Source organism: Neoarius graeffei, chromosome 17 (assembly GCF_027579695.1).
Source record: "Neoarius graeffei isolate fNeoGra1 chromosome 17, fNeoGra1.pri, whole genome shotgun sequence".
Classification (NCBI taxonomy): Eukaryota; Metazoa; Chordata; class Actinopteri; order Siluriformes; family Ariidae; genus Neoarius; species Neoarius graeffei.
In genome coordinates this window covers 1,363,405-1,435,493 of record NC_083585.1, presented here as the reverse complement: position 1 = coordinate 1,435,493, position 72,089 = coordinate 1,363,405, and the positions used below count along the sequence as shown (strand labels likewise).

The 72,089-nt window shown below is 40.2% G+C and overlaps 4 protein-coding genes and 1 non-coding gene across 5 annotated transcripts; 3 read left to right on the top strand and 2 right to left on the bottom strand.

Moving 5' to 3' along the window:
• The first annotated feature begins 51,581 nt into the window (after nucleotides 1–51,581).
• On the top strand, nucleotides 51,582–52,110 carry LOC132901289 (histone H2A-like). The gene has a single exon (XM_060943600.1). It carries the CDS (start codon nucleotides 51,724–51,726, stop codon nucleotides 52,108–52,110), a length of 387 nt encoding a protein of 128 aa, XP_060799583.1. The 5' UTR covers nucleotides 51,582–51,723.
• Nucleotides 52,111–52,336: 226 nt separating this feature from the next.
• Nucleotides 52,337–57,923, top strand: LOC132864547 (uncharacterized). The gene is made up of 3 exons (XM_060897989.1): nucleotides 52,337–52,347; nucleotides 52,429–53,008; nucleotides 55,897–57,923. Exons 1-2 carry the CDS (start codon nucleotides 52,337–52,339, stop codon nucleotides 52,709–52,711), a joined length of 294 nt encoding a protein of 97 aa, XP_060753972.1. The 3' UTR covers nucleotides 52,712–53,008; nucleotides 55,897–57,923.
• Nucleotides 53,375–53,836, bottom strand: LOC132901294 (histone H2B-like). The gene has a single exon (XM_060943604.1). It carries the CDS (start codon nucleotides 53,815–53,817, stop codon nucleotides 53,443–53,445), a length of 375 nt encoding a protein of 124 aa, XP_060799587.1. The 5' UTR covers nucleotides 53,818–53,836; the 3' UTR covers nucleotides 53,375–53,442.
• Nucleotides 54,186–54,767, bottom strand: LOC132901298 (histone H4). The gene has a single exon (XM_060943607.1). The coding sequence runs from the start codon at nucleotides 54,748–54,750 to the stop codon at nucleotides 54,439–54,441; it is 312 nt and encodes a 103-aa protein (XP_060799590.1). The 5' UTR covers nucleotides 54,751–54,767; the 3' UTR covers nucleotides 54,186–54,438.
• Nucleotides 57,924–70,427: 12,504 nt separating the features above from the next.
• Nucleotides 70,428–70,509, top strand: trnas-gcu (transfer RNA serine (anticodon GCU)). The gene has a single exon. It is a non-coding gene; the product is annotated as a tRNA-Ser (tRNA).
• The last annotated feature ends 1,580 nt before the right edge of the window (nucleotides 70,510–72,089 follow it).

Genomic DNA, 72,089 nt, shown 5'->3' with positions numbered 1-72,089 from the left:
CATAGATGCAAAAAGTGATTCATGTTAGCTTCAAAGCTGCACAACGTGACTCATGTTAGCTTCATACCTGCACAAAGTGATTCATGTTAGCTTCATACCTGCACAAAGTGATTCATGTTAGCTTCATCGCTGCAGAAAGTGATTCATGTCAGCTTCATAGCTGCACAAAGTGATTCATTTAAGCTTCATAGCTGCCCAAAGTGATTCATGTAAGCTTCATAGCTGCACAAAGTGATTCATGTAAGCTTGATAGCTGCACAAAGTGACTCATGTTAGCTTCATAGCTGCACAAAGTGACTCATGTTAGCTTCACAGGTGCAAAAAGTGATTCATGTTAGCTTCATAGCTGCACAAAGTGATTCATGTTAGCTTCATAGCTGCACAAAGTGACTCATGTTAGCTTCATAGCTGCACAAAGTGACTCATGTTAGCTTCATCGCTGCACAGAATGATTTATGTTAGCTTGACAGCTGCACAAAGTGATTCATGTCAGCTTCATAGCTGCACAAAGTGATTCATTTAAGCTTCATAGCTGCCCAAAGTGATTCATGTAAGCTTGATAGCTGCACAAAGTGATTCATGTTAGCTTGATAGCTGCACAAAGTGACTCATGTTAGCTTCATAGCTGCACAAAGTGACTCATGTTAGCTTCATCGCTGCACAGAATGATTTATGTTAGCTTGACAGCTGCACAAAGTGATTCATGTTAACTTCATATCTGCACAGAGTGATTCATGTTAGCTTGATAGCTGCACAAAGTGATTCATGTTAGCTTCATAGCTGCAGCGAGTGCTTCATTGCTGCACAGAATGATTCATGTCAGCTTCATAGCTGGACAGAGTGATTCATGTTAGCTTGATAGCCTCACAGAGTGATTCATGTTAGCTTCATAGATCCACAAAGTGACTCATGTTAGCTTCATAGCTGAACAAAGTGATACATGTTAGCTTCATAGCTGCAGCGAGTGCTTCATTGCTGCACAGAGTGATTCATGTCAGCTTCATAGCTGGACAGAGTGATTCATGTTAGCTTGATAGCCTCACAGAGTGATTCATGTTAGCTTCATAGATCCACAAAGTGACTCATGTTAGCTTCATAGCTGCACAAAGTGATTCATGTTAGCTTCATAGCTGCACAAAGTGATTCATCTTAACTTCATAGCAGCAGAAAGTGATTCATGTGAGCTTGATAGCTGCACAAAGTGATTCATTTAAGCTTCATAGCTGCACAAAGTGATTCATGTAAGCTTCAGAGCTGCACAAAGTGATTCATGTTAGCTTCATCGCTGCAGAAAATGATTCATGTCAGCTTAACAGCTGCACAAAGTGATTCATGTTAGCTTCATAGCTGCACAAAGTGATTCATGTGAGCTTGATAGCTGCACAAAGTGATTCATGTTAGCTTGATAGCTGCAGAAAGTGATTCATGTCAGCTTCATAGCTGCACAAAGTGATTCATGTCAGCTTCATAGCTACACAAAGTGATTCATGTCAGCTTCATAGCTGCACAAAGTGATTCATGTCAGCTTCATAGCTCCACAAAGTGATTCATGTGAGCTTGATAGCTGCACAAAGTGATTCATGTTAGCTTGATAGCTGCAGAAAGTGATTCATGTCAGCTTCATAGCTGCACAAAGTGATTCATGTCAGCTTCATAGCTACACAAAGTGATTCATGTCAGCTTCATAGCTGCACAAAGTGATTCATGTCAGCTTCATAGCTGCACAAAGTGATTCATGTCAGCTTGATAGCTGCAGAAAGTGATTCATGTCAGCTTCATAGCTGCACAAAGTGATTCATGTCAGCTTCATAGCTACACAAAGTGATTCATGTCAGCTTCATAGCTACACAAAGTGATTCATGTCAGCTTCATAGCTGCACAAAGTGATTCATGTTAGCTTCATAGCTGCACAAAGTGATTCATGTTAGCTTCATAGCTGCACAAAGTCATTCATTTAAGCTTCATAGCTGCCCAAAGTGATTCATGTAAGCTTCATAGCTGCACAAAGTGATTCATGTTAGCTTGATAGCTGCACAAAGTGATTCATGTTAGCTTCATAGCTGCACAAAGTGACTCATGTTAGCTTCACAGCTGCAAAAAGTGATTCATGTTAGCTTCATAGCTGCACAAAGTGATTCATGTTAACTTCATAGCTGCACAGAGTGATTCATGTTAGCTTGATAGCTGCACAAAGTGATTCATGTTAGCTTCATAGCTGCAGCGAGTGCTTCATAGCTGCACAGAGTGATTCATGTGAGCTTCATAGCTGGACAGAGTGATTCATGTTAGCTTCATAGCTGCACAACGTGACTCATGTTAGCTTCATAGCTGCACAAAGTGATTCATGTTAGCTTCATACCTGCACAAAGTGATTCATGTTAGCTTCATAGATGCACAAAGTGACTCATGTTAGCTTCATAGCTGCACAAAGTGACTCATGTTAGCTTCATAGCTGCAAAAAGTGATTCATGTTAGCTTCATAGCTGCACAAAGTCATTCATTTAAGCTTCATAGCTGCCCAAAGTGATTCATGTAAGCTTCATAGCTGCACAAAGTGATTCATGTTAGCTTGATAGCTGCACAAAGTGATTCATGTTAGCTTCATAGCTGCACAAAGTGACTCATGTTAGCTTCACAGCTGCAAAAAGTGATTCATGTTAGCTTCATAGCTGCACAAAGTGATTCATGTTAACTTCATAGCTGCACAGAGTGATTCATGTTAGCTTGATAGCTGCACAAAGTGATTCATGTTAGCTTCATAGCTGCAGCGAGTGCTTCATAGCTGCACAGAGTGATTCATGTGAGCTTCATAGCTGGACAGAGTGATTCATGTTAGCTTCATAGCTGCACAACGTGACTCATGTTAGCTTCAAAGCTACACAACGTGACACATGTTAGCTTCATAGCTGCACAAAGTGATTCATGTTAGCTTCATACCTGCACAAAGTGATTCATGTTAGCTTCATCGCTGCAGAAAGTGATTCATGTCAGCTTCATAGCTGCACAAAGTGATTCATTTAAGCTTCATAGATGCCCAAAGTGATTCATGTAAGCTTCATAGCTGCACAAAGTGATTCATGTTAGCTTGATAGCTGCACAAAGTGATTCATGTTAGCTTGATAGCTGCACAAAGTGACTCATGTTAGCTTCATAGCTGCACAAAGTGACTCATGTTAGCTTCACAGCTGCAAAAAGTGATTCATGTTTGCTTCATAGCTGCACAAAGTGATTCATGTGAGCTTCATAGCTGCACAAAGTGACTCATGCTAGCTTCATCGCTGCACAGAATGATTTATGTTAGCTTCATAGCTGCACAAAGTGACTCATGTTAGCTTCATAGCTGCACAAAGTGATTCTTGTTAGCTTGATAGCTGCATAAAGTGATTCATGTTAGCTTCATAGCTGCAGCGAGTGCTTCATAGCTGCACAGAGTGATTCATGTTAGCTTGATAGCTGCACAAAGTGATTCATGTTAGCTTGATAGCTGCAGCGAGTGCTTCATAGCTGTACAGAGTGATTCATGTCAGCTTCATAGCTGGACAGAGTCATTCATGTTAGCTTCATAGCTGCACAAAGTGATTCATGTGAGCTTCATAGCTGCACAAAGTGATTCATGTTACCTTCATAGCTGCACAAAGTGATTCATGTTAGCTTCATAGCTGCACAACATGACTCATGTTAGCTTCATAGCTGCACAAAGTGATTCATGTTAGCTTCATAGATGCACAAAGTGACTCATGTTAGCTTCATAGCTGCACAAAGTGACTCATGTTAGCTTCATAGATGCAAAAAGTGATTCATGTTAGCTTCAAAGCTGCACAACGTGACTCATGTTAGCTTCATAGCTGCACAAAGTGATTCATGTTAGCTTCATACCTGCACAAAGTGATTCATGTTAGCTTCATCGCTGCAGAAAGTGATTCATGTCAGCTTCATAGCTGCACAAAGTGATTCATTTAAGCTTCATAGCTGCCCAAAGTGATTCATGTAAGCTTCATAGCTGCACAAAGTGATTCATCTTAGCTTGATAGCTGCACAAAGTGATTCATCTTAGCTTGATAGCTGCACAAAGTGACTCATGTTAGCTTCATAGCTGCACAAAGTGACTCATGTTAGCTTCACAGCTGCAAAAAGTGATTCATGTTAGCTTCGTAGCTGCACATAGTGATTCATGTTAGCTTCATAGCTGCACAAAGTGACTCATGTTAGCTTCATAGCTGCACAAAGTGACTCATGTTAGCTTCATAGCTGCACAAAGTGACTCATGTTAACTTCATCGCTGCACAGAATGATTTATGTTAGCTTGATAGCTGCACAAAGTGATTCATGTTAACTTCATATCTGCACAGAGTGATTCATGCTAGCTTGATAGCTGCACAAAGTGATTCATGTTAGCTTCATAGCTGCAGCGAGTGCTTCATAGCTGCACAAAGTAATTCATGTCAGCTTCATAGCTGGACAGAGTGATTCATGTTAGCTTGATAGCCTCACAGAGTGATTCATGTTAGCTTCATAGCTGCACAAAGTGATTCATGTTAGCTTCATAGCTGCAAAAAGTAACTCATGTTAGATTCATAGCTGCACAAAGTGATTCATGTTAGCTTCATAGCTGCAAAAAGTGATTCATGTTAGCTTCATAGCTGCACAAAGTAACTCATGTTAGCTTCATAGCTGCACAAAGTGATTCATGTTAGCTTCATAGCTACACAAAGTGATTCATCTTAACTTCATAGCTGCAGAAAGTGATTCATGTTAGCTTGATAGCTGCACAAAGTCACTCATGTTAGCTTCATAGCTGCAAAAAGTGATTCATGTTAGCTTCATAGCTGCACAAAGTGATTCATTTTAGCTTCATCGCTGCAGAAAATGATTCATGTCAGCTTAATAGCTGCACAAAGTGATTCATTTTAGCTTCATAGCTGCACAAAGTGATTCATGTTAGCTTGATAGCTGCACAAAGTGATTCATGTTAGCTTGATAGCTGCAGAAAGTGATTCATGTCAGCTTCATAGCTGCACAAAGTGATTCATGTCAGCTTCATGGCTGCACAAAGTGATTCATTTAAGCTTCATAGCTGCCCAAAGTGAAACATGTAAGCTTCATAGCGGCACAAAGTGATTCATGTTAGCTTCATAGCTGCACAAAGTGATTCATGTTAGCTTCATAGCTGCACAAAGTGATTCATTTAAGCTTCATAGATGCCCAAAGTGATTCATGTAAGCTTCATAGCTGCACAAAGTGATTCATGTTAGCTTGATAGCTGCACAAAGTGATTCATGTTAGCTTGATAGCTGCACAAAGTGACTCATGTTAGCTTCATAGCTGCACAAAGTGACTCATGTTAGCTTCATAGCTGCACAAAGTGACTCATGTTAGCTTCATAGCTGCACAAAGTGATTCATGTTAGCTTCACAGCTGCAAAAAGTGATTCATGTTTGCTTCATAGCTGCACAAAGTGATTCATGTTAGCTTCATAGCTGCACAAAGTGACTCATGTTAGCTTCATAGCTGCACAAAGTGACTCATGTTAGCTTCATAGCTGCACAGAATGATTTATGTTAGCTTGATAGCTGCACAAAGTGATTCATGTTAGCTTGATAGCTGCAGCGAGTGCTTCATAGCTGTACAGAGTGATTCATGTCAGCTTCATAGCTGGACAGAGTCATTCATGTTAGCTTCATAGCTGCACAAAGTGATTCATGTGAGCTTCATAGCTGCACAAAGTGATTCATGTTACCTTCATAGCTTCACAAAGTGATTCATGTTAGCTTCATAGCTGCACAACATGACTCATGTTACCTTCATAGCTTCACAAAGTGATTCATGTTAGCTTCATACCTGCACAAAGTGATTCATGTTAGCTTCATAGATGCACAAAGTGACTCATGTTAGCTTCATAGCTGCACAAAGTGACTCATGTTAGCTTCATAGATGCAAAAAGTGATTCATGTTAGCTTCAAAGCTGCACAACGTGACTCATGTTAGCTTCATAGCTGCACAAAGTGATTCATGTTAGCTTCATACCTGCACAAAGTGATTCATGTTAGCTTCATCGCTGCAGAAAGTGATTCATGTCAGCTTCATAGCTGCACGAAGTGATTCATTTAAGCGTCATAGCTGCCCAAAGTGATTCATGTAAGCTTCATAGCTGCACAAAGTGACTCATGTTAGCTTCATAGCTGCACGAAGTGATTCATCTTAGCTTGATAGCTGCACAAAGTGATTCATCTTAGCTTGATAGCTGCACAAAGTGACTCATGTTAGCTTCATAGCTGCACAAAGTGACTCATGTTAGCTTCACAGCTGCAAAAAGTGATTCATGTTAGCTTCATAGCTGCACATAGTGATTCATGTTAGCTTCATAGCTGCACAAAGTGACTCATGTTAGCTTCATAGCTGCACAAAGTGACTCATGTTAGCTTCATAGCTGCACAAAGTGACTCATGTTAACTTCATAGCTGCACAGAATGATTTATGTTAGCTTGATAGCTGCACAAAGTGATTCATGTTAACTTCATATCTGCACAGAGTGATTCATGTTAGCTTCATAGCTGCAGCGAGTGCTTCATAGCTGCACAAAGTAATTCATGTCAGCTTCATAGCTGGACAGAGTGATTCATGTTAGCTTGATAGCCTCACAGAGTGATTCATGTTAGCTTCATAGATGCACAAAGTGACTCATGTTAGCTTCATAGCTGCACAAAGTGATTCATGTTAGCTTCAAACCTGCACAGAGTGATTCATGTTAGCTTCATAGCTGCAAAAAGTGATTCATGTTAGCTTCATAGCTGCAAAAAGTAACTCATGTTAGCTTCATAGCTGCACAAAGTGATTCATGTTAGCTTCATAGCTGCAAAAAGTGATTCATGTTAGCTTCATAGCTGCACAAAGTAACTCATGTTAGCTTCATAGCTGCACAAAGTGATTCATGTTAGCTTCATAGCTACACAAAGTGATTCATCTTAACTTCATAGCTGCAGAAAGTGATTCATGTTAGCTTGATAGCTGCACAAAGTGATTCATTTAAGTTTCATAGCTGCAGAAAGTGATTCATGTAAGCTTCATAGCTGCAGAAAGTCACTCATGTTAGCTTCATAGCTGCAAAAAGTGATTCATGTTAGCTTCATAGCTGCACAAAGTGATTCATTTTAGCTTCATAGCTGCACAAAGTGATTCATGTTAGCTTGATAGCTGCACAAAGTCACTCATGTTAGCTTCATAGCTGCACAAAGTGATTCATTTTAGCTTCATAGCTGCACAAAGTGATTCATGTAAGCTTCATAGCTGAACAAAGTCACTCATGTTAGCTTCATAGCTGCAGAAAATGATTCATGTCAGCTTAATAGCTGCACAAAGTGATTCATTTTAGCTTCATAGCTGCACAAAGTGATTCATGTTAGCTTGATAGCTGCACAAAGTGATTCATGTTAGCTTGATAGCTGCAGAAAGTGATTCATGTCAGCTTCATAGCTGCACAAAGTGATTCATGTCAGCTTCATGGCTGCACAAAGTGATTCATGTCAGCTTCATAGCTGCACAAAGTGATTCATGTTAGCTTCATAGCTGCACAAAGTGATTCATTTAAGCTTCATAGCTGCCCAAAGTGAAACATGTAAGCTTCATAGCGGCACAAAGTGATTCATGTTAGCTTCATAGCTGCACAAAGTGATTCATGTTAGCTTGATAGCTGCACAAAGTGATTCATGTTAGCTTGATAGCTGCACAAAGTGACTCATGTTAGCTTCATAGCTGCACAAAGTGACTCATGTTAGCTTCATAGCTGCACAAAGTGACTCATGTTAGCTTCACAGCTGCACAAAGTGATTCATGTCAGCTTCATAGCTGCACAAAGTGATTCATGTTAGCTTCATAGCTGCACAAAGTGATTCATTTAAGCTTCATAGCTGCCCAAAGTGAAACATGTAAGCTTCATAGCTGCACAAAGTGATTCATGTTAGCTTCATAGCTGCACAAAGTGATTCATTTAAGCTTCATAGATGCCCAAAGTGATTCATGTAAGCTTCATAGCTGCACAAAGTGATTCATGTTAGCTTGATAGCTGCACAAAGTGATTCATGTTAGCTTGATAGCTGCACAAAGTGACTCAAGTTCGCTTGATAGCTGCACAAAGTGATTCATGTTCGCTTGATAGCTGCACAAAGTGACTCATGTTAGCTTCACAGCTGCACAAAGTGATTCATGTTAGCTTCACAGCTGCACAGAGAGATTCATGTTAGCTTGATTGCTGCACAGAGTGATTCATGTTAGCTTCATAGCTGCAGCGAGTGCTTCATAGCTGCACAGAGTGATTCATGTCAGCTTCATAGCTGGACAGAGTGATTCATGTTAGCTTGATAGCTGCACAAAGTGATTCATGTTAGCTTCATAGCTGCACAAAGTGATTCATGTTAGCTTCATAGCTGCACAAAGTGATTCGTGTTAGCTTCATAGCTGCACAAAGTGATTCATGTTAGCTTCATAGCTGCACAAAGTGATTCATGTTAGCTTCATAGCTGCAGAAAGTGATTCATGTTAGCTTCACAGCTGCAAAAAGTGATTCATGTTAGCTTCATAGCTGCACAAAGTGATTCATGTTAGCGTCATAGCTGCACAAAGTGATTCATGTTAGCGTCATAGCTGCACAAAGTGATTCATGTTAGCTTGATAGCTGCACAAAGTGATTCATGTTAGCTTCATAGCTGCACAAAGTGATTCATGTTAGCTTCATAGCTGCACAAAGTGATTCATGTTAGCTTGATAGCTGCACAAAGTGATTCATGTTAGCTTCATAGCTGCACAAAGTGATTCATGTTAGCTTCATAGCTGCACAAAGTGATTCATGTCAGCTTCATAGCTGCACAAAGTGATTTATGTCAGCTTCATAGCTGCACAAAGTGATTCATGTTAGCTTCATAGCTGCACTGAGTGATTCATGTTAGCTTCATAGCTGCACAAAGTGATTCATGTTAGCTTCATAGCTGCACAAAGTGATTCATTTAAGCTTCATAGCTGCCCAAAGTGATTCATGTAAGCTTCATAGCTGCACAAAGTGATTCATGTTAGCTTGATAGCTGCACAAAGTGATTCATGTTAGCTTCATAGCTGCACAAAGTGACTCATGTTAGCTTCACAGCTGCAAAAAGTGATTCATGTTAGCTTCATAGCTGCACAAAGTGATTCATGTTAGCTTCATAGCTGCACAAAGTGACTCATGTTAGCTTCATCGCTGCACAGAATGATTAATGTTAGCTTGATAGCTGCACAAAGTGATTCATGTTAACTTCATAGCTGCACAGAGTGATTCATGTTAGCTTGATAGCTGCACAAAGTGATTCATGTTAGCTTCATAGCTGCAGCGAGTGCTTCATAGCTGCACAGAGTGATTCATGTCAGCTTCATAGCTGGACAGAGTGATTCATGTTAGCTTGATAGCTGCACAAAGTGATTCATGTTAGCTTGATAGCTGCACAAAGTGACTCAAGTTCGCTTGATAGCTGCACAAAGTGATTCATGTTCGCTTGATAGCTGCACAAAGTGATTCATGTTCGCTTGATGGCTGCACAAAGTGACTCATGTTAGCTTCACAGCTGCACAAAGTGATTCATGTTAGCTTCACAGCTGCACAGAGAGATTCATGTTAGCTTGATAGCTGCACAGAGTGATTCATGTTAGCTTCATAGCTGCAGCGAGTGCTTCATAGCTGCACAGAGTGATTCATGTCAGCTTCATAGCTGGACAGAGTGATTCATGTTAGCTTAATAGCTGCACAAAGTGATTCATGTTAGCTTGATAGCTGCATAAAGTGATTCATGTTAGCTTGATAGCTGCACAAAGTGACTCATGTTCGCTTGATAGCTGCACAAAGTGACTCATGTTAGCTTCACAGTTGCAAAAAGTGATTCATGTTAGCTTCATAGCTGCACAAAGTGATTCATGTTAGCTTCATAGCTGCACAAAGTGATTCATGTTAGCTTCATAGCTGCACAAAGTGATTCATGTTAGCTTCATAGTTGCACAAAGTGATTCGTGTTAGCTTCATAGCTGCACAAAGTGATTCATGTTAGCTTCATAGCTGCACAAAGTGATTCATGTTAGCTTCATAGCTGCACAAAGTGATTCGTGTTAGCTTCATAGCTGCACAAAGTGATTCATGTTAGCTTCATAGCTGCACAAAGTGATTCATGTTAGCTTCATAGCTGCAAAAAGTGATTCATGTTAGCTTCATAGCTGCACAAAGTGACTCATGTTAGCTTCATAGCTGCACAAAGTGATTCATGTTAGCGTCATAGCTGCACAAAGTGATTCATGTTAGCTTGATAGCTGCACAAAGTGATTCATGTTAGCTTCATAGCTGCACAAAGTGATTCATGTTAGCTTCATAGCTGCACAAAGTGATTCATGTTAGCTTCATAGCTGCACAAAGTGATTCATGTTAGCTTCATAGCTGCACAAAGTTATTCATGTTAGCTTCATAGCTGCACAAAGTGATTCATGTTAGCTTCATAGCTGCAGAAAGTGATTCATGTTAGCTTCATAGCTGCACAAAGTGATTCATGTTAGCTTCATAGCTGCACAAAGTGATTCATGTTCACTTCATAGCTGCAAAAAGTGACTCATGTTAGCTTCATAGCTGCACAAAGTGATTTATATTCGCTTGATAGCTGCACAAAGTGACTCATGTTAGCTTCATAGCTGCACAAAGTGACTCATGTTAGCTTCACAGCTGCAAAAAGTGATTCATGTTAGCTTCATAGCTGCACAAAGTGATTCATGTTAGCTTCATAGCTGCACAAAAGTGACTCATGTTAGCTTCATAGCTGCACAAAGTGACTCATGTTAACTTCATCGCTGCACAGAATGATTTATGTTAGCTTGATCGCTGCACAAAGTGATTCATGTTAACTTCATAGCTGCACAGAGTGATTCATGTTAGCTTGATAGCTGCACAAAGTGATTCATGTTAGCTTCATAGCTGCAGCGAGTGCTTCATAGCTGCACAGAGTGATTCATGTTAGCTTCATAGCTGCACAAAGTCATTCATGTTAGCTTCATAGCTGCCCAAAGTGATTCATGTTAGCTTCATAGGTGCTTAAAGTGATTCATGTAAGCTTCATTGCTGCACAAAGTGACTCATGTTAGCTTCATAGCTGCAAAAAATGATTCATGTTAGCTTCATAGCTGCACAAAGTGATTCATGTTAGATTCATAGCTGCACAAAGTGATTCATGTTAACTTCATAGCTGCACCAAGTGATTCATGTTAGCTTGATAGCTGCACAAAGTGATTCATGTTAGCTTCATAGCTGCACAAAGTGATTCATGTTAGCTTCATAGGTGCTTAAAGTGATTCATGTAAGCTTCATTGCTGCACAAAGTGACTCATGTTAGCTTCATAGCTGCCAAAAGTGATTCATGTTAGCTTCATAGCAGCACAAAGTGATTCATGTTAGCTTCATAGCTGCACAAAGTGATTCATGTTAGCTTCATAGCTGCACAAAGTGATTCATGTTAACTTCATAGCTGCACCAAATGATTCATGATAGCTTGATAGCTGCACAAAGTGATTCATGTTAGCTTCATAGCTGCTTAAAGTGATTCATGTTAGCTTCATAGCTGCAAAAAATGATTCATGTTAGCTTCATCGCTGCACAAAGTGATTCATGTTAGCTTCATAGCTGCACAAAGTGATTCATGTTAGCTTGATAGCTACACAAAGTGATTCATGTTAACTTCATAGCTGCACAAAGTGATTCATGTTAGCTTCATAGCTGCTTAAAGTGATTCATGTTAGCTTCATACCTGCACAAAGTGATTCATGTTAGCTTCATAGCTGCACATAGTGATTCATGTTAGCTTCATAGCTGCACAAAGTGACTCATGTTAGCTTCATAGTTGCACAAAGTGACTCATGTTAGCTTCATAGCTGCACAAAGTGACTCATGTTAGCTTCATCGCTGCACAGAATGATTTATGTTAGCTTGATAGCTGCACAAAGTGATTCATGTTAGCTTGATAGCTGCAGCGAGTGCTTCATAGCTGTACAGAGTGATTCATGTCAGCTTCATAGCTGGACAGAGTGATTCATGTTAGCTTCATAGGTGCTTAAAGTGATTCATGTTAGCTTCATAGCTGCACAAAGTGATTCATGTTAGCTTCATAGCTGCACAAAGTGATTCATGTTAGCTTCATAGGTGCTTAAAGTGATTCATGTAAGCTTCATTGCTGCACAAAGTGACTCATGTTAGTTTCATAGCTGCCAAAAGTGATTCATGTTAGCTTCATAGCTGCACAAAGTGATTCATGTTAGCTTCATAGCTGCTTAAAGTGATTCATGTTAGCTTCATAGCTGCACAAAGTGATTCATGTTAGCTTCATAGCTGCACAAAGTGATTCATGTTAACTTCATAGCTGCACCAAGTGATTCATGTTAGCTTGATAGCTGCACAAAGTGATTCATGTTAGCTTCATAGCTGCTTAAAGTGATTCATGTTAGCTTCATAGCTGCAAAAAATGATTCATGTTAGCTTCATCGCTGCACAAAGTGATTCATGTTAGCTTCATAGCTGCACAAAGTGATTCATGTTAGCTTGATAGCTACACAAAGTGATTCATGTTCACTTCATTGCTGCACAAAGTGATTCATGTTAGCTTCATAGCTGCACAAAGTGATTCATGTTAGCTTCATAGCGGCACAAAGTGAATCATGTTAGCTTCATAGCTGCACAAAGTGACTCATGTTAGCTTCATAGCTGCACAAAGTGACTCCTGTTAGCTTCATCGCTGCACAGAATGATTTATGTTAGCTTGATAGCTGCACAAAGTGATTCATGTTAACTTCATAGCTGCACAGAGTGATTCATGTAAGCTTGATAGCTGCACAAAGTGATTCATGTTAGCTTCATAGCTGCAGCGAGTGCTTCATAGCTGCAGCGAGTGCTTCATGTCAGCTTCATAGCTGGACAGAGTGATTCATGTTAGCTTGATAGCCTCACAGAGTGATTCATGTTAGCTTCATAGCTGCTTAAAGTGATTCATGTTAGCTTCATAGCTGCACAAAGTGATTCATGTTAGCTTCATAGCTGCACAAAGTGATTCATGTTAGCTTCATAGGTGCTTAAAGTGATTCATGTAAGCTTCATTGCTGCAAAAAGTGACTCATGTTAGCTTCATAGCTGCCAAAAGTGATTCATGTTAGCTTCATAGCTGCACAAAGTGATTCATGTTAGCTTCATAGCTGCTTAAAGTGATTAATGTTAGCTTCATAGCTGCCAAAAGTGATTCATGTAAGCTTCATTGCTGCACAAAGTGACTCATGTTAGCTTCATAGCTGCCAAAAGTGATTCATGTTAGCTTCATAGCTGCACAAAGTGATTCATGTTAGCTTCATAGCTGCACAAAGTGATTCATGTTAGCTTCATAGCTACGCAAAGTGATTCATGTTAACTTCATAGCTGCACAAAGTGATTCATGTTAGCTTCATACCTGCACAAAGTGATTCATGTTAGCTTCATAGCTGCACATAGTGATTCATGTTAGCTTCATAGCTGCACAAAGTGACTCATGTTAGCTTCATAGCTGCACAAAGTGACTCATGTTAGCTTCATAGCTGCACAAAGTGACTCATGTTAGCTTGATAGCTGCACAAAGTGATTCATGTTAACTTCATATCTGGACAGAGTGATTCATCTTAGCTTGATAGCTGCACAAAGTGATTCATGTTAGCTTGATAGCTGCAGCGAGTGCTTCATAGCTGTACAGAGTGATTCATGTCAGCTTCATAGCTGGACAGAGTCATTCATGTTAGCTTCATAGCTGCACAAAGTGATTCATGTGAGCTTCATAGCTGCACAAAGTCAATCATGTTACCTTCATAGCTGCACAAAGTGATTCATGTTAGCTTCATAGCTGCACAACGTGACTCATGTTAGCTTCATAGCTGCACAAAGTGATTCATGTGAGCTTCAAAGCTGCACAAAGTCAATCATGTTATCTTCATAGCTGCACAAAGTGATTCATGTTAGCTTCATAGCTGCACAACGTGACTCATGTTAGCTTCATAGCTGCACAAAGTGATTCATGTTAGCTTCATACCTGCACAAAGTGATTCAGGTTAGCTTCATAGCTGCACAAAGTGACTCATGTTAGCTTCATAGATGCAAAAAGTGATTCATGTTAGCTTCAAAGCTGCACAACGTGACTCATGTTAGCTTCATAGCTGCACAAAGTGATTCATGTTAGCTTCATCGCTGCAGAAAGTGATTCATGTCAGCTTCATAGCTGCACAAAGTGATTCATTTAAGCTTCATAGCTGCCCAAAGTGATTCATGTCAGCTTGATAGCTGCACAAAGTGATTCATCTTAGCTTGATAGCTGCACAAAGTGACTCATGTTAGCTTCATAGCTGCACAAAGTGACTCATGTTAGCTTCACAGCTGCAAAAAGTGATTCATGTTAGCTTCATAGCTGCACATAGTGATTCATGTTAGCTTCAAAGCTGCACAACGTGACTCATGTTAGCTTCATAGCTGCACAAAGTGATTCATGTTAGCTTCATACCTGCACAAAGTGATTCATGTTAGCTTCATCGCTGCAGAAACTGATTCATGTCAGCTTCATAGCTGCACAAAGTGATTCATTTAAGCTTCATAGCTGCCCAAAGTGATTCATGTATGCTTCATAGCTGCACAAAGTGATTCATGTTAGCTTGATAGCTGCACAAAGTGATTCATCTTAGCTTGATAGCTGCACAAAGTGACTCATGTTAGCTTCATAGCTGCACAAAGTGACTCATGATAGCTTCACAGCTGCAAAAAGTGATTCATGTTAGCTTCATAGCTGCACATAGTGATTCATGTTAGCTTCATAGCTGCACAAAGTGACTCATGTTAGCTTCATAGCTGCACAAAGTGACTCATGTTAGCTTCATAGCTGCACAACGTGACTCATGTTAGCTTCATAGCTGCACAAAGTGATTCATGTTAGCTTGATAGCTACACAAAGTGATTCATGTTAACTTCATAGCTGAACAAAGTGATTCATGTTAGCTTCATAGCTGCTTAAAGTGATTCATGTTAGCTTCATACCTGCACAAAGTGATTCATGTTAGCTTCATAGCTGCACATAGTTATTCATGTTAGCTTCATAGCTGCACAAAGTGACTCATGTTAGCTTCATCGCTGCACAGAATGATTTATGTTAGCTTGATAGCTGCACAAAGTGATTCATGTTAACTTCATGTCTGCACAGAGTGATTAATGTTAGCTTGATAGCTGCACAAAGTGATTCATGTTAGCTTCATAGCTGCAGCGAGTGCTTCATAGCTGCACAAAGTGATTCATGTCAGCTTCATAGCTGGACAGAGTGATTCATGTTAGCTTGATAGCCTCACAGAGTGATTCATGTTAGCTTCATAGATGCACAAAGTGACTCATGTTAGCTTCATAGCTGCACAAAGTGATTCATGTTAGCTTCATAGATGCAAAAAGTGATTCATGTTAGCTTCATACCTGCACAAAGTGATTCATGTTAGCTTCATAGCTGCAAAAAGTGATTCATGTTAGCTTCATAGCTGCAAAAAGTAACTCATGTTAGCTTCATAGCTGCACAAAGTGATTCATGTTAGCTTCATAGCTACACAAAGTGATTCATGTTAGCTTCATAGCTGCACAAAGTGATTCATTTAAGCTTCATAGCTGCCCAAAATGATTCATGTAAGCTTCATCGCTGCACAAAGTGATTCATGTTAGCTTGATAGCTGCACAAAGTGATTCATGTTAGCTTGATAGCTGCACAAAGTGACTCATGTTAGCTTCATAGCTGCACAAAGTGATTCATGTTACCTTCATAGCTGCACAAAGTGATTCATGTTAGCTTCATAGCTGCACAACGTGACTCATGTTAGCTTCATAGCTGCACAAAGTGATTCATGTTAACTTCATAGCTGCACAAAGTGATTCATGTTAGCTTCATAGCTGCTTAAAGTGATTCATGTTAGCTTCATACCTGCACAAAGTGATTCATGTTAGCTTCATAGCTGCACATAGTGATTCATGTTAGCTTCATAGCTGCACAAAGTGACTCATGTTAGCTTCATAGCTGCACAAAGTGACTCATGTCAGCTTCATAGCTGCACAAAGTGACTCATGTTAGCTTCATCGCTGCACAGAATGATTTATGTTAGCTTGATAGCTGCACAAAGTGATTCATATTAACTTCATATCTGGACAGAGTGACTCATGTTAGCTTGATAGCTGCACAAAGTGATTCATGTTAGCTTGATAGCTGCAGCGAGTGCTTCATAGCTGTACAGAGTGATTCATGTCAGCTTCATAGCTGGACAGAGTCATTCATGTTAGCTTCATAGCTGCACAAAGTGATTCATGTTAGCTTCATAGCTGCACAACGTGACTCATGTTAGCTTCATAGCTGCACAAAGTGATTCATGTGAGCTTCATAGCTGCACAAAGTCAATCATGTTACCTTCATAGCTGCACAAAGTGATTCATGTTAGCTTCATAGCTGCACAAAGTGATTCATGTGAGCTTCATAGCTGCACAAAGTCAATCATGTTACCTTCATAGCTGCACAACGTGACTCATGTTAGCTTCATAGCTGCACAAAGTGATTCATGTTAGCTTCAAAGCTGCACAACGTGACTCATGTTAGCTTCTTAGTTACACAAAGTGATTCATGTTAGCTTCATACCTGCACAAAGTGATTCATGTTAGCTTCATCGCTGCAGAAAGTGATTCATGTTAGCTTGATAGATGCACAAAGTGATTCATTTAAGCTTCATAGCTGCCCAAAGTGATTCATGTAAGCTTCATAGCTGCACAAAGTGATTCATGTTAGCTTGATAGATGCACAAAGTGATTCATCTTAGCTTGATAGCTGCACAAAGTGACTCATGTTAGCTTCATAGCTGCACAAAGTGACTCATGTTAGCTTCACAGCTGCAAAAAGTGATTCATGTTAGCTTCATAGCTGCACATAGTGATTCATGTTAGCTTCATAGCTGCACAAAGTGACTCATGTTAGCTTCATAGCTGCACAAAGTGACTCATGTTAGCTTCATAGCTGCACAAAGTGACTCATGTTAGCTTCATCGCTGCACAGAATGATTTATGTTAGCTTGATAGCTGCACAAAGTGATTCATGTTAACTTCATATCTGCACAGAGTGATTAATGTTAGCTTGATAGCTGCACAAAGTGATTCATGTTAGCTTCATAGCTGCAGCGAGTGCTTCATAGCTGCACAAAGTGATTCATGTCAGCTTCATAGCTGGACAGAGTGATGCATGTTAGCTTGATAGCCTCACAGAGTGATTCATGTTAGCTTCTTAGATGCACAAAGTGACTCATGTTAGCTTCATAGCTGCACAAGGTGATTCATGTTAGCTTCATAGATGCAAAAAGTGATTCATGTTAGCTTCATACCTGCACAAAGTGATTCATGTTAGCTTCATAGCTGCAAAAAGTAACTCATGTTAGCTTCATAGCTGCACAAAGTGATTCATGTTAGCTTCATAGCTACACAAAGTGATTCATGTTAGCTTCATAGCTGCACAAAGTGATTCATTTAAGCTTCATAGCTGCCCAAAGTGATTCATGTAAGCTTCATAGCTGCAAAAAGTAACTCATGTTAGCTTCATAGCTGCACAAAGTGATTCATGTTAGCTTCATAGCTACACAAAGTGATTCATGTTAGCTTCATAGCTGCACAAAGTGATTCATTTAAGCTTCATAGCTGCCCAAAGTGATTCATGTAAGCTTCATAGCTGCAAAAAGTAACTCATGTTAGCTTCATAGCTGCACAAAGTAACTCATGTTAGCTTCATAGCTGCACAAAGTGATTCATGTTAGCTTCATAGCTGCACAAAGTAACTCATGTTACCTTCATAGCTGCACAAAGTGATTCATGTTAGCTTCATAGCTGCACAACGTGACTCATGTTAGCTTCATAGCTGCACAAAGTGATTCATGTTAGCTTGATAGCTACACAAAGTGATTCATGTTAACTTCATAGCTGCACAAAGTGATTCATGTTAGCTTCATAGCTGCTTAAAGTGATTCATGTTAGCTTCATACCTGCACAAAGTGATTCATGTTAGCTTCATAGCTCCACATAGTGATTCATGTTAGCTTCATAGCTGCACAAAGTGACTCATGTTAGCTTCATAGCTGCACAAAGTGACTCATGTTAGCTTCATCGCTGCACAGAATGATTTATGTTAGCTTGATAGCTGCACAAAGTGATTCATGTTAACTTCATATCTGGACAGAGTGATTCATGTTAGCTTGATAGCTGCACAAAGTGATTCATGTTAGCTTGATAGCTGCAGTGAGTGCTTCATAGCTGTACAGAGTGATTCATGTCAGCTTCATAGCTGCACAAAGTCAATCATGTTACCTTCATAGCTGCACAAAGTGATTCATGTTAGCTTCATAGCTGCACAACGTGACTCATGTTAGCTTGATAGCTGCACAAAGTGATTCATGTTAGCTTCATAGCTGCAGCGAGTGCTTCATAGCTGCACAAAGTGATTCATGTTAGCTTCATAGCTGCAGCGAGTGCTTCATAGCTGCACAAAGTGATTCATGTCAGCTTCATAGCTGGACAGAGTGATTCATGTTAGCTTGATAGCCTCACAGAGTGATTCATGTTAGCTTCATAGATGCACAAAGTGACTCATGTTAGCTTCATAGCTGCACAAAGTGATTCATGTTAGCTTCATAGATGCAAAAAGTGATTCATGTTAGCTTCATACCTGCACAAAGTGATTCATGTTAGCTTCATAGCTGCAAAAAGTGATTCATGTTAGCTTCATAGCTGCAAAAAGTAACTCATGTTAGCTTAATAGCTGCACAAAGTGATTCATGTTAGCTTCATAGCTGCAAAAAGTGATTCATGTTAGCTTCATAGCTGCACAAAGTAACTCATGTTAGCTTCATAGCTGCACAAAGTGATTCATGTTAGCTTCATAGCTACACAAAGTGATTCATGTTAGCTTCATAGCTGCACAAAATGATTCATTTAAGCTTCATAGCTGCCCAAAGTGATTTATGTAAGCTTCATAGCTGCACAAAGTGATTCATGTTAGCTTGATAGCTGCACAAAGTGATTCATGTTAGCTTCATAGCTGCACAAAGTAACTCATGTTAGCATCATAGCTGCACAAAGTGATTCATGTTAGCTTCATAGGTGCAAAAAGTGATTCATGTTAGCTTCATAGTTGAACAAAGTGATTCATGTTAGCTTCATCGCTGCAGAAAATGATTCATGTCAGCTTAACAGCTGCACAAAGTGATTCATGTTAGCTTCATAGCTGCACAAAGTGATTCATGTTAGCTTGATAGCTGCACAATGTGATTCATGTTAGCTTGATAGCTGCAGAAAGTGATTCATGTCAGCTTCATAGCTGCACAAAGTGATTCATGTTAGCTTCATAGCTGCAGCGAGTGCTTCATAGCTGCACAGAGTGATTCATGTCAGCTTCATAGCTGGACAGAGTGATTCATGTTAGCTTGATAGCTGCACAAAGTGATTCATGTTAGCTTCATAGCTGCACAAAGTGACTCATGTTCGCTTGATAGCTGCACAAAGTGACTCAAGTTCGCTTGATAGCTGCACAAAGTGATTCATGTTCGCTTGATAGCTGCACAAAGTGACTCATGTTAGCTTCATAGCTGCACAAAGTGACTCATGTTAGCTTCACAGCTGCACAAAGTGACTCATGTTAGCTTCACAGCTGCACAGAGTGATTCATGTTAGCTTGATAGCTGCACAAAGTGATTCATGTTAACTTCATAGCTGCACAAAGTGATTCATGTTAGCTTCATAGCTGCACAAAGTGATTCAAGTTAGCTTCATAGCTGCTTAAAGTGATTCATGTAAGCTTCATTGCTGCACAAAGTGATTCATGTTAGCTTGATAGCTGCACAAAGTGATTCATGTTAGCTTCATAGCTGCAGCGAGTGCTTCATAGCTGCACAGAGTGATTCATGTCAGCTTCATAGCTGCACAAAGTGATTGATGTTAGCTTGCTAGCTGGACGACGTGATTCATGTTAGCTTGATAGCTGCACAAAGTGATTCATGTTAGCTTCATAGCTGCACAACGTCACTCATGTTAGCTTCATAGCTGCACAAAGTGATTCATGTTAGCTTGATAGCTGCACAAAGTGATTCATTTTAGCTTCTTATGTGCACAAAGTGACTCATGTTAGCTTCATAGCTGCAAAAAGTGATTCATTTTAGCTTCATAGCTGCACAAAGTGATTCATTTAAGCTTCATAGCTGCACAAAGTTACTCATGTTAGCTTCATAGCTGCAAAAAGTGATTCATGTTAGCTTTATAGCTGCACAAAGTCACTCATGTTAGCTTCATAGCTGCACAAAGTGATTAATGTTAGCTTCAAAGCTGCACAGAGTGATTCATGTAAGCTTCATAGCTGCACAAAGTGACTCATGTTAGCTTCATAGCTGCAAAAAGTGATTCATGTTAGCTTGATAGCTGCACAAAGTGATTCATGTTAGCTTCATAGCTGCAGAAAGTGATTCATGTCAGCTTCATAGCTGCACAAAGTGATTCTTGTTAGCTTGATAGCTGCACAAAGTGATTCATTTAAGCTTACTACCTGCCCAAAGTGATTCATGTAAGCTTCATAGCTGCACAAAGTGACTCATGTTAGCTTCATAGCTGCAAAAAGTGATTCATGTTAGCTTCATAGCTGCACAAAGTGATTCATGTTAGCTTCATAGCTGCACAAAGTGATTCATGTTAGCTTCATAGCTGCTTAAAGTGATTCATGTAAGCTTCATTGCTGCACAAAGTGACTCATGTTAGCTTCATAGCTGCACAAAGTGATTCATGTTAACTTCATAGCTGCACAAAGTGATTCATGTTAGCTTCATAGCACTGATGTGCGGTCAGGGTAGGCATGGTAGGCACTGCCTACCTTAGGTAAATTTCATTAAAATAAAAACCAACACGTGTTTTTAAAAAATATATTGTTGAGAGTTTACATTCACCTCCAAAACATTGAGTTGGAACAAATGAGTTGTTAAAAGTACATTTACGTCTCCGAAGACCGATCAAAAACCCAAGTTATCGCACGACGCAAAGCACCCAGGCTTTGGCAGGTTGTCGCGGGAACGCGCAATCCTCCGCTCGCATTTCGAAGACCAGGGTAGGCTCCCTTTGGGTCTGCCCGTCTTGACTTCAACGCTGCCAATATAGGGGGGTTGCGCATGCGTATTATGTATCGCATAGACAGTCTATGGGGAGCAAAAGCTCAGCTTTTGCCGCAGCGGGAATATGCGAGCCAATCACAGCGGTCAAAATGAAAAATTGTTACATTGCACATGAAGTGCCTATACTGTCTGTGCTATATGCCCCACACACTGTATTTTGAGCACGTTAGCGAAAACTTCACAGGTGAATATGTCTACAATTGCACACTTAAAGTGTTTCAACAAACTTGATTACCAGCAGAAGTTGCTTACAATCAATCGAGCAGTGGCAGCTGGCCCATAGGGGGCGCTCGGGCGCCGCCCTCCCAGATGTGGAGGGGAAAAAAATATAAAATATATCGATATATATTTTTACAAATTTCATTATCAATGTCAGTTTTACTTAATAGTGTGTGCCTACATGCGATCTGAATTATTTAAACAACATTTCCGCCAACTGACTCTCATTCAACAGTGAATTTCCACCGACAGACCCCCGATAGCAGAGGGTCGTTGAAACGACGTAGAGTTTTGGTCAGAATGGTCGGTTTCCGTCGTACGTCAGAAAATCAACGTTGAAACGGCGCCGTGAAACGTCGATTTCTCCGCCGTCTGAGAGGGTCGATTTATCACCGTTGAATCACCGTGGGTAAAGGTTGATCTGTCGACCGTCAGAGAAGGTTGAATATACGACGTTGAACCATCGTCACTTTTGCCGGCCAGTTTTCAACATTGGTAGGATGAGCAACTGGCCCGTAGCCAGGGGGGATCGGAGGGTTCGTTCGATCCCCCCCCCCCCCCGCGACACCGCGCCCCGGACACACACGCCCCTCAAGATTACTCAAGATTTATTCATTTGTTCATGTCCGATGAATATACATTGATTCACATTTAAATTTACAATATCAAATCCAGACTAATCAAAAAAGAAAAGTAGACTAAGTGAGGACGAGTTAGAAAAACGGGTTCATTTCTCCTATGTTTATGTTTACACGTTTTGTTCAGACTGCTTTACACCCCAATCCAGTGGGTGGCGGTAATGCCCCCATTAGACCCCTTTCACTGACGTCACCCGAAACCGGAAGTAAACAAACCCTGCGCCACATTGGAAGACCAACAAACTCGTGATTAGGGGGAAATAACGGCAGCGCGCGGTATGTGAACCCACGAGGCACTTGGATCATCATAAACCTACAATGGTAAACTTTTGTGCTGTGTTAGGGTTCCAACAAAGCTGATGGGAGGTGAAAAGAAGTCTTTCTACAGAATACCAGCTGTGATTGAGACACAAGCAAACCAAGGAGCTTTCTGCCGGGAGACAGAGAGAGGATTTAGCTGCTTTATGCAGAGCGGATCTGAATACTTCAAGTCTATTTTGTTACAGGTAAGTCACTAGGCTAGAGTGTTGTAGAACATTTTTTAAAATGTTTACTGAATAAAAACATCCTTAATTTTATCAAATATTCTCTACTCTATATTTCATTTCTTTCTTTTGTTTTAATTTTCCTCCCTCCATCCCTCTTTGGATTTTAAATATAGTTTTTCCCCATGTCCAAATAATGAGGTAGGGTGGCATTTAGAAACCCATAGCCTACTGCTGACTTTCTTTATCAATGCTGCATCAAATTAATTTTGGTTATGTTTTTCTGTTTCCATGTACAGGTCTGCGCCGCAGGAGGAATAGGCCACAATTATAAATAAATCATAAAATGTTTCTAAGAACTTGTTCAAGTGTGTTCTGTTCCTTATAAATGTTAAAAGTTATGCCTCATTAGATAGCTTGACAAACATTAGGAGAGGTGCATTGTTGCATGCATTTTTATATCCTGTTGTACATTAAACAGGACGTAGCCTACGCACATTGATATAAATTTTCACTTTCATGGTTGAAGTATGCATGTGTGTGTTCATCCTAGGCAAGAGTCCCGATGCTTTATTGTTAGCTAGTTTAATTTAGCCTGTTTTGCTTAATTTGTAGCCTTCCTGTTGTACATAAAACAGGAAGTAAAGTTGGATGAATCATCGCCGAAAATTCAACTATAAATCGACCGAAATACGTAGTTGAATAAAGGGTGAAAGGGGGTCTATTCTCTGTCGACCACCAGCCACTTTTCAACGTCGTTTCAACGGAAACTCGTATGAGCAAAGCGGTGTTGAATCAACGTCGGTGATCGACGGTGATTCGACGGCGTATAGGTCGAAGAACATGCCGATGATTCCACGTCGAATCAACGACCCTCTGCTATCTGGGACGCGTATCATTTCTCTTCTTGGGCGCTCGGCAAAGCGCCCCAGAAGTGCAGCGGAATAGCCAATCGTGTATGGTTGCTCGGGAAAAATCATAAATATTTGGCCAATCAGCATCGCCGAATTTAATGGTTTTGGGGCGCTGGAAATTTCGCCCCTGCTACAGAAAATGCATCTCTCTCTCTCTCTGTCTTTGATGTTCAAAACTAGACTTTTGGTTCATATTGGACAATAATCACATCTTTCTTGTCATAGTTTGTATTCACAACAAGAGTGTCAACACTGTGTTTCACTCCCCCTCTCACTGTCTCGTTTCACAGAAATACACCGAGCTCAGAACACACACACACCTCATTTCAGTCACTCTCTCACACAGAAATCTTACACTCACCTTAGAATCAGACACACACACACCACCTCTCTCTCTCTCACTCAGTCCCACACTCACCTTAGAAACCTTCCTCCCTCTCACTCACTCATTCTCTCTCACACACTCTCTCTCTCTCTCTCTCTCACACACACACACTCTCTCTCTCTCACTCAGTCCCACACTCACCTTAGAAACCTTCCTCCCTCTCACTCACTCATTCTCTCTCACACACACACACTCTCTCTCTCTCACACACACACACACTGTCTCTCTCTCACTCAGTCCCACACTCACCTTAGAAACCTTCCTCCCTCTCACTCACTCATTCTCTCTCACACACACACTCTCTCTCACACACACACTCACCTTAGAAACCTTCCTCTCACTCACTCACTCATTCACTCATTCTCTCTCTCACACTCTCTCTCTCTCTCTCAGTCCCACACTCACCTTAGAAACCTTCCTCCCTCTCACTCACTCATTCTCTCTCACACTCTCTCTCTCGCTCTCTCTCTCTCAGTCCCACACTCACCTTAGAAACCTTCCTCCCTCTCACTCACTCATTCTCTCTCACACACACTCTCTCTCTCTCTCTCTCAGTCCCACACTCACCTTAGAAACCTTCCTCCCTCTCACTCACTCATTCTCTCTCACACTCTCTCTCACACACACACACTCTCTCTCTCACTCAGTCCCACACTCACCTTAGAAACCTTCCTCCCTCTCACTCACTCATTCTCTCTCACACACACTCTCTCACTCTCTCTCTCTCTCTCTCTCTCTCTCACTCAGTCCCACACTCACCTTAGAAACCTTCCTCTCTCTCACTCACTCATTCTCTCTCTCACACTCTCTCTCTCTCTCACTCAGTCCCACACTCACCTTAGAAACCTTCCTCTCTCTCACTCACTCATTCTCTCTCACACACTCTCTCTCTCTCTCTCTCTCTCTCACAGACACACACTGTTGATATATAGATTTAGCTGAAATCATACCCTTGCTGTAAACTTCTCTCAAGAACTTGTATTTGATACCGTTCCTTTCCAAAGCATAATGGAGCCTAATATAGCTGTAAATTGTTAATTTACTTTATCTGTGAAACTGCTGATTTTGAGAATGAAATTAAATTATTATTGTGGAATTGTTGTCATTTTCTGACTGTTCATTTGAATGCTTATACTGGACTAAGCAGGGAACTCTCCCGGCACACACCAGCCCCACCAAGAATTTTTTTCACCAGCCGCCACTGCAGTCGAGGTAGGCCAACACCCCCTCTTAACGATTTCCATCAGCGAAAGGGGCAGAAAATTGTACGTACATTCCAGCCGGAATGGTACAACAGAAAAGAGTGGCTTTGCGGGTGTGAAGTTAGCAAGTGTCTGTTCTGCTTCCCCTGTCTGCTGTTCTCCAAACAGCGTGACAATGTGTGGGTATGTGCCGGCTACACTGATTTAAACAACCTGCCCACTGCATTGGCCAAACATGAAAGATCAAATGTACACAATGTTCATCTGTTCATTCATGTTCACAATCGCTACATTCGTCTGCTGATCTTGTTTCATTTCGTGGCATATTTCTTCCACTCTCATAGCCCATGTTTTCCCTATATACCCCTGACGTGATGCTGTAAAGCGCTTGGGACAAATGCTTGTTATTGACAAGCACTCTGTCTCGAACGTATGTATTAAATAAACTTAAATTAAACCTTCCTTCTAATAAGTCTTTATTTCCCCACTCTGTGTCTTGGCGTGGTTGAGGCTACCAAAACAGGTCTTGATTTTGAACACAAATCTGGCCCTACTTGGATTAAGGCACCTTATTGGATTTTTTTTTAATGTTGATTAGGCCCTTTTTTTATTCTTTTCTACGAAATTAGCCCAGCTAAATTCTGTATCTTTTCAGTATCTAGGATTCAAATCAATTCAATTAAGAGTTGCATCAAGCAAAAATGAATGATATTTTGCATAATGACAGCCTCAGTCACATCTTTGACACCTTGACATCTGACATCTTAGTTCTTTTGTGAAAGGTGTTGAACAGATAGTGGCTCATTACCATAGCGCCATCTAGCGTCTGTCTATGAAAATAACGATTTGATTTGCTTTGATTTTTTTCCATCATTATTTTGAGTATAGGCCTACTATCTATCTATCTATCTATCTATCTATCTATCTATCTATCTATCTAATCACAGCATGAAAAAGTGCACAGCATGTGTCACTGCCTACCCTGCCATAGGGCTCACCGCACGCCACTGCTTCATAGCTACTTAAAGTGATTCATGTTAGCTTCATAGCTGCACAAAGTGATTCATGTTAGCTTCATAGCTGCACAAAGTGATTCATGTTAACTTCATAGCTGCACAAAGTGATTCATGTGAGCTTGATAGCTACACAAAGTGATTCATGTTAGCTTCATAGCTGCACAAAATGATTCATGTTAGCTTCATAGCTGCACACAGTGATTCATGTTAGCTTCATAGCTGCACAGAGTGATTCATATTAGCTTCATAGCTACACAAAGTGACTCATGTTAGCTTCATAGCTGCGCAAAGTGACTCATGTTAGCTTCATAGCTGCAAAAAGTGATTCATGTTAGCTTGATAGCTGCACAAAGTGATTAATGTTAGCTTGATAGCTGCACAAAGTGATTGATGTTAACTTCATAGATGCACAGGGTGATTCATGTTAGCTTGATAGCTGCACAAAGTGATTCATGTTAGCTTGATAGCTGCACAAAGTGATTCATGTTAGCTTCATAGCTGCACAACGTCACTCATGTTAGCTTCATAGCTGCACAAAGTGATTCATGTTAGCTTCATACCTGCACAAAGTGATTCATGTTAGCTTGATAGCTGGACAAAGTGATTCATTTTAGCTTCTTAGATGCACAAAGTGACTCATGTTAGCTTCATAGCTGCAAAAAGTGATTCATTTTAGCTTCATAGCTGCACAAAGTGATTCATGTAAGCTTCATAGCTGCACAAAGTTACTCATATTAACTTCATAGCTGCAAAAAGTGATTCATGTTAGCTTCATAGCTGCACAGACTGATTCATGTTAACTTCATAGCTGCACAGAGTGACTCATGTTAGCTTCATAGCTGCAAAAAGTGATTCATGTTAGCTTGATGGCTGCAAAAAGTGATTCATGTAAGCTTCATAGCTGCACAAAGTGACTCATGTTAGATTCATAGCTGCACAAAGTGATTCATGTTAGCTTCATAGCTGCACAGAGTGATTCATATTAGCTTGATAGCTGCACAAAGTGACTCATGTTAGCTTCATAGCTGCACAAAGTGAATCATGTTAGCTTCATAGCTGCAAAAAGTGATTCATGTTAGCTTCATAGCTGCACAAAGTGATTCATGTTAGCTTGATAGCTGCACAAAGTGATTCATGTTAGCTTCATAGCTGAACAAAGTGATTCATGTTAGCTTGATAGCTGCTTAAAGTGATTCATCTTAGCTTCATAGCTGCACAAAGTGATTCATGTTAGCTTCATAGCTGCACAAAGTGATTCATGTTAACTTCATAGCTGCACAAAGTGATTCATGTTAGCTTCATAGCTGCACAAAGTGATTCATGTTAGCTTCATAGCTGCTTGAAGTGATTCATGTTAGCTTCATAGCTGCACAAAATGATTCATGTTAGCTTCATCGCTGCACAAAGTGATTCATGTTAGCTTCATAGCTGCACAAAGTGATTCATGTTAGCTTCATAGCTGCTTAAAGTGATTCATGTAAGCTTCATTGCTGCACAAAGTGACTCATGTTAGCTTCATAGCTGCTTAAAGTGATTCATGTTAGCTTCATAGCTGCACAAAGTGATTCATGTTAGGTTCATAGCTGCACAAAGTGATTCATGTTAACTTCATAGCTGCACAAAATGATTCATGTGAGCTTGATAGCTGCACAAAGTGATTCATGTTAGCTTCATAGCTGCACAAAGTGATTCATGTTAGCTTCATAGCTGCACAAAGTGATTCATGTTAGCTTCATAGCTGCACAAAGTGATTCATGTTAGCTTGATAGCTACACAAAGTGATTCATGTTAGCTTCATAGCTGCACAAAATGATTCATGTTAGCTTCATAGCTGCATAAAGTGATTCATGTGAGCTTCATAGCTGCACAAAGTGATTCATGTCAGCTTCATAGCTGCACAAAGTGATTCATGTTAGCTTCATAGCTGCACAAAGTGATTCATTTAAGCTTCATAGCTGCCCAAAGTGATTCATGTAAGCTTCATAGCTGAACAAAGTGATTCATGTCAGCTTCATAGCTGCACAAAGTGATTCATGTTAGCTTCATAGCTGCACAAAGTGATTCATGTTAGCTTCATAGCTGCACAAAGTGATTCATTTAAGCTTCATAGCTGCCCAAAGTGATTCATGTCAGCTTCATAGCTGCAAAGTGATTAATGTTAGCTTCATAGCTGCACAAAATGATTCATTTAAGCTTCATAGCTGCCCAAAGTGATTCATGTAAGCTTCATAGCTGCACAAAGTGATTCATGTTAGCTTCATAGCTGCACAAAGTGATTCATGTTAGCTTGATAGCTACACAAAGTGATTCATGTTAGCTTCATAGCTGCACAAAATGATTCATGTTAGCTTCATAGCTGCATAAAGTGATTCATGTTAGCTTCATAGCTGCACAAAGTGATTCATGTTAGCTTCATAGCTGCACAAAGTGATTCATTTAAGCTTCATAGCTCCCCAAAGTGATTCATGTCAGCTTCATAGCTGAACAAAGTGATTCATGTCAGCTTCATAGCTGCACAAAGTGATTCATTTAAGCTTCATAGCTGCCCAAAGTGATTCATGTCAGCTTCATAGCTGAACAAAGTGATTCATGTTAGCTTCATAGCTGCACAGTGATTAATGTTAGCTTCATAGCTGCACAAAGTGATTCATTTAAGCTTCATAGCTCCCCAAAGTGATTCATGTCAGCTTCATAGCTGAACAAAGTGATTCATGTTAGCTTCATAGCTGCACAAAGTGATTCATTTAAGCTTCATAGCTGCCCAAAGTGATTCATGTAAGCTTCATAGCTGCACAAAGTGATTCATGTTAGCTTCATAGCTGCCCAAAGTGATTCATGTTAGCTTGATAGCTGCACAAAGTGATTCATGTTAGCTTCATAGCTGCACAAAGTGACTCATGTTAGCTTCATCGCTGCACAGAATGATTAATGTTAGCTTGATAGCTGCACAAAGTGATTCATGTTAACTTCATAGCTGCACAGAGTGATTCATGTTAGCTTCATAGCTGCACAAAGTGACTCATGTTAGCTTCATAGCTGCAAAAAGTGATTCATGTCAGCTTCATAGCTGCACAAAGTGATTCTTGTTAGCTTGATAGCTGCACAAAGTGATTCATTTAAGCTTGCTACCTGCCCAAAGTGATTCATGTAAGCTTCATAGCTGCACATAGTGACTCATGTTAGCTTCATAGCTGCAAAAAGTGATTCATGTTAGCTTCATAGCTGCACAAAGTGACTCATGTTAGCTTGATAGCTGCACAAAGTGATTCATGTTAGCTTCATAGCTGCACAAAGTGATTCATGTTAACTTCATAGCTGCAGAAAGTGATTCATGTCAGCTTCATAGCTGCACAAAGTGATTCTTGTTAGCTTGATAGCTGCACAAAGTGATTCATTTAAGCTTACTACCTGCCCAAAGTGATTCATGTAAGCTTCATAGCTGCACAAAGTGACTCATGTTAGCTTCATAGCTGCAAAAAGTGATTCATGTTAGCTTCATAGCTGCACAAAGTGATTCATGTTAGCTTCATAGCTGCTTAAAGTGATTCATGTAAGCTTACTACCTGCCCAAAGTGATTCATGTAAGCTTCATAGCTGCACATAGTGACTCATGTTAGCTTCATAGCTGCAAAAAGTGATTCATGTTAGCTTCATAGCTGCACAAAGTGACTCATGTTAGCTTGATAGCTGCACAAAGTGATTCATGTTAGCTTCATAGCTGCACAAAGTGATTCATGTTAACTTCATAGCTGCAGAAAGTGATTCATGTCAGCTTCATAGCTGCACAAAGTGATTCTTGTTAGCTTGATAGCTGCACAAAGTGATTCATTTAAGCTTACTACCTGCCCAAAGTGATTCATGTAAGCTTCATAGCTGCACAAAGTGACTCATGTTAGCTTCATAGCTGCAAAAAGTGATTCATGTTAGCTTCATAGCTGCACAAAGTGACTCATGTTAGCTTCATAGCTGCAAAAAGTGATTCATGTTAGCTTCATAGCTGCACAAAGTGATTCATGTAAGCTTCATAGCTGCACAAAGTGATTCATGTTAACTTCATAGCTGCACAAAGTGATTCATGTGAGCTTGATAGCTGCACAAAGTGATTCATGTTAGCTTCATAGCTGCACAAAATGATTCATGTTAGCTTCATAGCTGCACACAGTGATTCATGTTAGCTTCATAGCTGCACAGAGTGATTCATATTAGCTTCATAGCTACACAAAGTGACTCATGTTAGCTTCATAGCTGCACAAAGTGACTCATGTTAGCTTCATAGCTGCAAAAAGTGATTCATGTTAGCTTCATAGCTGCATAAAGTGATTAATGTTAGCTTGATAGCTGCACAAAGTGATTGATGTTAACTTCATAGATGCACAGGGTGATTCATGTTAGCTTGATAGCTGCACAAAGTGATTCATGTTAGCTTCATAGCTGAACAAAGTGATTCATGCTAGCTTGATAGCTGCACAAAGTGATTCATGTTAGCTTCATAGCTGCACAACGTCACTCATGTTAGCTTCATAGCTGCACAAAGTGATTCATGTTAGCTTCATACCTGCACAAAGTGATTCATGTTAGCTTGATAGCTGGACAAAGTGATTCATTTTAGCTTCTTAGATGCACAAAGTGACTCATGTTAGCTTCATAGCTGCAAAAAGTGATTCATTTTAGCTTCATAGCTGCACAAAGTGATTCATGTAAGCTTCATAGCTGCACAAAGTTACTCATATTAACTTCATAGCTGCAAAAAGTGATTCATGTTAGCTTCATAGCTGCACAGACTGATTCATGTTAACTTCATAGCTGCACAGAGTGACTCATGTTAGCTTCATAGCTGGAAAAACTGATTCATGTTAGCTTGATGGCTGCAAAAAGTGATTCATGTAAGCTTCATAGCTGCACAAAGTGACTCATGTTAGATTCATAGCTGCACAAAGTGATTCATGTTAGCTTCATAGCTGCACAGAGTGATTCATATTAGCTTGATAGCTGCACAAAGTGACTCATGTTAGCTTCATAGCTGCACAAAGTGATTCATGTGAGCTTGATAGCTGCACAAAGTGATTCATGTTAGCTTCATAGCTGCAAAAAGTGATTCATTTTAGCTTCATAGCTGCACAAAGTGATTCATGTAAGCTTCATAGCTGCACAAAGTTACTCATATTAACTTCATAGCTGCAAAAAGTGATTCATGTTAGCTTCATAGCTGCACAGACTGATTCATGTTAACTTCATAGCTGCACAGAGTGACTCATGTTAGCTTCATAGCTGCACAAAGTGATTCATGTTAGCTTCATAGCTGCACAAAGTGATTCATGTTAGCTTCATAGCTGCAAAAAGTGATTCATGTTAGCTTGATGGCTGCAAAAAGTGATTCATGTAAGCTTCATAGCTGCACAAAGTGACTCATGTTAGATTCATAGCTGCACAAAGTGATTCATGTTAGCTTCATAGCTGCACAGAGTGATTCATATTAGCTTGATAGCTGCACAAAGTGACTCATGTTAGCTTCATAGCTGCACAAAGTGAATCATGTTAGCTTCATAGCTGCAAAAAGTGATTCATGTTAGCTTCATAGCTGCACAAAGTGATTCATGTTAGCTTGATAGCTGCACAAAGTGATTCATGTTAGCTTCATAGCTGAACAAAGTGATTCATGTTAGCTTGATAGCTGCACAAAGTGATTCATGTTAGCTTCATAGCTGCACAACGTCACTCATGTTAGCTTCATAGCTGCACAAAGTGATTCATGTTAGCTTCATACCTGCACAAAGTGATTCATGTTAGCTTGATAGCTGGACAAAGTGATTCATTTTAGCTTCTTAGATGCACAAAGTGATTCATGTTAGCTTCATACCTGCACAAAGTGATTCATGTTAGCTTGATAGCTGGACAAAGTGATTCATTTTAGCTTCTTAGATGCAGAAAGTGATTCATTTTAGCTTCATAGCTGCACAAAGTGATTCATGTTAGCTTCATAACTGCACAAAGTGATTCATGTTAGCTTCATAGCTGCACAAAGTGATTCATGTTAGCTTGATAGCTACACAAAGTGATTCATGTTAACTTCATAGCTGCACAAAGTGATTCATGTTAGCTTCATAGCTGCTTAAAGTGATTCATGTTTGCTTCAAAGCTGCACAAAGTGATTCATGTTAGCTTCATAGCTGCACAAAGTGATTCATGTTAACTTCATAGCTGCACAAAGTGACTCATGTTAGCTTCATAGCTGCAAAAAGTGATTCATGTCAGCTTCATAGCTGCACAAAGTGATTCTTGTTAGCTTGATAGCTGCACAAAGTGATTCATTTAAGCTTGCTACCTGCCCAAAGTGATTCATGTAAGCTTCATAGCTGCACATAGTGACTCATGTTAGCTTCATAGCTGCAAAAAGTGATTCATGTTAGCTTCATAGCTGCACAAAGTGACTCATGTTAGCTTGATAGCTGCACAAAGTGATTCATGTTAGCTTCATAGCTGCACAAAGTGATTCATGTTAACTTCATAGCTGCAGAAAGTGATTCATGTCAGCTTCATAGCTGCACAAAGTGATTCTTGTTAGCTTGATAGCTGCACAAAGTGATTCATTTAAGCTTACTACCTGCCCAAAGTGATTCATGTAAGCTTCATAGCTGCACAAAGTGACTCATGTTAGCTTCATAGCTGCAAAAAGTGATTCATGTTAGCTTCATAGCTGCTTAAAGTGATTCATGTAAGCTTACTACCTGCCCAAAGTGATTCATGTAAGCTTCATAGCTGCACATAGTGACTCATGTTAGCTTCATAGCTGCAAAAAGTGATTCATGTTAGCTTCATAGCTGCACAAAGTGACTCATGTTAGCTTGATAGCTGCACAAAGTGATTCATGTTAGCTTCATAGCTGCACAAAGTGATTCATGTTAACTTCATAGCTGCAGAAAGTGATTCATGTCAGCTTCATAGCTGCACAAAGTGATTCTTGTTAGCTTGATAGCTGCACAAAGTGATTCATTTAAGCTTACTACCTGCCCAAAGTGATTCATGTAAGCTTCATAGCTGCACAAAGTGACTCATGTTAGCTTCATAGCTGCAAAAAGTGATTCATGTTAGCTTCATAGCTGCACAAAGTGACTCATGTTAGCTTCATAGCTGCAAAAAGTGATTCATGTTAGCTTCATAGCTGCACAAAGTGATTCATGTAAGCTTCATAGCTGCACAAAGTGATTCATGTTAACTTCATAGCTGCACAAAGTGATTCATGTGAGCTTGATAGCTGCACAAAGTGATTCATGTTAGCTTCATAGCTGCACAAAATGATTCATGTTAGCTTCATAGCTGCACACAGTGATTCATGTTAGCTTCATAGCTGCACAGAGTGATTCATATTAGCTTCATAGCTACACAAAGTGACTCATGTTAGCTTCATAGCTGCGCAAAGTGACTCATGTTAGCTTCATAGCTGCAAAAAGTGATTCATGTTAGCTTCATAGCTGCACAAAGTGATTAATGTTAGCTTGATAGCTGCACAAAGTGATTGATGTTAACTTCATAGATGCACAGGGTGATTCATGTTAGCTTGATAGCTGCACAAAGTGATTCATGTTAGCTTCATAGCTGAACAAAGTGATTCATGTTAGCTTGATAGCTGCACAAAGTGATTCATGTTAGCTTCATAGCTGCACAACGTCACTCATGTTAGCTTCATAGCTGCACAAAGTGATTCATGTTAGCTTGATAGCTGGACAAAGTGATTCATTTTAGCTTCTTAGATGCACAAAGTGACTCATGTTAGCTTCATAGCTGCAAAAAGTGATTCATTTTAGCTTCATAGCTGCACAAAGTGATTCATGTAAGCTTCATAGCTGCAAAAAGTTACTCATATTAACTTCATAGCTGCAAAAAGTGATTCATGTTAGCTTCATAGCTGCACAGACTGATTCATGTTAACTTCATAGCTGCACAGAGTGACTCATGTTAGCTTCATAGCTGCAAAAAGTGATTCATGTTAGCTTGATGGCTGCAAAAAGTGATTCATGTAAGCTTCATAGCTGCACAAAGTGACTCATGTTAGATTCATAGCTGCACAAAGTGATTCATGTTAGCTTCATAGCTGCACAGAGTGATTCATATTAGCTTGATAGCTGCACAAAGTGACTCATGTTAGCTTCATAGCTGCACAAAGTGAATCATGTTAGCTTCATAGCTGCAAAAAGTGATTCATGTTAGCTTCATAGCTGCACAAAGTGATTCATGTTAGCTTCATAGCTGAACAAAGTGATTCATGTTAGCTTGATAGCTGCACAAAGTGATTCATGTTAGCTTCATAGCTGCACAACATCACTCATGTTAGCTTCATAGCTGCACAAAGTGATTCATGTTAGCTTCATACCTGCACAAAGTGATTCATGTTAGCTTGATAGCTGGACAAAGTGATTCATTTTAGCTTCTTAGATGCACAAAGTGATTCATTTTAGCTTCATAGCTGCACAAAGTGATTCATGTAAGCTTCATAGCTGCACAAAGTTACTCATGTTAACTTCTTAGCTGCAAAAAGTGATTCATGTTAGCTTCATAGCTGCACAGAGTGATTCATGTTAACTTCATAGCTGCACAGAGTGACTCATGTTAGCTTCATAGCTGCAAAAAGTGATTCATGTTAGCTTGATGGCTGCAAAAAGTGATTCATGTAAGCTTCATAGCTGCACAAAGTGACTCAGGTTAGATTCATAGCTGCAAAAAGTGATTCATGTTAGCTTGATAGCTGCACAAAGTGATTCATGTTAGCTTCATAGCTGCACAAAGTGATTCATGTTAACTTCATAGCTGCAAAAAGTGATTCATGTCAGCTTCATAGCTGCACAAAGTGACTCATGTTAGCTTCATAGCTGCACAAAGTGATTCATGTTAGCTTCATAGCTGCACAAAGTGATTCATGTTAGCTTCATAGCTGCACAAAGTGACTCATGTTAGCTTCATAGTTTCACAAAGTGATTCATGTTAGCTTCATAGCTGCACAAAGTGATTCATGTTAGCTTCATAGCTGCACAAAGTGATTCATGTTAGCTTGATAGCAACACAAAGTGATTCATGTTAACTTCATAGCTGCACAATGTGATTCATGTTAGCTTCATAGCTGCTTAAAGTGATTCATCTTAGCTTCATAGCTGCAGAAAGTGATTCATGTTAGCTTCATAGCTGCACAAAGTGATTCATGTTAACTTCATAGCTGCACAAAGTGATTCATGTTAGCTTCATAGCTGCTTGAAGTGATTCATGTTAGCTTCATAGCTGCACAAAATGATTCATGTTAGCTTCATCGCTGCACAAAGTGATTCATGTTAGCTTCATAGCTGCACAAAATGATTCATGTTAGCTTGATTGCTACACAAAGTGATTCATGTTCACTTCATAGCTGCACAAAGTGATTCATGTTAGCTTCATAGCTGCACAAAGTGATTCATGTTAGCTTCATAGCTGCTTAAAGTGATTCATGTAAGCTTCATTGCTGCACAAAGTGACTCATGTTAGCTTCATAGCTGCTTAAAGTGATTCATGTTAGCTTCATAGCTGCACAAAGTGATTCATGTTAGCTTGATAGCTGGACAAAGTGATTCATTTTAGCTTCTTAGATGCACAAAGTGATTCATTTTAGCTTCATAGCTGCACAAAGTGATTCATGTAAGCTTCATAGCTGCACAAAGTTACTCATGTTAACTTCTTAGCTGCAAAAAGTGATTCATGTTAGCTTCATAGCTGCACAGAGTGATTCATGTTAACTTCATAGCTGCACAGAGTGACTCATGTTAGCTTCATAGCTGCAAAAAGTGATTCATGTTAGCTTGATGGCTGCAAAAAGTGATTCATGTAAGCTTCATAGCTGCACAAAGTGACTCAGGTTAGATTCATAGCTGCAAAAAGTGATTCATGTTAGCTTGATAGCTGCACAAAGTGATTCATGTTAGCTTCATAGCTGCACAAAGTGATTCATGTTAACTTCATAGCTGCAAAAAGTGATTCATGTCAGCTTCATAGCTGCACAAAGTGACTCATGTTAGCTTCATAGCTGCACAAAGTGATTCATGTTAGCTTCATAGCTGCACAAAGTGATTCATGTTAGCTTCATAGCTGCACAAAGTGACTCATGTTAGCTTCATAGCTGCACAAAGTGATTCATGTTAGCTTCATAGCTGCACAAAGTGATTCATGTTAGCTTCATAGCTGCACAAAGTGATTCATGTTAGCTTGATAGCAACACAAAGTGATTCATGTTAACTTCATAGCTGCACAATGTGATTCATGTTAGCTTCATAGCTGCTTAAAGTGATTCATCTTAGCTTCATCGCTGCAGAAAGTGATTCATGTTAGCTTCATAGCTGCACAAAGTGATTCATGTTAACTTCATAGCTGCACAAAGTGATTCATGTTAGCTTCATAGCTGCTTGAAGTGATTCATGTTAGCTTCATAGCTGCACAAAATGATTCATGTTAGCTTCATCGCTGCACAAAGTGATTCATGTTAGCTTCATAGCTGCACAAAATGATTCATGTTAGCTTGATAGCTACACAAAGTGATTCATGTTCACTTCATAGCTGCACAAAGTGATTCATGTTAGCTTCATAGCTGCACAAAGTGATTCATGTTAGCTTCATAGCTGCTTAAAGTGATTCATGTAAGCTTCATTGCTGCACAAAGTGACTCATGTTAGCTTCATAGCTGCTTAAAGTGATTCATGTTAGCTTCATAGCTGCACAAAGTGATTCATGTTAGGTTCATAGCTGCACAAAGTGATTCATGTTAACTTCATAGCTGCACAAAGTGATTCATGTGAGCTTGATAGCTGCACAAAGTGATTCATGTTAGCTTCATAGCTGCACAAAGTGATTCATGTTAGCTTCATAGCTGCACAAAGTGATTCATGTTAGCTTCATAGCTGCACAAAGTGATTCATGTTAGCTTGATAGCTACACAAAGTGATTCATGTTAGCTTCATAGCTGCACAAAATGATTCATGTTAGCTTCATAGATGCATAAAGTGATTCATGTGAGCTTCATAGCTGCACAAAGTGATTCATGTCAGCTTCATAGCTGCACAAAGTGATTCATGTTAGCTTCATAGCTGCACAAAGTGATTCATTTAAGCTTCATAGCTCCCCAAAGTGATTCATGTCAGCTTCAAAGCTGAACAAAGTGATTCATGTCAGCTTCATAGCTGCACAAAGTGATTCATGTTAGCTTCATAGCTGCACAAAGTGATTCATGTTAGCTTCATAGCTGCACAAAGTGATTCATTTCAGCTTCATACCTGCACAAAGTGATTTATTTAAGCTTCATAGCTGCCCAAAGTGATTCATGTAAGCTTCATAGCTGCACAAAGTGATTCATGTTAGCTTCATAGCTGCACAAAGTGATTCATGTTAGCTTGATAGCTACACAAAGTGATTCATGTTAGCTTCATAGCTGCACAAAATGATTCATGTTAGCTTCATAGCTGCATAAAGTGATTCATGTGAGCTTCATAGCTGCACAAAGTGATTCATGTCAGCTTCATAGCTGCACAAAGTGATTCATGTTAGCTTCATAGCTGCACAAAGTGATTCATTTAAGCTTCATAGCTCCCCAAAGTGATTCATGTCAGCTTCATAGCTGAACAAAGTGATTCATGTCAGCTTCATAGCTGAACAAAGTGATTCATGTCAGCTTCATAGCTGCCGAAAGTGATTCATGTCAGCTTCATAGCTGAACAAAGTGATTCATGTTAGCTTCATAGCTGAACAAAGTGATTCATGTCAGCTTCAAAGCTGAACAAAGTGATTCATGTCAGCTTCATAGCTGCACAAAGTGATTCATGTTAGCTTCATAGCTGCACAAAATGATTCATGTTAGCTTCATAGCTCCCCAAAGTGATTCATGTCAGCTTCATAGCTGAACAAAGTGATTCATGTCAGCTTCAAAGCTGAACAAAGTGATTCATGTCAGCTTCATAGCTGCACAAAGTGATTCATGTTAGCTTCATAGCTGCACAAAGTGATTCATGTTAGCTTCATAGCTGCACAAAGTGATTCATTTAAGCTTCATAGCTGCACAAAGTGATTCATGTAAGCTTCATAGCTGCACAAAGTGATTCATGTAAGCTTCATAGCTGCACAAAGTGATTCATGTTAGCTTCATAGCTGCACAAAGTGATTCATGTAAGCTTCATAGCTGCACAAAGTGATTCATGTTAGCTTCATAGCTGCACAAAGTGATTCATGTAAGCTTCATAGCTGCACAAAGTGATTCATTTCAGCTTCATAGCTGCACAAAGTGATTCATGTTAGCTTCATAGCTGCACAAAGTGATTCATGTTAGCTTCATAGCTGCACAAAGTGATTCATTTAAGCTTCATAGCTGCACAAAGTGATTCATTTAAGCTTCATAGCTGCCCAAAGTGATTCATGTAAGCTTCATAGCTGCACAAAGTGATTCATGTTAGCTTCATAGCTGCACAAAGTGATTCATGTTAGCTTGATAGCTACACAAAGTGATTCATGTTAGCTTCATAGCTGCACAAAATGATTCATGTTAGCTTCATAGCTGCATAAAGTGATTCATGTGAGCTTCATAGCTGCACAAAGTGATTCATGTCAGCTTCATAGCTGCACAAAGTGATTCATGTTAGCTTCATAGCTGCACAAAGTGATTCATTTAAGCTTCATAGCTCCCCAAAGTGATTCATGTCAGCTTCATAGCTGCACAAAGTGATTCATGTTAGCTTCATAGCTGCACAAAGTGATTCATTTAAGCTTCATAGCTGCCCAAAGTGATTCATGTCAGCTTCATAGCTGAACAAAGTGATTCATGTTAGCTTCATAGCTGCACAGTGATTAATGTTAGCTTCATTGCTGCACAAAGTGATTCATTTAACCTTCATAGCTGCCCAAAGTGATTCATGTAAGCTTCATAGCTGCACAAAGTGATTCATGTTAGCTTCATAGCTGCACAAAGTGATTCATGTTAGCTTGATAGCTACACAAAGTGATTCATGTTAGCTTCATAGCTGCACAAAATGATTCATGTTAGCTTCATAGCTGCATGAAGTGATTCATGTGAGCTTCATAGCTGCACAAAGTGATTCATGTCAGCTTCATAGCTGCACAAAGTGATTCATGTTAGCTTCATAGCTGCACAAAGTGATTCATTTAAGCTTCATAGCTCCCCAAAGTGATTCATGTCAGCTTCATAGCTGAACAAAGTGATTCATGTCAGCTTCATAGCTGCACAAAGTGATTCATTTAAGCTTCATAGCTGCCCAAAGTGATTCATGTAAGCTTCATAGCTGCACAAAGTGATTCATGTTAGCTTCATAGCTGCCCAAAGTGATTCATGTTAGCTTGATAGCTGCACAAAGTGATTCATGTTACCTTCATAGCTGCACAAAGTGATTCATGTTAGCTTCATACCTGCACAAAGTGATTCATGTTACCTTGATAGCTGCACAAAGTGATTCATTTTAGCTTCTTAGATGCACAAAGTGACTCATGTTAGCTTCATAGCTGCACAAAGTGATTCATGTAAGCTTCATAGCTGCACAAAGTTACTCATGTTAGCTTCATAGCTGCAAAAAGTGATTCATGTTAGCTTGATAGCTGCACAAATTGATTCATGTTAGCTTCATAGCTGCAGTGAGTGCTTCATAGCTGCACAAAGTGATTCATGTTAGCTTCATACCTGCACAAAGTGATTCATGTTAGCTTCATAGCTGCAAAAAGTGATTCATGTCAGCTTCATAGCAGCACAAAGTGATTCATGTTAGCTTGATAGCTCCATAAAGTGATTCATGTTAGCTTCATAGCTCCAAAAACTGATTCATGTTAGCTTGATAGCTGCACAAATTGATTCATGTTAGCTTCATAGCTGCAGTGAGTGCTTCATAGCTGCACAAATTGATTCATGTTACCTTCATAGCTGCAGAAAGTGATTCATGTCAGCTTCATAGCTGCAGAAAGTGATTCATGTTAGCTTCATAGCTCCAAAAAGTGAGTCATATTAGCTTGATAGCTGCACAAAGTGATTCATGTTAGCTTCATAGCTGCACAAAGTGATTCATGTTAGCTTGATAGCTTCACAAAGTGATTCATGTTAGCTTCATAGCTCCAAAAAGTGATTCATATTAGCTTGATAGCTGCACAAAGTGATTCATGTTAGCTTCATAGATGCCCAAAGTGATTCATTTTAGCTTCATTGCTGCTTAAAGTGATTCATGTTAGCTTCATAGCTGCACAAAGTGATTCATATGAGCTTCATAGCTGCACAAAGTGATTCATATGAGCTTCATTGCTGCACAAAGTGATTCATGTTACCTTCATAGCTGCACAAAGTGATTCATGTTAGCTTGATAGCTGGACAAAGTGATTCATGTTAGCTTCATAGCTGCACAAAGTGATTCATGTTAGCTTCATAGCTGCACAACGTCACTCATGTTAGCTTCATAGCTGCACAAAGTGATTCATGTTCTCTTCATACCTGCACAAAGTGATTCATGTTAGCTTCATACCTGCACAATGTGATTCATGTTACCTTGATAGCTGCACAAAGTGATTCATTTTAGCTTCTTAGATGCACAAAGTGATTCATGTTAGCTTCATAGCTGCAAAAAGTGATTCATTTTAGCTTCATAGTTGCACAAAGTGATTCATGTAAGCTTCATAGCTGCACAAAGTTACTCATGTTAGCTTCATAGCTGCAAAAAGTGATTCATGCAAGCTTCATAGCTGCAAAAAGTGATTCATGTTAACTTCATAGCTTCAAAAAGTGATTCATGTCAGCTTCATAGCTGCACAAAGTGATTCTTGTGAGCTTGATAGCTGCACAAAGTGATTCATTTAAGCTTCCGACCTGCCCAAAGTGATTCATGTAAGCTTCATAGCTGCACAAAGTGATTCATGTTAACTTCATAGCTGCACAAAGTGATTCATGTTAGCTTCATAGCTGCTTAAAGTGATTCATGTTAGCTTCATAGCTGCACAAAGTGATTCATGTTAGCTTCATAGCTGCACAAAGTGACTCATTTTAGCTTGATAGCTGCACAAAGTGATTCATGTTAGCTTCATAGCTGCACAAAGTGATTCATGTAAGCTTGATAGCTGCACAAAGTGACTCATGTTAGCTTGATAGCTGCACAAAGTGATTCATGTTAGCTTCATAGCTGCAAAAAGTGATTCATGTTAGCTTGATAGCTGCACAAAGTGATTCATGTTAACTTCAAAGCTGCAGAAAGTGATTCATGTCAGCTTCATAGCTGCACAAAGTGATTCTTGTTAGCTTGATCGCTGCACAAAGTGATTCATTTAAGCCTCCTACCTGCCCAAAGTGATTCATGTAAGCTTCATAGCTGCACAAAGTGACTCATGTTAGCTTCATAGCTGCAAAAAGTGATTCATGTTAGCTTCATAGCTGCACAAAGTGACTCATTTTTGCTTCATAGCTGCACAAAGTGATTCATGTTAGCTTCATAGCTGCACAAAGTGATTCATGTTTGCTTCATAGCTGCACAAAGTGATTCATGTTAGCTTTATAGCAACACAAAGTGATTCATGTTAACTTCATAGCTGCACAAAGTGATTCATGTTAGCTTCATAGTTGCTTAAAGTGATTCATGTTAGCTTCATAGCTGCACAAAGTGATTCATGTTAGCTTCATAGCTGCACAAAATGATTCATGTTAGCTTGATAGCTACACAAAGTGATTCATGTTAACTTCATCGCTGCACAAAGTGATTCATGTTAGCTTCATAGCTGCACAAAGTGACTCATGTTTGCTTCATAACTGCACAAAGTGATTCATGTAAGCTTCATAGCTGCTTAAAGTGATTCATGTAAGCTTCATAGCTGCACAAAGTGATTCATGTTAGCTTCATAGCTGCCCAAAGTGATTCATGTTAGCTTGATAGCTACACAAAGTGATTCATGTTAATTTCATAGCTGTACAAAGTGATTCATGTTAGCTTCATAGGTCCTTAAAGTGATTCATGTTAGCTTCATAGCTGCACAAAGTGATTCATGTTAGCTTCATAGCTGCACAAAATGATTCATGTTAGCTTGATAGCTACACAAAGTGATTCATGTTAAATTCATCGCTGCACAAAGTGATTCATGTTAGCTTCATAGCTGCACAAAGTGATTCATGTTACCTTCATAGCTGCACAAAGTGATTCATGTAAGCTTCATAGCTGCTTAAAGTGATTCATGTAAGCTTCATTGCTGCACAAAGTGATTCATGTTAGCTTCATAGCTGCCCAAAGTGATTCATGTTAGCTTGATAGCTACACAAAGTGATTCATGTTAATTTCATAGCTGTACAAAGTGATTCATGTTAGCTTCATAGCTCCTTAAAGTGATTCATGTTAGCTTCATAGCTGCACAAAGTGATTCATGTTAGCTTCATAGCTGCACAAAGTGATTCATGTTAACTTCATAGCTGCACAAAGTGATTCATGTTAGCTTGATAGCTGCACAAAGTGATTCATGTTAGCTTCATAGCTGCAAAAAGTGACTCATGTTTGCTTCATAACTGCACAAAGTGATTTATGTTCGCTTGATAGCTGCACAAAGTGATTCATGTTAACTTCATAGCTGCACAGAGTGATTCATGTTAGCTTCATAGCTGCACAAAGTGATTCATGTTAGCTTCATAGCTGCACAAAGTGATTCATGTTAGCTTGATAGCAACACAAAGTGATTCATCTTAACTTCATAGCTGCACAAAGTGATTCATGTTAGCGTCATAGCTGCTTAAAGTGATTCATGTTAGCTTCATAGCTGCACAAAGTGATTCATGTTAGCTTCATAGCTGCACAAAGTGATTCATGTTAACTTCATAACTGCACAAAGTGATTCATGTTAGCTTCATAGCTGCACAAAGTGATTCATGTTAGCTTCATAGCTGCAAAAAGTGATTCATGTTAGCTTCATAGATGCACAAAGTGATTCATGTTAGCTTCATAGCTGCACAAAGTGATTCATGTTAACTTCATAGCTGCACAGAGTGATTCATGTTAGCTTCATAACTGCTTAAAGTGATTTATGTTAGCTTCATATCTGCACAAAGTGATTCATGTTAGCTTCATAGCTGCAAAAAGTGATTCATGTTAGCTTCATAGCTGCACAAAGTGACTCATGTTAGCTTCATAGCTGCACAAAGTGACTTATGTTAGCTTCATAGCTGCACATAGTGAGTCATGTTAGCTTCATAGCTGCACAAAGTGATTCATCTTAGCTTCATAGCTGCACAAAGTGATTAATGTTAGCTTCATAGCCGCACAAAGTGATTCATGTTAGCTGCTTAGCTGCACAAAGTGACTCATGTTAGCTTCATTGCTGCACAAAGTGACTTATGTTATCTTCATAGCTGCACATAGTGAGTCAAGTTAGCTTCATAGCTGCACAAAGTGACTCATGTTAGTTTCATAGCTGCACAGAGTGATTTATGTTAGCTTTATAGCTGCACAAAGTGACTCATGTTAGCTTCATAGCTGCACAGAGTGATTTATGTTAGCTTGATAGCTGCACAAAGTGACTCATGTTAGCTTGATAGCTGCACAGTGTGATTTATGTTAGCTTGATAGCTGCACAAAGTGACTTATGTTAGCTTCATAGCTGCACAGAGTGATTTATGTTCCCTTGATAGCTGCACAAAGTGACTCATTTTAGCTTCATAGCTACGCAAAGTGTAAGCTTCATATCTGCCCAAAGTGACTTATGTTAGCTTCATAGCTGCACAAAGTGGCTCATGTTAGCTTCACAGCTGCAAAAAGTGACTCATGATAGCTTCATAGCTGCACAAAGTGACTCATGATAGCTTCATAGCTGCAGAAAGTGACTCATTTTAGCATCATTGCTGCACATAGTGAGTCATGTTAGCTTGATAGCTGCACAAAGTGATTCATGTTAGCTTCATAGCTGCACAAAGTGATTCATGTTAGCTTCATAGCTGCACAAAGTGACTCCTGTTAGCTTCATAGCTGCACAAAGTGATTCATGTTAGCTTCATAGCTGCACAAAGTGACTCCTGTTAGCTTCATAGCTGCTCAAAGTGATTCATGTTAGCTTCATAGCTGCACAACTTGATTCATGTTAGCTTCATAGCTGCTCAAAGTGACTCATGTTAGCTTCATAGCTGCACAGTGATTCATGTTAGCTTCATAGCTGCTCAAAGTGATTCATGTTAGCTTCATAGCTGCACAAAGTGATTCATGTTAGCTTCATAGCTGCACAAAGTGGCTCATGTTAGCTTCACAGCTGCAAAAAGTGATTCATTTTAGCTTCATAGCTGCACAAATTGATTCATGTTAGCTTCATAGCTGCACAAAGTGACTCATGTTAGCTTCATAGCTGCACAAAGTGACTCATGTTAGCATCATAGCTGCACATAGTGAGTCATGTTAGCTTGATAGCTGCACAAAGTGATTCATGTTAGCTTCATAGCTGCACAGTGACGCATGTTAGCTTCATAGCTACACAAAGTGTTAGCTTCATAGCTGCACAAAGTGACTTATGTTAGCTTCATAGCTGCACAAAGTGATTCATGTTTACTTCATAGCTGCACAAAGTGATTCATGTGAGCTTGATAGCTGCACAAAGTGATTCATGTTAGCTTCATAGCTGCTTAAAGTGATTCATGTTAGCTTCATAGCTGCACAAAAGGATTCATGTTAGCTTCATCGCTGCTCAAAGTGATTCATGTTAGCTTCATAGCTGCACAAAATGATTCACGTTAGCTTGATAGCTACACAAAGTGATTCATGTTCACTTCATAGCTGCACAAAGTGATTCATGTTAGCTTCATAGCTGCACAAAGTGATTCATGTTAGCTTCATAGCTGCTTAAAGTGATTCACGTAAGCTTCATTGCAGCAAAAAGTGACTTATGTTAGCTTCATAGCTGCACAAAGTGATTCATGTTTACTTCATAGCTGCACAAAGTGATTCATGTTTACTTCATAGCTGCACAAAGTGATTCATGTTTACTTCATAGCTGCACAAAGTGATTCATGTTTACTTCATAGCTGCACAAAGTGATTCATGTTAGCTTCATAGCTGCTTAAAGTGATTCATGTTAGCTTCATAGCTGCACAAAATGATTCATGTTAGCTTCATCGCTGAACAAAGTGATTCATGTTAGCTTCATAGCTGCACAAAGTGATTCATGTAAGCTTCATAGCTCCACAAAGTGATTCATGTTAGCTTCATAGCTGTTTAAAGTGATTCATGTTAGCTTCATATCTGCACAAAGTGATTCATGTTAGCTTCATAGCTGCACAAATTGATTCATGTGAGCTTGATAGCTGCACAAAGTGATTCATGTTAGCTTCATAGCTGCACAAAATGATTCATGTTAGCTTCATAGCTGCACAAAGTGATTCATGTTAGCTTCATAGCTGCACAAAATGATTCATGTTAGCTTGATAGCTACACAAAGTGATTCATGTTAACTTCATAGTTGCACAAAGTGATTCATGTTAGCTTCATAGCTGCACAAAGTGATTCATGTTAGCTTCATAGCTGCTTAAAGTGATTCATGTAAGCTTCATTGCTGCACAAAGTGATTCATGTTAGCTTCATAGCTGCACAAAGTGATTCATGTTAGCTTCATAGCTGCCCAAAGTGATTCATGTTAGCTTGATAGCTACACGAAGTGATTCATGTTAATTTCATAGCTGTACAAAGTGATTCATGTTAGCTTCATATCTGCACAAAGTGATTCATGTTAGCTTCACAGCTGCACAAAATGATTCATGTTAACTTCATAGCTGCACAAAGTGATTCATGTTAGCTTGATAGCTGCACAAAGTGATTCATGTTAGCTTCATAGCTGCAAAAAGTGACTCATGTTTGCTTCATAACTGCACAGAGTGATTTATGTTCGCTTGATAGCTGCACAAAGTGATTCATGTTAACTTCATAGCTGCACAGAGTGATTCATGTTAGCTTCATAGCTGCACAAAGTGATTCATGTTAACTTCATAGCTGCACAGAGTGATTCATGTTAGCTTCATAGCTGCTTAAAGTGATTCATGTTAGCTTCATATCTGCACAAAGTGATTCATGTTAGCTTCATAGCTGCAAAAAGTGATTCATGTTAGCTTCATAGCTGCACAAAGTGACTCATGTTAGCTTCATAGCTGCACAAAGTGACTTATGTTAGCTTCATAGCTGCACATAGTGAGTCATGTTAGCTTCATAGCTGCACAAAGTGATTCATCTTAGCTTCATAGCTGCACAAAGTGATTCATGTTAGCTTCATAGCTGCACAAAGTGATTCATGTTAGCTGCTTAGCTGCACAAAGTGACTCATGTTAGCTTCATTGCTGCACAAAGTGACTTATGTTAGCTTCATAGCTGCACATAGTGAGTCATGTTAGCTTCATAGCTGCACAAAGTGACTCATGTTAGTTTCATAGCTGCACAGAGTGATTTATGTTAGCTTGATAGCTGCACAAAGTGACTCATGTTAGCTTCATAGCTGCACAGAGTGATTTATGTTAGCTTGATAGCTGCACAAAGTGACTCATGTTAGCTTGATAGCTGCACAGTGTGATTTATGTTAGCTTGATAGCTGCACAAAGTGACTCATGTTAGCTTCATAGCTGCACAGAGTGATTTATGTTCCCTTGATTGCTGCACAAAGTGATTCATGTTAGCTTCATAGCTGCACAAAGTGACTCATGTTAGCTTCATAGCTACACAAAGTGTAAGCTTCATATCTGCACAAAGTGACTTATGTTAGCTTCATAGCTGCACAAAGTGATTCATGTTAGCTTCATAGCTGATCAATGTGATTCATGTTAGCTTCATAGCTGCACAAAGTGATTCATGTTAGCTTCATAGCTGCACAAAGTGATTCATGTTAGCTTCATAGCTGCACAAAGTGATTCATGTTAGCTTCATAGCTGCACAAAGTGACTCATGTTAGCTTCATAGCTGCACAAAGTGATTCATGTTAGCTTCATAGCTGCACAAAGTGACTCATGTTAGCTTCATAGCTGCACAGTGATTCATGTTAGCTTCATAGCTGCTCAAAGTGATTCATGTTAGCTTCATAGCTGCACAAAGTGATTCATGTTAGCTTCATAGCTGCACAAAGTGGCTCATGTTAGCTTCACAGCTGCAAAAAGTGATTCATGTTAGCTTCATAGCTGCACAAATTGATTCATGTTAGCTTCATTGCTGCACAAAGTGACTCATGTTAGCTTCATAGCTGCACAACGTGACTCATGTTAGCATCATAGCTGCACATAGTGAGTCATGTTAGCTTGATAGCTGCACAAAGTGATTTATGTTAGCTTGATAGCTGCACAAAGTGACTCATGTTAGTTTCATACCTGCACAGAGTGATTTATGTTAGCTTGATAGCTGCACAAAGTGACTCATGTTAGCTTCATAGCTGCACAGAGTGATTTATGTTCGCTTGATAGCTGCACAAAGTGATTCATGTTAGCTTCATAGCACTGGCGGCTGGTAGTCTTTCAAACAGGGGAGGCTGGTCAGTTACGATATTTCCAGATTTTAAAAGAAAAAACACATCGATTTTGCCCATACTCTTGCCTCTGATCTGGCTGATTGTTGGCAGTGTCACAAACTGTGAAATAACAGGTTCTTTTGGCCCATTAGCCTACTGTCCAATATACATGATGGTGGTGTTGGGGGGGAGGGGGGTATATTTTAACATTTTATATTTTAAAATTGTGGCATGTTGTTTAAAAATTGATCATTATTGAAAGCAGCTCTTTGTCAGGAACCTCAGCAGTAGAGCTGGGTGCCACACATTTCATTCAATGACACTTTCCCTATATTTTACTTATTTTGACTGAGAAATTTTTTATTGACAATTTTGATAACCCTTCACTTGTAATCCAGGTCTGTAGTGTGAAATTGTTCTCGGCTGTGTTTTTGTTTAAAAATGTTTTCCAATTTGTAGCTGTGTTTAATTAATATCCAGAAAAATATATATTCCAATATAATATACTCAGCATAAACATTTTAAATAGATTCTATATTTTTGGTCCATCCATGACATATTACTAAAGTAGCCTATTTACTGTTGTTGATGTGGGTCACTTGCTGTTAGCCAATTCACTTTCTCGTACCAGGAGCGCTGAAAGGAACGAGTATTATTCCCTACCTTTTTCACCAAGTCAATTTGAGGCGTTGGTCTACCCTGCTCTTTAATGTTAATTTTTTCCTCGAAAGGAAGACTGGCAAATGGCTTCGCCAAAATTAAATCAGCAATGCTTGTCATCCGTGCGCAGCTTTCTTGCTAGCTGATTAGCCCCCTCAAGTTCAAGTTCAGTCACTCAAATAAACGAAATTTCTGGAACTAAGATAGCAAACTTGACAACACTATATTTACACTTTATTAACAATGAAAATATATACAAACTAAAAAAGCTGGTAGAAACCGTATGTAATGAATGAAATCGAAATGTAAGCTTATCTCTTACAATACACCACAGCACTTGCAAATCCGCATGGGACTGAACTGAAATTCACCGCTGCCTGTCTATAGTTGAAACGAGCTGTCAATCAAAGAAAATATCCTGCCGCTTTCACCAATCACCAGTCTCCTCGGGGAAACTGCCATGTCCCTCCCATGTGAGGCTCGGAGTCCGTAGGCGGGCATTTTCGCAGTATTTGTCCAATAACCGTCTTGCATTTTGAGATTGAAAAGCGCATAGCTCCCAAATGCCATTGAAGTGCACTGCGGCTGGGAGTCCGGTGGGCGGGCGTTTTCGCAGTATTTGTCCAATAACCGTCTTGCATTTTGATATTGAAAGCGCAGAGCTCCCAAATGCCATTGAAGTGCGCTGAGGCTGGGCTGCATCGCGCTGTCACGAGGGGGAAAAACTCACGCACACATTAGGCGAACTGGGGAAAGTTATAACGGAATGATTTCGCACTGCAGTTGGGTTGAGCACATATATTTCTATGATTCTGGATCTGAAATAGCAATGTTATAAGGTCGGCTATAACATAAGCCTAGCGCAATTCATCCTACACGATGTTCGTTATTTTTAGAGGAGGCTGAGCCTCCCGCGTTGTCTTAGAGCAATCGCCCGTGCTTCATAGCTGCACAGAGTGATTCAGGTTAGCTTCCTAGCTGCAGAAAGTGATTTGTATTTGGGTGATTGCTGCACAAAGTGAGTCATGTTAGCTTCATAGCTGCACAAAGTGACTCATGTTAGCTTCATAGCTGCACAAAGTGATTCATGTTAGCTTCATAGCTGCACAAAGTGACTCATGTTAGCTTCATAGCCGCACAAAGTGACTCATGTTAGCTTTATAGCTGCACAAAGTCATTCGTATTTGGGTGATAGCTGCACAAAGTGATTCATGTTCACGTTATAGCTGCACAAAGTGATTCATGTTTGCTTTACAGCCGCACAAAATTGATTCATGTTTGCTTTACGGCTGCACAAAGTGATTCATGTTCACTTCATAGCTGCACAAAGTGACTCATATTAGCTTCATAGCTGTACAAAGTGAGTCATGTTAGCTTCATAGCCGCACAAAGTGACTCCTGTTAGCTTCATAGCTGCAAAAAGTGATTCATGTTAGCTTCATAGCTGCACAAAGTGATTCATGTTAGCTTCATAGCTGCACAAAGTGATTCATGTAAGCTTCATATCTGCACAGAGTGATTCATGTTAGCTTCATAGCTGCAGAAAGTGATTCATGTTAGCTTCATAGCTGCCCAAAGTGATTCATGTTAGCTTCATAGATGCACAAAGTGATTCATGTTAGCTTCATAGCTGCACAGAGTGATTCATGTTATATTCATAGCTGCACAGAGTGATTCATGTTAGCTTGATAGCTACACAGAGGGATTAATGTTAGCTTCTTAGCTGCAGAAAGTGATTCATGTTAGCTTCATAGCTGCACATAGTGAGTCATGTTAGCTTCATAGCTGCACAAAGTGATTCATGTTATATTCAGAGCTGCACAGAGTGATTCATGTTAGCTTCATAGCTGTACATTCTTAATCATGTTAGCTTCATAGCTGCAGAAAGTGATTCATGTTAGCTTCATAGCTGCACATAGTGAGTCATGTTAGCTTCATAGCTGCACAAAGTGATTCATGTTATATTCAGAGCTGCACATAGTGAGTCATGTTAGCTTCATAGCTGCACAAAGTGATTCATGTTAGCTTCGTAGCTGCACCGAGTGATTCATGTTAGCTTCACAGCGGCACAAAGTGATTCGTGTTAGCTTCATAGCTGCACAAAGTGATTCATGTTAACTTCATAGCTGCACAAAGTGATTTGCAGCTATAAAGCTCACATGAATCACTTTGCGCAGTTGTAAAGCTAACATGAATCACTTTGCACAGCTATAGAGCTAACATGAATCACTTTGCTCAGCTTTACAGCTAACATGAATCACTTTGCGCAGCTATAGAGCTAACATGAATCACTTTGTACAGCTATAATGCAAACATGAATCACTTTGCGCGGCTATAAAGCTAACATGAATCACTTTGCACAGCTATAAAGCTAACATGAATCACTTTCTTCAGATATAAAGCTAACATGAATCACTTTGTGCATCTATAACGCAAACATGTATCACTCTGTGCAGCTATAAAGCTTACATGAATCACTTTTTGCAGATATAAAGCTAACCTGTATCATTTTGTGCAGCTATTAAGCTAACATGGATCACTTTGCGCAGCTATTAAGCTAACATGAATCACTTTGTGCAGCTTTTACCCCAACATGAATCAGTTTGTGCAGCTATAAAGCTTCCATGAATCACATGAACACTGAAACAACATGAATAATCAAAGAGATTATTTTTAGGGTTGTAGCCGCGCAACGTGATTATTTTTAGGGTTGTAGCCACGCAAAGAGATTATTTTTAGGGTTGTAGCCGCGCAACGTGATTATTTTTTGGGTTGTAGCCACGCAAAGAGATTATTTTTAGGGTTGTAGCCGCGCAACGTGATTATTTTTTGGGTTGTAGCCACGCAAAGAGATTATTTTTAGGGTTTTAGCCGCGCACAGTGATTATTTTTTGGTTTGTAGCCGCGCAAAGTGATTATTTTTAGGGTTGTAGCCACGCAATGTGATGATTTTTTGGGTTGTAGCCGTGCAAAGAGATTATTTTTAGGGTTTTAGCTGCGCAAAGTGATTATTTTTAGGGTTGCAGCCACCCAAAGTGATGATTTTTAGGGTTGTAGCCGCGCAAAGTGATGATTTTTAGGGTTGTATCCACGCAAAGTGAATTGTGTTAGGATTATAGCATCAGGAAGGAATTCCACAGTAGGGTTCACATCTCATTTGATGTCGTCCGAGTAGAGCTCCAGGAGTGTGGAATAAAATAACCAACAGGCTGCAGCAGAGTCTCCGCCTGGCCTAGTCTTCCTGTTGGCACATCAAATTCCACCAAATCCAACACCACAACTCAGCCACATAGACACACACACCTGACACACACACACACACACACGGCATGGAATTTGACGGCATGTTTGTGATTGGTTGTTCTGCCACAACGATCTTAACCAATCAGAGAAGAGCCGTGTTGTCTTTATCACAGAGGGCACGAGCTGGAGCGCTTTTTATTTTAGAGTTGTTCCTGCAACAGATCTGAGCAGCAGAATGAGCGGAAGAGGAAAGACCGGTGGTAAGGCTAAAGCTAAACCTAAAACTCGTTCATCCAGAGCCGGACTCCAGTTTCCCGTGGGCCGTGTCCACAGGCTCCTGCGGAAAGGCAACTATGCCGAGCGTGTCGGCGCCGGCGCTCCAGTTTATCTGGCCGCCGTGCTGGAGTACCTGACTGCTGAGATCCTGGAGTTGGCCGGTAACGCCGCTCGTGACAACAAGAAGACTCGCATCATTCCCCGCCACTTACAGCTCGCTGTGCGCAACGACGAGGAGCTGAACAAACTGCTCGGCGGAGTGACCATCGCTCAGGGTGGTGTGTTGCCGAACATTCAGGCGGTACTTTTGCCCAAAAAGACTGAGAAGGCCGTCAAGACTAAATAAATAAACCCACTGCTGCATTCATCAGTCCCCAAAGGCTCTTTTAAGAGCCACCCATCTATGCTCAAAAAGCGCAATTTTTTTGAATCCTTATCAGGTTTTGGGGTATTAAATAATTCTAACATAAAAGGAATTCATAAATAACATAATCAAGTGGTATTAATAATGATGCATTTTATTTATAACGCATTTTAGCCGTAATAGGAAGGTTGATGGGTGAAAATAGATTATGACGGCGCTGTCCGTGCGGCGATTGAACCTACAAAACGCGCTAAGCTGCGCTGTTGGCTCTGCGGAGCTGCGCGAGCGGCAATAAATTAGGCCCGGCACCGTGGCTCTGAGGGAGATCCGCCGTTATCAGAAATCTACTGAGCTGCTCATCCGTAAGCTGCCCTTCCAGCGCCTGGTAAGAGAAATCGCTCAGGACTTTAAGACCGATTTGCGCTTCCAGAGCTCGGCTGTCATGGCACTGCAGGAGGCGAGCGAGGCATACTTGGTCGGCCTGTTCGAGGACACTAACCTGTGTGCCATCCACGCCAAGAGAGTGACCATCATGCCCAAGGACATTCAGCTGGCACGCCGTATTCGCGGAGAGCGCGCTTAAACGCAGATTCCGTCTAACGCACACAAAGGTTCTTTTAAGAGCCACCTCACTGTCTCACAGAAACGAGCCCGTCTCCATCCCCTGCACGGAACACCGTTCTGTTTGAGCTCACGGTTCGAGTGGAGTCGGAGCAGTGAAACAGAACAGCTGTTAGGACACAGTGGCCAGAGTTCTAGAACTCCTCGCGGTTTGACTGACAGGTTTTTGTCCTTTTAGATATTGTGGTGTCTGAGCGCCGCTTCAGTAATCAGAAGAGAGAAGCAGAAAGTTTTCTCCGCTGCTTGGAAATGAGCAAAGGTAATGTTGTATTTAATAATTGGTCTATATGTATCAAGGACAAAACCTTGTGCGTATTTCAATACATTTATCACTTCATACGTTTTGTGTTTTTAACAATGGACATTGTCACAAGGCAGATTTCCATTTATCCGCAGAAACAAATGAAACATTTGAAATAACTCAGTGCAGCACCCATATAATTTTTACTCGGTTATTTTCGCTTTGTAAGTAAAATAGCTCCTTTATTTACTCATTGATGGAGGTCTGTTTTCTTGATGTGGTAATTTTTCTCGCTGTATCTCCCGTAAATAAATTTTTATTCAATTCTGCATTTATTATAAAACAAGGGAACAGCACGAAGAGAGAGACATGAATTTGCTCTTCTATGAGAAAGTGTGTGGCTCTTAAAAGAGCCGTTGGGTTGCTGAAGGCAGCCGCAGCAGCAGCGCGCTTTACTTGGAGCTGGTGTACTTGGTGACGGCCTTTGTGCCCTCGGACACGGCGTGCTTGGCCAGCTCGCCAGGCAGTAAAAGGCGCACAGCGGTCTGGATCTCTCTGGAGGTGATGGTGGAGCGCTTGTTGTAGTGAGCCAGACGAGAGGACTCACCGGCGATACGCTCGAAAATGTCATTGACGAAGGAGTTCATGATGCCCATAGCCTTAGACGAGATGCCGGTGTCGGGATGAACCTGCTTCAGGACCTTGTACACGTAGATAGCGTAGCTCTCCCTCCTGGACTTTCTGCGCTTCTTGCCTCCTTTACCAGCCGCCTTGGTCACGGCTTTCTTGGAACCCTTCTTGGGCGCGCTTTTAGGTGGCTCGGGCATGGCGCTGCTCCTCGGCTAAACTGTAAGAGAATGAATAAGGCCCGCCTCGCGGCCGCTCTATTTACAGGTCCGCAGTGTAATTAGACACGAGGCAGGAACATATTTTATTGGCCAGAGTTCCAAACCTCCTCATACGGGGCGCCTCCTACCGCTCCGCCCACTTCCTTCCCCTCCGCCTCGCTTTGTCTCCCTTCCCGCCGTTTTATATTCACAGCACTGATGGAAGAATTTTATAGATAAGAATTCATTCCATTCTTATATTTCTATTACCACCATCTGAAACGTTTCTCTCTCACACAGCTTTCATATAGAAACGGTTAAGTATTACTGATGTTACTCGTGTCTGCAGTTTCCTGTTCTCTGCTTCATTTTAAATAGACTTTATTTTCATTCAGATTTGCATCAAACAATACACATTAGAACGAGATTTCGTTGCTGTGGCTCAGTGTAGTGCAGAACGAAACAGCAACTATATTACCTGAGAATAATAAAAAAAAAATAATACATAGGCTGCTTTTCTCTTCCCTCTCTCACACACACTCATGGGGAAAGAGCTCTTTGTGGATGTTTGGGTGGCTCTTAAAAGAGCCGTTGTGTTGGTGCGGTTCAGTGTCGGAGCGTTTAACCGCCGAAGCCGTACAGAGTGCGTCCCTGGCGTTTCAGGGCGTACACCACATCCATAGCGGTGACGGTCTTTCTCTTGGCATGCTCCGTATAAGTGACGGCGTCGCGGATCACGTTCTCCAGGAACACTTTCAGCACACCGCGGGTCTCTTCGTAGATCAGGCCGGAAATGCGCTTCACACCGCCACGGCGAGCCAGACGGCGAATAGCCGGCTTGGTGATTCCCTGGATGTTGTCGCGAAGAACTTTCCGGTGCCGCTTAGCGCCTCCTTTCCCGAGCCCCTTGCCACCCTTTCCTCTGCCAGACATCGCGCTGCTCTCTCCAAGTCAAGCCGCTCAGTTCATGTCACTGCGCAGCGCCCACAGCCTTTATACACTCTCTACAGGACCGAGTTGAGACCCGGAGTGGGCGGGCCTCAGGCCTAAGAACAACGGTCCCGCAGTAAAACACATTCAAAAAGAAACAGAACGCCACAGCTTTTCACTGGCGAGCGCATTCTTCATCCTTTCTGTGCACAGAAACATTATCATTCACATTATTTTTTACGCCGTTTTGATCGGCTGAGCGAACTGCAAATAACTGCCGACAGATCATGGTCTGCTCATGCGCAGTTACTCCCTGTCAACAAACAAACAAACAGCCATCACTGTAATGAGGTTAGTAAAAGCACTGTGTGTTTGTGCAACATTGGCGTTCCCTTTTGAGCCCGTCTGCGGCTTCAAGGCCCGGATTCTAAACTCCTCGGTCCACTACAGCTACAGGTCACAGAACGCAGAACATCGCCTTATTACTCGGCCCGGCACTCAGCTCTGATCCACACCGATGTCTGTGTACACTGTTAACAGAGCCGACGCTTCACCACACAAGCACCCTCGAAGAAACGCTGCCTTGTTTTTCTTCCTCCCCCAACCTAAACGCTGGGTCGAGGCTGTGGGGTCATATTCTTGGGTTATTTTAACTCATTCTGAGTTGCTTTCTATAACCCAGCTGCTGGCTTAGTGGTTGAGGACAGTCAGATATGACGCAATCTACCCAGCAGCTGGGTCCATTTAAATCGGTCGTTATAGTATTTGCACTACATTACAATTAAAAAAAAAAGCTATTCTTCCAACTGTCCTGTCCAGTATCTTTCAAAATGCACTGGAAAAGGGCTGATTTTGGAGGGCAATAAACAAAGTGGTTTCAGCGGATCAGCAGAGTGGCGATCCACAGGCAGAAGGGAACCGACAGGGAAGGGAATGGACAGTCAATGGGACAAGGAGCCGCAAGCCATAACCCGCTGTTTCTAAGCTCCTTCCCCTGCTGATTTTCAGCGATGATTGTGAATGATCTGATTAATTAACATAAACAAATAATGGTTTGTTTGTGACGACCATGTTGTGTAGTTTTGTGTACTTTTAACAGCTAGGCATTGTCCAGTGTGCTCAGGCACGGTCGCTTCTAATCTTGCGCAGCTGTTGGGCTGCTGTTGAGTCGAAACACCCCAGCCGCTGGGTCACACTACATTTAAAAGCACTGCTTTTTCCCCAATGAACAGTCTTTGTGCCCGGGAAGACGACGACTGGCAAGGGGGCAGTTTAAAGCTACACAGATTAAGGGTTGTAATATTATGATGTGCTTATACAAACTCTCCCTCCTGTAAAGGCAGCAAAATTCCATGGAAAAATTTATTCATTTCATTTAATTTATACTTAAAATTCCCGTTTACTCAGAAAACAGAAGAAAATACAATCAACATGGACTTCAAACTGCAAAATATACATCAAGTTAAATGGAACACCAGAACAAGCCAAAGTACTAGTCATCAGGGAGCTGGAGGAGCTGAGCAAATATTAACGAAACGTACAACAACAAGGTATCCTTAAACTACAGCCATGACAACTCCTGATAATAAACACACATTAGGACTATAAAACTTTGTATATACAGAACATAAAATACAGGACATAGAACATGATATTGATCCGGATAACAACTTACTCAATGATATAGAAAACAGCTGCAGTTATTACACAGATGAGCACTACAACGCAACTTTCCAATCAAAGCATAACATATCAATCATCCACTTCAATAGCAGAAGCCTATATGCCAACTTCCACAGTATTAAAGAATATTTGAAACAGTTTAAGAACCCATTCAACATCATAGCAATTTCAGAGACATGGATCAGCACTGACAGACATGTGGACTTTGAGATGGAGGGTTATGATCTAAATCATATAAGCAGAGTGAAAAAGAGAGGAGGAGGTGTGGCAATATATGTGGACAAAGGATTGAAGTATAAGGTGGTGGAGAGTATGACAGCAGCTGTTGATAATCTGGTGAAATGTATCACAGTGGAAATTTGTATGGAAAAAGTAAAAAATATAATTGTGAGCTGGTTGTACAGAACTCCAGCATCAAGTATTGATATATTTGAAAACTGGATGGAAAACATGTTTTCTAACTCAGTGCAGAAGACTGTGTTTATCTGTGGGGATTATAATATTGATCTGTTAAATCCAAAAAAGCATAAAATGACAGAAGATTTCATAAATACAATGTACAGTATGGGTTTATACCCAAAAATCACCAAACCTAGTAGAATTACTTCTCATTGTGCCACATTAATAGATAATATATTTACAAACAGTATGGAAAATAATACAGAGAGTGGGCTTTTATATAATGACATCAGTGACCATTTGCCTGTATTTATTGTCTATCACTGTAATTACTGGAAACCTAAGGATATGAATCAGCTGAAATACAAACGGATAAGAACCGAAGAAAATATAAGGACACTTAAGAGTGAATTACTTAAACAGAACTGGAGAGTCGTATATGAGGAAGAAGATATTGACAAAGCATACAGTGGATTCCTAAATATCTTTAAAACACTATATGATAAAACCTGTCCTGTAAGGAAATACAATGATGGACAAAAACAGGCAAATGGTCCATGGATCACCAAAGGATTAAAAAATGCCTGTAAAAAAAAGAACACGCTGTATAGACAATTCATTAAAAAAAAGAACTTTGGAGGCAGAAATTAAATATAAAAAATACAAGAATAAATTAACCAGCATTATGAGGACATGTAAGAAGGAATATTATAATAAATTATTAGATAGTAATAAAAATAACATGAAGGGGCTATGGAATGTACTGAATAGTATTATTAGGAATGGAGCTAAAAACAAAAACACAAGCTACCCTGATCATTATATTGAGAATGACAGATCAATAAATAATATGGAGGAAGTGGTAAATGGTTTTAATAGGTTCTTTGTAAATGTGGGATCAGATTTGGCAGAAAAGATTCAGGATACAGACACACCTGGAGGGGCGGAGGCTGCTCGATGGGAGAGAAATCCTAAATCTATATTCCTTGGTGCAGTTGGCATAAAAGAGGTCATAGACATTGTAAGGAGAAGTGAAAGTAAAACCTCCACTGACTGGAATGATATTGATATGAGTTTAATAAAAAAAGTTATTGAAGAAATTGCAGAACCATTTACTCACATATGTAATATGTCTTTTAATTCTGGTAAATTTCCAAACAACATGAAAATAGCTAAAGTTATACCTTTATATAAATGTGGAGATAGACACCATTACACAAATTACAGGCCAGTTTCTTTACTCTCTCAGTTCTCCAAGATCCTCGAAAAACTGTTCACAGCAAAACTAGACAACTTCATTGAAAAATATAAACTTTTAGCTGACAGTCAATACGGATTCCGGAAAGACAGATCAACAACCCTGGCATTAATGGAACTTATCAAGAAAATCACAAATGGTATAGACAATAAAAAACATGTTATGGGAATTTTCATAGATCTAAAGAAAGCATTTGATACAATAAATCACAACATTCTATTAAAACAATTAGAGAGGTATGGTATCAGAGGGGTTGGTTTGGACTGGGTGAGGAGCTACTTAAGTAACAGGCAACAATTTGTAAAAATTGGAGATCACACATCTGAGTATATGCCCATAACATGTGGAGTACCGCAAGGGTCTGTCTTAGGTCCTAAACTGTTTATATTGTACATTAATGATTTATGTAATGTATCAAGTATAATGAAATGCATATTATTTGCTGATGATACAAACATCTTTTGCGCCGGGGACAATGCACAGCAGCTTATGGAAACAATCACAACCGAAATGAATAAATTAAAAAGGTGGTTTAACGTAAACAAATTGTCATTGAATTTGAGTAAAACAAAGATTATGTTATTTGGAAAATATAAGTCGAACCCTCAAGTTGAATTGAAAATTGACAACATAACCATAGAAAGAGTGTATGAAATAAAATTTCTGGGTGTGATTGTTGATCATAAAGTCTGCTGGAAACCGCATATTAATCATGTTAAAGCAAAAATAGCAAAGATTACTGCAGTTTTGGGGAAATCAAGACACATTCTGGACTATAAATCACTACATACTCTGTATAATGCACTCATACTTCCATATTTGAGCTACTGTGTGGAGATATGGGGTAATACCTACAAATCTAACCTGCAGCCGTTATGCACATTACAAAAAAGAGCAATAAGAATCGTCAATAATACGGGATATCTTGAGCATACAAACGCATTATTCGTAAAAGCACACACTCTGAAATTCACTGATCTGGTTAAACACAAGACTGCACAAATTATGTATAAAGCAAGACATAACCTTCTTCCGGGTGAGGTACAAAATACGTTTATGGAAAGGCAGGGTGGGTCTAACCTGAGAGGGGAAATGAATTTTAAGAGAGTAAATGTTAGAACAACTATGAAAAGTATGTGCATAACAGTCTGTGGGGTGAAATTGTGGAATGGTCTGGAAAATGAACTCAAAAATAGCACCAACATAAAACTGTTTAAAAAATTATATAAAAACATGTTAATAAAAATATATGAGAATGAGGACAGGCAGACTATATAGGTGATGATGAAATTGAGAGTAAGTCTGTGACTGGTCTTCTTGTATTTAGTGTATAGTTATAGGTATGTGTATATATATGTATGTACTGTATATATGTATTGTATGTGTGTCTATATGCATAACATAAGTATCTGTATATATGATTTGATTTGGTCGATATTATACCATGTCGGTATGTTTTGGTATGTTGGTATGTTTTCTTTTTTGTTTATTGCTTTTGTTTTCTTTTGTATTTATAGTTTATTATGGTGGAAAGTGACATTTGATTAGCGGTGGTATAGAGGGTTAGGATTGGATAAGTTATTACTTCTTCCTAATCCTTTCTGAACATTGTTATGTTATTGCCTTGTGGCTACGCTATTCTGTTTGTTTATGACGATGTTTTGATTATTGCATTTTTTATTTAAATTTTTATTTTTATATCTTCTTTATTGTTCAGAATAAAGTAATCAATCAATCAAAACCTTTATATGCTCCCACTTGGGCAAATTATCAAGAACAATTCAATTTTGTATCATTGCTATGCAGATGACACCCAAATTTATTTTGCTCTATCACCTAATGATTATGCCCCCCTTGAATATCTCTACCAGTGTATCAATCAAATCAACAACTGGATGTCACAAAATTTTCTTCAGCTGAACACAGATAAAACAGAAGTAATTCTATTTGGAAAAAAAGATGAAAGACTCAGGATTACCACTATTCTTGACACAAAGGGGATTAAAACAAAAGAAATGGTTAAAAATCTTGGTGTTTTCACTCACTACGTTTACATGCACATAGAGAGAATCAAATTTCTGCCGTTGCTCGACTGAAATCGAAGTTCAAAATGCCATGTATACACCTTAATTCGGCTGAAATTGAACCGAACTTGATTTCTCGGAATCGAGCTACACGGCCTAGTTTATGCAATTTCTGCCGAGCTACTTTGTGCATGTATACCTTATCGAGCTAGTTGTCAAGCTACTTCCGGAAGTGACGAGTGACAAGACCACAAGCAGGAAACACAACAGCCTCGGTCGGCATGACAACGAATCATGACAATGGCATGAATCTTTTCTTTTTATGGCATTGTTTGCACTGTTAAAATTTAGCTCACTTACTGTATCACCAAATACATCTGTACAGCTGTTGCATAGCTGTGAATTGTGTACATAAACAAGTCAATGTATTTGTGTATATATGTCCAACATCTGAAGAATGTCAATAAAAACAAAACAATTGAACTTTTTGTGTGTTTATTAAGACATAAGTTAAATTGTAAGCAAAAAAAAATATTTTTTTGTAAGCAAAAAATGGACTTTAGAAAAATATTATTGTGCAAAATAAGTTGTCTTACAAAACAGTGGTCTGCGCCTGACAGTTTGTAGCCATAGTCTGTTAGAGCAAGCCTAACAGCTTGAACACAGAACTGCTAGTGTTGCCAGATTGGGGGTTTTAAGTGCATTTTAGCGGATTTGAACATGTTTTGGGCTGGAAAATGTCAGCAGTATCTGGCAACACTATAGCTCTTCTTCATGACGACAACCGGAAGTGTACCAACACGATGGGGTGTGTAGCGCCACGTGTGGCTCGGGTGCACAATGCACCTTGCACAATAGCCCGATTTCACTTGTGCATGTAGGATTGGATTTCTCTGGCACCCCTGCTGGGACCCTTTGCTCGATTACCAACAGCAGCTCGATTTGGACGTGCATGTAAACATAGTCATTGACAGCGAGCTAAACTTTGACAGTCACATGAAAGCAATCACTAAAACGGCATTTTATCACCTAAAAAACATTTCCAAACTAAGAGGACTTATGTCAAAAAGTGATTTGGAAAAACTTATACATGCCTTCATCTCTAGTAGGGTTGATTACTGCAATGGCCTTTTCACAGGCCTGCCAAAAAAAAAACATCAAACAACTTCAGCTGGTTCAAAATGCAGCGGCTAGGGTTCTCACACGAACAAAAAGAACAGAGCACATTACTCCAATTCTAAGGTCCCTTCACTGGCTTCCAGTAAGCTACAGAATTGGCTTTAAAGCATTGCTGCTGGTGTACAAATCTCTAAATGGTACAGGGCCCAATTACCTCTCTGATATGTTGCAGCGGCCTAACCCAATCAGATCTACCAGATCGCAGCAGAAAAATTTACTGGTAAAACCTGTTGTTAAAACAAAGTGTGGTGAAGCAGCTTTTAGCTACTATGCAGTACAGCTATGGAACCAACTGCCAGAGGACATTAAAAATGCTCCTGCTGTTGGCAGCTTCAAATCTAGGTTAAAGACCAAGCTGTTTTCAGATGCTTTCTGCTAAATTATTAATATTGTCATCTCTACATGTTTTAAACTCTTTACTTTTACAGTCTCTGCATGTTTTAAATTTTACTTAACTTTTATTCTGTTTTATTCTGCTGTTTTTTTTAATGGAACTTTTACTTCATTTTATTATTTTATTTATATTATTGTTTAATTCTTATTTTTCTTCCCCATTTATTTTATGTAATTTTATTTTCTATTGCTTACTGTTTTGCTTTTACTTCTGTAAAGCACATTGAACTGCCACTGTGTATGAAATGTGCTATATAAATAAACTTGCCTTGCCTTGTCGCTCTCCCCCGCACCCATTTCGCTCCTGACCGCATCCTCGATTGAAAGGTGGGGGAGGTGCAGGTTCCGCAGCTCCGTCAGGCAGTGGCAGTGCAGGTGCGGGTGCGGGGGGGGGGGGAGTGCCCCTCCCCTTGATGGGCCATCAATTAAGGCTGAGCTGAAGGCAGAGAGGGCACCACAATATTCTGCACTTCTCAACTCTGACTCACAGGCCTGGTTTTGTTTGAAATTTAGAGAACAATCACATTTATCTCTGCAGTTAACTTAAGTTATTATACTTAACTTATTCTTATCTCATCTCATTATCTCTAGCCGCTTTATCCTTCTACAGGGTCGCAGGCAAGCCGGAGCCTATCCCAGCTGACTACGGGCGAAAGGCGGGGTACACCCTGGACAAGTCGCCAGGTCATCACAGGGCTGACACATAGACACAGACAATCATTCACACTCACATTCACACCTACGGTCAATTTAGAGTCACCAGTTAACCTAACCTGCATGTCTTTGGACTGTGGGGGAAACCGGAGCACCCGGAGGAAACCCACACGGACATGGGGAGAACATGCAAACTCCACACAGAAAGGCCCTCGCCGGCCCCGGGGCTCGAACCCAGGACCTTCTTGCTGTGAGGCGACAGCGCTAACCACTACACCACCGTGCCGCCCACTTATTCTTATTTTAATATTAATATTTTTTTTACTTTACAAAGTAAAAAAAAATGTTAACATTAAAATAAGAATGCCCCCTTCTTAAAAATAAAATTTAACCATGTACACCCAGTTATCTCTATATGTAAATCAGTAGAGCGTTTACCTAAGGAAAAGTAGTAATATTACACTGTATAAATACTCAGTTACAAGTAAATATCCTACATTCAAAATTTTACTTCAGTAAAAAACAAGTATTAGTTCTGAATATACTTTAAGTACCAAAACTATTCATAATGCAAAATAGCCAATTTCAGAATAATATTATTGTATTATAATTATCATGGATCAATGTGTAATTTTACAGCTGGTAAAGGTGGAGCTAATTTTAATTATATAGAGCTGGGCTGAATTTCCCTCTGGGGATCAATATATTCTTATATTAACCTATAATAGTACATTAACATTTATTCACGGATTATTGTAACAGTCCAGGTCAGTGCTACATCTTAAAAATTACAATACTAGTAGTTATGATGAAAAAATAATAATTAAATGTGAAACTGGATGGCCAACGCTGATGCTCACATACATAAGAATACACAAACAGCTTCAATTGACCCCATACATAGTTTGAATGTCTAACCCATGTTTCATCCCAACCTGTCATTTAAGTGTTATTTTTCTCTGTATACTGGCCTTGTCTCTTTATTGTGTTTCATGTTTCACCCACCTTACTGGAACTTGGAGATTTTGTCTTCTTTTTGAATTTTTCCTCAGTCTGCAATACATGCTGATCCTTAGTGTTATAGGTTTGAGCTGTTAATTACTCATGTTATGTGTCCCTGGTAAGGATCCTAAGGTCCATTACATGAGATCACTGACTTACTAGGTTGTAAGCTTATATAAAATCAGCTAAATAACAAAGTGATATGGATGTAAATTTACTTTAGTGAATTATTGTGTAGACGGAGACTCCCAAGAACAAGCTGCAGATACCATCAGGGAACTAGGAGAGACAATGGGGCCAGAGCCTCAAGCTTATATTAACTGAACCAGGGAGTGGATCTCCCTCATATTATCTACCATCCATGTACCGGGCAGTAAGTGGCCAAACAGCCACTCTGCATAATATAGTATGGAGGGAGCTCAGTGTCTGCCAAAGTTTGTCAGAAGTTGAGGCCTGCTAGCCTGTCCCATGCAGTACTCACCCAGTAACACCACGCAGGACACTAATAATTCTCCCCCGAGACAAACATGTCAGTCACTGGCTGTCCAAAGTGATGTCAGAGGCACCAAATCAAAACATTAACAGTGGACATTTGAAAGCCTCATTCTTGTGTAACTCAAAAAGTACCACAGACCAAGTAATTATTTTACTGCTGATGGCCAAACAGTTTGTAAAAAGGATTGTAAAAAGGAATCAAAGTTTACCTAAATTTAATTTATTAATTAAATTTTAATTTTTAACTAATCCAGCAGCTGAACACACTCATGGTGTTTTTTCTACAATGGAACTCAAACTTTGTTCAGAAAGTTGGTCCAACACTATTGCAGAAGTTCCTACAAATGTGTTGCACTTGCAGGTTTCTTTGCTTTCACCTACTGTCCAGTTCATCAAACCAGCTCCATGTGGCTTAGGTCTGGAGACTATGCTGGTCTTCATCATGTGAAGCCACCGTCTGGTTCTGTTCTTCTAATGTTGTGGCTCATTACCTTGCTGTAGGATGAACCTCTGACTCACCAGTCTGTCTTCTTCTGTTACTGGTCTTTTTCTCTGCATTCTGACAGCAGTAGACAGTACTACTTCCTGTAGTACAGTATTGTCCTAATAATGCTTCAGATAGTGTACTAACGCAGTCTATTTAAACACTGCCTTAATTCATTCATGAAATTTACTCCTCTTGCTACAGAAAAGCTGTAAATTAAGTCATTATCCCTCATTATCATTATCATCATTAAGTCTTGATCCCTGAAAAATGTTTAACCCTGAAATTTACATCATTTGGTGACCTTACGCTTACCCTCTACAGCAGCTCTTTGAGGCTGTACTATGGCAGGTAGAGCAAGGTGACTTTCTAACATCTGTCCAGGGACTATAGAGGTTTTCGACGTGACGTCACAGGTGACGTGATGCCCCGGTGTCCGCCATTTTGAAGGTCAAGCTAGCTAATGTCAACAACAGTAGCTAGTATGTTACTGTAGCAATGTGTGAAGGAAATTAGATAGTGGATGCTTATTACCTTCCTTCTCCTTAAGAAACCAAGCCTTTATTTGTCACACATACACTCAAGGACAGACTTAAGCACACAGTGAAATTTAACCTCTGGATATAACCCATCTGATGCAGTTAACACATACAAGTGAGCAATGAGCACACATACAGAGCAGTGGGCAGCCATGCTACAGCACCCAGGGAGCAGTTGGGCATTAGGTGTTTTGCTCAACTGCACTTCAGCCAAACCTCATGGCCACCCCATGTTAACCGAAAGACTGCATGTCTTTGAACTGTGGGGGACACTGGAGCACCTGGAGGAAACCCATGCAAACACAGGGAGAATATGCAGACTCCACACAGAAAGGCCCTCATCAGCCGCTGGGCTCAAACCCAGAACCTTCTTACTATGAGGGGACAGTGCTAACCACTACACTACCCTGCCACCCTGAACTCTGACAAGACAGATGTACTTGTACTAGGACCACATGCAGCTAGAAGTAGGTTTTCTGATTACATAGTAAATCTGAGGGCAGCATGATGGTGTAATGGTTAGCACTGTCACCTCACAGCAAGAAGGTCCTGAGTTCGAGCCCAGTGGCCGATGAGGGTCTTTCTGTGTGGAGTTTGCATGTTCTCCCCATGTCTGTGTGGGTTTCCTCTGGGTGCTCCGATTTCCCACACAGTACAAAGGCATACAGGTTAGGCTAATTGGTGACTCTAAATTAACCATAGGTGTGAATGGTTATTTGTCTCTATGTATTAGCCCTGCGATGACCTGGCGACTTGTCCAGGGTGTACCCTGCCTCTCGCCCATAGTCAGCTGGGATAGGCTCCAGCTTGCCTGCGACCCTGTACAGGATAAGTGGCTACAGATAATGGATGGATGGATGGATGGTAACTCTGGATGGCCTTTCTGTTTCTTAGGCTACGTTTACATTAGACCGTATCTGTCTCGTTTTCTTCACGGATGCACTGTCCGTTTACATTAAACCGCCTGGAAACGCCGGGAAACGGGAATCCGCCAGCGTCCACGTATTCAATCCAGATCGTGTCAGCTCCGGTGCTGTGTAAACATTCAGAATACGCGGATACGCTGTGCCGAGCTCTAGCTGGCGTCTCATTGGACAATGTCACTGTGATATCCACCTTCCTGATTCGCTGGCGTTGGTCATGTGACGTGACTGCTGAAAAACGGCGCGGACTTCCGCCTTGTATTACCTTTCATTAAAGAGTATAAAAGTATGAAAATACTGCAAATACTAATGCAAATACTGCCCATTGTGTAGTTATGATTGTCTTTAGGCTTGCCATCCTTCCACTTGCAAGTGGTAAGTGATATGCGCTGGGATCACACACACAGCGGCTCAGTCCCGAATCACAGCTTGTTCACTTCACTCGCGTGCTCTGTGAGCTGCGCAAGGCCGGAGTGCACACCCTCCAGAGGGCACTCGCTGTTCAGGGCGGAGTGATTTGGAGCGCAGGATGCCTGCGGAGCTGAGCGTATCCGTGTATTGGTATTGCTGTGTGCATGCAAATCGTGTATTGCTGTTGCTGTGTGCACACTAATCATTTTAAAAACGTTAATCTGATGATCTACTGATACGGTCTAATGTAAACATGGGCTTAATGTGCAGCAGTAAAAGACCTCAGTGTGATCATTCAGTACGTTTACATCCGCATCCAAATCGAGCTGCTGTTGGTAATCGAGCAAAGGGTCCCAGCAGGGGTGCCAGAGAAATCCAATCCTACATGCATACTGTGAAATCGAGCTTTTGAGTGAGGTGCATTGTGCACCCGAGCCACAGGTGGTGCTACACACCCCATCGTGTTGGTACACTTCCGGTTGTCGTCATGAAGAAGAGCTATTCAAGAGTATAAACAAAGGGACTACAGGCGGAAATTAGCATGTACTGCTATAACCTGGTACAGACATCTGTCTTTACCACAAGGATAATGTTTAATTTGTACACTGTCCCTTTTAAAAATAAAATAAACTCTAAACTCTAAGAAGAGAGTTTGTAGTTTGTATGTACGAACAGAAGTGTTCCTAATAAAGTGGGCAGCTAAGGTGAAGTGTCATGCCGACCGAGGCTGTTGTGTTTCCCGCTTGTGGTCTCGTCACTCGTCACTTCCGGAAGGGGCAGTGCTGAAGTAAGTAGATCGAATACGTAGCTCGATAGGGTTTACATGCACTAAGTAGCTCGGCAGAAATCGCATAATCTAGGTCGTGTAGCTCGATTGCGAGAAATCAAGTTCAGTTCAATTTCAGCCTAGCTAAGGTGTTTACATGCCATTTAGAACTTTGATTTCAGACGAGCAACGGCAGAAATTCGATTTCCTCTATGTGCATGTAAACACACTGATTGACTCCAGTCTTTCGTTTGAAACTCATACAGACAACATTACGGGGATAGCTTTCTTTCATCTCAGGAATATTAAAAGTGGATGTAAAAAGTGTACACACCCCATTAAAATGATAGGTTTGTCTGATGTAAAAAAAAAGACCACGATAAATAATTTCAAAACATTTCCCACCTTTAATGTGACCTATAACCTGTACAATTCAATTGTACAACAAACAAATCTGTTAGGGGGAAAACATAAAGAAATAAAAAATGTACAATAAGCTGGTTGCATAAGTGTGCACACCCTTAAACTAATACTTTGTTGAAGCACCTTTTGATTTAATTACAGTATTCAGTATAATAGCCTAGTGGCCAGTGTTATTAATCAGCAGTTCTAAACACCGCCGAGTGGCCAGTTGGCATAGAGTGTGGATACATAAAGAAACCCATCGAGTTGTTTTCTGATGGTTTCGGTCCTGTGTGTTTCTGTCACCACAGGAAACCCAACAACTAGTGAAGTGAGTAATGAAGTGTGAATGCCTAAGGCCTAATGGATGTGCAGAGATCTTCTATTGCCGCTTTTCCACTACAAACGCGGCTGAGCCGTGCCGTGCCGAGTCGAGCTGAGTCGAGCTGAGCGGGGCTGTTGGAGTTGCATTTCGACTACAACCGCGCTGAACCGTGCTGGCTGGAAGTGGGTGGACACATTGGGTGGAGTTAGCGAAAGTGGGTGGACGTCATGTGATGCCGTTAAGCAGCGCAAACAGTGACATCAGTGACAGTGGCGGAACAAGTCAGAGCCGGGCCGGGGGCGGGGCAAATGACCGGGCCCTTTATTAAAGCTTATCATAACATCATTTTAGGCTACAAAATGTCCGCAACTGCGGTGTTTACCAATTTCAACACTACCGGGTGCAACTATGTTATTTAGTACATCAAGTCCTTCAAACGAACATGTAACTCAGAAACAAAAAACATTAGGATACTGTACATGGCTCATAATAAAACATCAATAGCCTATACTGCGCACATTATTTGAAGGGCATACGAATGAGCGCTCAGAGGTTGCAACGCTGACAGGAAGAGTCAGAAATAAAAGGAGGGCGGTGCAAACCTCACTGAATGCACTGTGTTTACCAATTTCAACACTCCGGGGTGCAACTATGTTATTTTGTACATTAAGTCCTTCAAACGAACATGTAACTCAGAAACAAAAAAAACATTCGGCGACATACTGTACATGGCTCATAATAAAACATCAATAGCCTACTGCGCGCATTATTTGAAGGGCATACGACGAGCCTTGCGCTCCGCGAACTCGTGCACGATGCTCTGTATGTCACTGATTCAGTGATCTTTTAAGCAGTAGTCTCACGACCCAAATAGTAAACAATAAACATGGAGGACATGGAGTCGTTAGTGTTGCTGGTCTCGGTGCTGTGGCTTGTTGTCACCGACAACGCGGACAGATACTGGCAAGAGCGTATAGATGAGGCGAGGCGCATAAGGCTTCAGAAATTCTCGTAATTCATAATTATTCTTCTTCCGGGTTTGCGGTGTTTACAGATCCCAGCGCGCTCGCGGGGCGTGTGTGGGCATGTGAGGACACGCCTCCTCACCAATCAGTGCACAGGGGAGTGTCTGCTCACGCCCCCAACCTCAGTCGGCACGGTTTGGCTCGCTTCAGCCCTACTCCAAAACGGTGCGAGTTTTAGGGGCTAAGCAGGGCTGAAACGAGCTGAGTCATGCTGGTTTTTGGTAGTCGAAACGCGAGCCGTGTCGGGCTGAAGTGAGCTGAAGCGAGCTGAAGTGAGCTGAAAAAGGGTAGTGGAAAAGGGCCATAACAGAGCCAGATGTGTCATTGCCAAGATCTGATTACTGGCAAGACTCTTTAAATAGTTTAGATGCTTATTTATTCATCTTTCACATAATTGTATCTGAAGAATCAAACTTACATTGTCTTGCAAAAGTATTCATCTCCCTTCGTATTTGTCCTGTTTTGTCGCATTACAAGCTGGAATTAAAATGGATTTTTGGGGGGTTAGCACCATTTGATTTACTCAACATGCCTCCCACTTTAAAGGTGAAAACTGTTGTTTTATTGTGACACAAACAATAATTAAGATGAAAAAACAAACATCGAGAGGAGAGGCACATGATCTGCTTTGGTTTCTACGTTAGATTGATAAATGACATGATAATATTTAGGATTGTGATATTTAAATGACAATGGTTTTCACCCACCACATTTATCAATGCCCAATCATTGTTACGCTGTGATTGGCAACATACAAACGTTTCATGAATCACATGTGAACCCTGTCATATGATAATTTCTGCACTTTGATCTGCGCTGGTTTCTACATTAGATCCATAAATGAAGCATCTAATGTCATCCTTGTTAGTATAGTGGACAGGATCTCTGCCTATCACGTGAAAGACTGGGGTTTGATCCCCTGAAGTGAAAAGGAAAACTGAGAGTTCATTGCTGCCGGTGCGGGAATAAACCCAGCGGTGCTGCAGGAATAACCGCTGTGTCAGAGTCGCTGCTGGATCCTGATCTCGCCGCTTCTACAAATGAGCGTTTTGTGGGGATTTCCAAACATTTAAACACAAACACCTTTCAATTATCGCGAGGTGGGCAGGGACTTCATGAATATTCATGAGGAAAGTGCCGCCTGATTGGCCGTTGAAGTCTTTCTGTCCCACCGCGTTGCTTTATGAGGAAGCGGTTTTGTTTGGTTCCGAACCCATCAGTCCGAGTCCAATAATTATTCTACCATCAGGAAAAGCAGCACAGAATTTACTGCGATTGGTTTCAAATGCATTTTGTTGTGTTTCGTGGATTATTATCCGTGAATAAAGTTGGACTTTTCTTCAAAAGGAGTGAAATAAAAGATTTGTACAAAACACAGGTTTATGGCCCAAACCAGCATTATGTAATAATTCATTTACTGTGTTTTGATCCAATCCTATAATTAGCCTCTGATCAGGAAAAGCAGCACAAAATTTACTGCGATTGGTTTCAAATGATTATAATTTCATTTTCAGTCAGACTTCAGATGAGCATTTTAGACGGATTTATTTGTGAATATGTAGTTTTCACATTTTCATAACAGGCTTATTAAATAAATATACAGCAATAATGTTCCAACAAATATTTTAATGAGTCTGAGTTTTGACTTTGACAGAGTTACTAACACACCAAAGATCATTGCATCAGACAAAATAAATAAACACACACATATTAATGTGGGCGAGGTGGCCGAGAGGTTAAGGCGATGGACTGCTAATCTATTGTGCTCTGCATGCGTGGGTTTGAGTCCCACCCTTGTCGCATGCCTGTTTTTTTGCATGTTCTCCCCGTGTCTGTGTGGGTTTCCTCCGGGTGCTCTGGTTTCCCCCACAATCCAAAGACATGCAGTTAGGTTGACATGGGGCGGCCTTGGGCTGAGTTGCCCTTGAGCAAGGTTCCGAACCCCTGGGCGCTCTGGGCTGCACTCTGGGCTGCTCACTGGGTGTGTGCATGTGTTCACTGCTTCAGATGGGTTAAATGCAGAGGATGAATTTCACTGTGCTTGAAGTGTGCATGTGACGAATAAAGGTTTAAAAATAAATATTAACGTAGAGTATATAAAATGCAATTTTAACAAACAAACAAAGGTTTAGGAAAAATGTAAACACCTGTAACTGAATTCATGACACCTTTTCTAGTTATCTGTGCAAAGATCTGTACTATTAATTCAGATTTATTCCCTTTGCAGAATTTTTAATTCAAATCGATGTCTTTAAGTGTCAGATAGAAACACATCCTGGCTGATCGCTTCATCAGGGGGAAATGGGGGAACTGTCCTTAAACTGCTCACACACACAAAATACATTATGATTTAATGCTGTGGCAAAATACAGACAGACAATAATCAGCAATTATTGGTCGATAGTGATGGCCGTCTGAAGCCAAGGCTCCGAAGCGCGTGCCAAGTATAAGGGGGCATGGCAGATGAAGCCCCACCTCGGGGCGTGGATCGTTTGGAAGAAAACCACGTGAGGGAACCACGTGAGGCTGGGGAGGGAATTTCTAAGAAAAGGAATCGCCTCAATCCAAACACAGTTAAAAAAAAACCTGTTCCTCAACAAGAATCAATAAAGGTTCCCCTAAAAGTTACTCTGTGCACTGCACGGCTGCAGTAGCACTCACAGTCCCATCACACAAGCACTGAACACAAAGCTTACTCCCTTTATGTTTATGTACACCTTTTTATTGTGCAGACAAAATTACCGTATACTGACCATAAATCCATAGAAAGAGACAAAGTGTGTGTGTGTAAGAGAGAGACAGAGGGTCAACACCAAATAACATACGGGCAAATAAGTAAAACAAACAAGCAAAAAAAAATTTGATGACATAAGTTATTTTATAATGGAACATTGTGCAAATTACTGTACATGCAAATAATAATGTAAAGTGGCAGAACATTGACGTGAGGTAGAAATTAAACATGCTGTACATTTCTCTTAGCAGTAGGTTGCTAGTGAAGTCTGCTGAATGAGAGTCCGAGTAATGAACCTTTAAGTGAATCACAACCGAGGCCTTGTTTATCATGGGTCATGTGGTTTTCTGCTCAACGATACAAAGCCTCAAAGCGGGGCTTCATCTGCCCCCTTATTCTTGATATGCGCTTCGAAGTCTCATTTGGCCGTCACGATCTTTAAACAGTGATATCAATGAAAACTATGGTCAGGTTAAGGTAGGACAACAAATGCAAGTGTATGTTGATCTTTGTGGAGTTTATTAAATATATAGCTCAGTAACTGGCAAGCAGAGGTGGAAAGTAACGAATTACATTACTCGCGTTACTGTACTTCAGTAGCTTTTTTGTGTACTTATACTTTTTCAAGTAATTTTTAAAGAGTGTC

Excerpts from the sequence above, each read along its gene's own strand:
- LOC132901289 (XM_060943600.1), top strand. The coding sequence starts at position 51,724 with ATGAGCGGAAGAGGAAAGACCGGTGGTAAGGCTAAAGCTAAACCTAAA.
- LOC132901294 (XM_060943604.1), bottom strand. The coding sequence starts at position 53,817 with ATGCCCGAGCCACCTAAAAGCGCGCCCAAGAAGGGTTCCAAGAAAGCC.
- LOC132901298 (XM_060943607.1), bottom strand. The coding sequence starts at position 54,750 with ATGTCTGGCAGAGGAAAGGGTGGCAAGGGGCTCGGGAAAGGAGGCGCT.